General features: G+C 42.1%; 1 protein-coding gene across 4 annotated transcripts; it reads right to left on the bottom strand.

Moving 5' to 3' along the window:
• Nucleotides 1–15,220: 15,220 nt before the first annotated feature.
• Nucleotides 15,221–30,472, bottom strand: TMCO5A (transmembrane and coiled-coil domains 5A). 4 transcript variants are annotated; one of them, XM_008269233.3, is made up of 12 exons: nt 30,349–30,472; nt 29,753–29,797; nt 28,629–28,778; nt 28,063–28,237; nt 27,650–27,700; nt 26,913–26,984; nt 23,719–23,775; nt 23,216–23,275; nt 22,366–22,430; nt 20,653–20,710; nt 18,952–18,992; nt 15,221–15,572 (listed from the first exon to the last, which is right to left on the bottom strand). In XM_008269233.3, exons 2-12 carry the CDS (start codon nt 29,785–29,787, stop codon nt 15,374–15,376), a joined length of 963 nt encoding a protein of 320 aa, XP_008267455.2. In that variant the 5' UTR covers nt 29,788–29,797; nt 30,349–30,472; the 3' UTR covers nt 15,221–15,373. The 4 variants fall into 4 exon arrangements, with proteins under 4 accessions (XP_008267455.2, XP_008267457.2, XP_069909460.1 ...); XM_008269235.4 differs by having other exon boundaries at nt 28,063–28,186; nt 30,349–30,465; XM_070053359.1 differs by having other exon boundaries at nt 29,753–29,799; nt 30,355–30,462.
• Nucleotides 30,473–71,936: the final 41,464 nt, after the last annotated feature.

Genomic DNA, 71,936 nt, shown 5'->3' with positions numbered 1-71,936 from the left:
GGAGTGCGCTGGAGCCCTTCCCTCACCCAGCCTCATCCCTGCAGCCAGTCTGTAGATACCCACATCCTGTCCTGCCAGCCTTCGCTGAATTCAGCCCAGGCTGATGTTCCTGGCATGTTCACAGCACCCTGAATTAAGCTGGTTCTCTTCCTTGTTGCCTGAAGCCTTTTATTTTTGTGACTCAGGGGACAACCTGGGGTGGGGAAGGAGCGTTTATACTCCAGGTCGACCCTCAACCGCCAGGAGGTTGGGGTAAGTGCTCAAAGCCCTGTGTGACGGTTCTGAAGCCACATCATCATTCCTCAGCGGCTCCCACTGGAGCTGAGCTCCAGCGTCTCACAGCAGCAGTTGGTTCATTCACACAAACTCATGGCTTTTCTGCATTCCTGCCTCATGTGCTTCTTCTATTTACACCTCTGACAGAAACACTTTGCCCCTATACTTCTGTCTAAGACTCTGTTTTGGGGGATCCCCACTTTAGATTGTTCTAATGCATGTTAGATTTGAGTTGAGAAATCTACTTAATCCTGTTTCCTCAACTTACCATTTTTGAATTTTTTTAAAAATAAAAGTACCTTTTACTTCTTCTTTTTTTTAAGGTTTATTTATTTGGAAAGCAGAGGTACGGAATGAGAGAGAGAGAGGCAGACAGATAGAGAGATCTTTCATCCTTTGTTTCATTCCCCAGATGGCTGGAACAGTGGCCCAGGCTGGGCCAGGCCAAAGCCAGGAGCCAGTAGCTTCATCTGGATCTCCCGTGGATGCTGGGGCCATCCTCCTCTGCTTTCGCAGGTGCACTAGCAGGAAGCTGGATGGCAAGTGGAACAGCTGGGACTTGAACCCGCATTCATATGGGATGCTGGCACTGCAGGTGGGGTGGCTTAATCTGCTGTGTCACAGCGCCGGCCCCCCATGAATCATTTCTTACTTTAACCTCTGTGTCTAATGTTTGTCATAATCTACTTCCTGAATTACTTTGATTCCTGGAGTTATTTGAGCAAGTGATCTCTTCACACATTCCCTTTCATTGCTCATTTTTGTAGTTGAGTAACCTGAAAGTCACAGGCCCACAGGAACCTGAGAGTATACTTAACTCATTTTGTGAATGAAGAAACTAAGGCTTAGAGAGGTGAACTGTCATCGGGGTCACGCCTGCACGAAATGTTCTTTAGCCCAAAAGTCAGCAAAAAGCAGCTCTTGGGCAAAATGCAGTCTGCTGCCTGTTTTGTTTCTCACTTGCCCACAAACTAGGAATAAGCATTGCATTTTAAAACAGCTGAGAAATCCAAAAATTTATTTTATGACATGTGAAAATTAATATGAAATTTCAATAGACAAAGTTTTATGGGAACAGGGGCACACGCATTTATCTATGTGTTGTCTGTGGCCGCTTCAGTGCTCCTTGGCAAGAGTAGTTGTAAAAGTCCATAGGACTCCAAAGCCCATTTACTCTCTGATCCTTGACCGAACAAGTTTGCTAATCCCTGCTTTAGATTCCCAGGATATGACAAAGGAAATTGCATCATCAGGATAAGTCAGTGTAGCATAGCCAAAGATCACAGTGTTGGGAGTAGGGCACAGGCATTCCATTCTCTACTGCGAGCTTCGCCAAACTTTGGACAAAAGATGCTGCCTTTTTAAATATCAATGTCCTCATTTATAAAATGGAGGAGCTAGACTTAAGGCTTCCTAAGGTCTCTTAATGTGCTTTGTAGGGGCCAAACGGAAACATTGTTTATATCTCTTCCATGAGCCAGCTTTTGTGGATTTATAAAGTCACATTATAGACTTGACAACCAATTCCAAGTCCTACCTGAGCCACCTCCTTCTCTAGTACACATCCATCAAACTCTTATTTCCTCTGCCCTAAATCATCTAGGGGTCAGGACTGCCTGGTAGCCCAGCCCCAAGCTGTTTGTCCTGCCTTGCCCTTGCCCAAAAAAACACAGCCAAGGCTCAGGGCCATACTTTGCCAAACTGCTTCCTGTTTCCACCTCCCACCCATCCCTGGTGCTTATGGCATGGCCCTGCCTGGCGCACGGGACCTCTCATTTGGAGGGGAGCTGTAACAACAGCCCCCCACTTCCCTGTCAACAGCCTTGAACCATCTTCCAATCATCGCTCCTTCGCCTTTCCAAATTAAGACTGGGGCACTAATCATGTAAGTACAAATAATTTGTAATCTGTGCAATTATCCCAGCGGTTAACATCTGTAACTCTGGAATGTGATTTGTTCCTGATGTTCAGCCGAAGCCAAACATCCTTCATCACAGTTCCTCGTCCATGAGCAAGTGAGCACCCAGGGCCACGTCCCCGCCACACAGGGAGCCTTCACCCGTTTCGAAAGTTCGTATGACTTGTCTGTAATCTCGTGGTTTGCCAACTCATAAATCAAACGCTGAGATTCAGGAGAGTTTCCTATCACGTAGTTCTTCAATTGCTGTGGCGCTCCTTGAGCTGTACTGCACTGTTTTCTCTGTGTGTTCCCTTTAGTTCTGTCAGGTAGAACCATGTTCTTCTCCAAAGATGGTCTAGTGTTTTGGTCCTCCACACACGATTGCTACCGTTACCTTCCTTTTATGAATTATCTCTTGTGGGATCCTTTAGGATTCCAAAGTGAGTTCGAACCTACAGGTGCCTGCTGGTGGCACACAGGGATTAAATAGACTGAGTGTGATGGGCTGAGTGGACTTATAAACGGATGACCCTGTACTCTGCGGCTGGCTGTTAGTTCTGTTTTGAGTAATTGTCCTCATGAGAGAATTCCATCCAGTGGTGACAAAACTTTCCATTTTTAAAAAAGAAGCCCCAAACCTAGGTTTTTAAATGATACCTCTAGGGATTTTTAATGTTTCTGACAAATGAAAGATTTTTAAAAACACAGTGTGAGTTGAACAAGTGCAGCCATGTATTGAACTGGGTCCGTGAGCTATCACTTTGCTGTGCCTGATGTGGGATAAACAGAGAAATCCTCAGATTCGGTTTTGCTTGTACCCCAAGTCATTCCTTGGCCCCAGAACTTATGACTGCTGAACTCCTTGGTTTTCATTGGCACTTAGTTTTTCTAAATGCTATCTTTTCAGGATCTAGTTCCTTCCCTTCTGGGAGGAAATTAGCCAACCTAATGAAATTCTTCCTAATGGGAATTTTTCTTTGGGTCTTCTCTTCCTTCTCAGTTAAGCTGTGTATTTTAAGATCAATGCTATAGGGATATGCTTGTAGCAGCTTTTATCTAAAGTTGGAGGTTTTAAAGGTATAACAGGGTCAAAAGCTCATGGCAGGCCATAGAGGAATATTTCTGTATAATGGGTAGTGGTACCTTGTGCCAGCTCCAAATCATAGGTGCCATCAAGCTGTCAGTGTTTGGGCCCAGCCCTGCAGACACACTGAGCTCATGGTCATGCTGTTATTGGTATTAGTAGTGGTATTAGTGTTAGTATTAGTTCTTAGACAAGAGAATCACTAAAGGACTTCTGTTAGCTTTCTTTTTCTCAGGTTGAGAGTGCTTTTTGGTGTTGACAGGTACCACATTAAAAAAAAAATTGTGTATTTACCCGGTAATTGGATGCATTTGGAATCTTCTATGTTGCCTAAGCCCTATTTAGCATTCTTAACAATATTCCTCCTAAATTTAAACATTTAAACAAAAGATTTAGATTGCATAATTTAGACAGCTGGTTCAACTTGCTCATATTGACAGGGGGAGAGCTTATTTTGGGGTTTTAAAGCTCAAAACTACTTTCTGGTCTTCCCTGCCCATTAGCCAGGGCAGCCAACACCAGTGAAATATCTGCTGCTTCCATCTTGGGTTCCAGGCAGCACTTAACAAGGCCCTGAGATCAGTAGTTGAAGAACCCCCTGCCCCACCCCGAGCCCCATCAAGCCACCCAGCTCCCTCCCAGGCGTAATTAGATTCTGTGCCAAGATTGCACACGTCCAAGTGTCTAGCATGAGTCACTCTTTTGCCCCAGGGTTGAAAAGATCGAATCAGTGAGTTAAATAACAGAAAGGTGATTTGGCTCCTTCTATTCGCCCTGAGAAGTGGGGTGAGGGCAGGGAAAAACCCATTTCTTTTTGGTGCTTATGTGCAGAATAAATTTTCCCTTAGAAGAGTGATGTCTTGACCAAAGTGTAGTGTAGAGATTTTCCATTTCTGAGAAGAAAGTAGTCTTGGAATAATGAGAAGGGCAATAGTTTGGAGGCGAGCACCACCATGTGGCTGAAGCGCAGATGGCGGTTCTTCAGGTTGCGTAACAGCCCGTGCTCCATGCCTCTGGAGACAGTTTTGCTATCTTCTCATCTGTTTCTTAACTCTGTTCTGAGTCATCGCAGAGCAGCCCAGTGATAAAAATAATATTTTCGGCAGTGTCATAAACTGCTGGGCTCCCAAGGATTGTGCACTTCTACAGAATGGCTGACCAAGCTGCAGGCAAGTGACAGCGGAAGATTCACAGAGCAGCTTTTACCAGATGGAGCGTATTGTTTGGAATTAGCCACTGGACTCTCAAGAGAAAGCTACCAATTTGGACTCTGAGAAATACCAGTGTCTGCTACTGAGGGGACTTTCTGACCTTTACTGGCTAAAGAAAACACAGGTTACAGTAGGGGAAAAGTAACATCTGGTTACAGAGTCAAAAGAATTTTACAAACCACGTGGTCTGTCTCCCATGGACTGGAAACAGGAGATAAAGGTTTTTTCTGTCACTTATGGAGTCATAATGAAGACAAAAGGGTGGGAAAATAAAGAGAAGCCCTATTGACTGTACTTTTAGATCATAAGCTCATGGTAGGAGACTGGTGCAGATAGGATAAAGATTTTTGGCTCCAGAGTAATTTTTCCTGTGCAGTTGGCACCCAGATTCTTGGAGCTGAGTGAGGCTAGTCCCTCTCCTTTTGCAGGTTTTTTTTTCCCCCTCACTTCCAGAATGCTTAGAACACGGGCGTTGGGAGTCAGCTCCAGTACGTGGAGGTAGTGAAAGCTGTTTATAAAGACCTAGCACATTGGCCGGCGCTGCGGCTCATTAGGCTAATCCTCCACCTTGCGGTGCCGGCACACGGGTTCTAGTCCCGGTCGGGGCACTGGATTCTGTCCCGGTTGCCCCTCTTCCAGGCCAGCTCTCTGCTGTGGCCCAGGAGTGCAGTGGAGGATGGCCCAGGTGCTTGGGCCCTGCACCCGCATGGGAGACCAGGAGAAGCACCTGGCTCCTGGCTTCGGATCAGCGCGGTCCGCTGGCTGCGGCGGCCATTGGAGGGTGAACCAACGGCAAAGGAAGACCTTTCTCTCTGTCTCTCTCTCTCACTGTCCACTCTGCCTCTCAAAAAAAAAAAAAAAAAAAAAGCTAGCACCACTTAACATTTCACAACTACTCTTCTAGTCCTGTTCTTTCCTTCATATAACACCCTAACTGTAAACAGGTCTACCAGCTCTTAGAACGGTAAGCTTAATTGTAGAAACCTGACAAGGTGTGCTCACATTTGCTCCCTTTGGAGAGTTATTAGAGTGGTGGGAGACAGAAGAGTTCTCACTCCCACAGTGACGAATGTCTTTATACATCCCCTTGAGGCCTTCCTGTCCCTGGCCTGCTTCCCACAACCATCAGCATTAACATATTGGGAATTCAGGTGGAGAGAGCTCCTTGAGTGTGGACTGATGACCATCTGGAGGGACTTTTTTGGGACTACAATCACCTCCTTCTGTAGAAGGTCATTTATTGCCCTTAAGTGACAGGAAGCTGGGAGGGCCAGCTGACATGGTAAACAGATTTAGGATCCCAAAGATTCTCAAGCAGTGGGAATCTGAGAGACTGAATGAAACAAAATGCAATTAATTACAATGATTACCAAGTCCTATATTTAGTAACTTTTTGGCATTGGGCAATTTAACTGCCCCCTTGACATTCCTGAGAGTAGGGACACCATAACAAAAAAAACCCATGGGAACACTAGAACTCCAACTCAGGGAAATTATGACTGCTGTCTTTGTACTAGCCATGAGAAAATCTTGCCATGCCTCTTCTCCTCTATATCTCCTTACTCTCTGAGCTGGATATTCCATTGCTCTTTTTTTTTTGTTATACCTATTTTAATTTGGAAACCTGCTAATGAAGGTGTGGGAGCCTCTCGAATGCCACTGGTATCACCACTCTTTCACTGGAGGACTCCCTTTCTCTGTCACTGGGTAATCTGAGTAATTCTGTTAATTCCCTCACCCTCCAGCTGGGAGACACTGGCAGTAGACCCTTGCACTGTAGAAGATTCTAACTTCTGTCCTGAGTTAGGGTTGGGAAGGCGGCAGAGTAGGAAGCCCCAGGAATCTGTCTCCACACCCAGGTAAACAATAGAATTGTCAGAATCTGTCTGATGCAACTTTTGGAACTCTGAAGTCTATTTGAAGGCTTACAGTTTCCAGAGGAAGGCGTGGACCAGTAAATTGTGGATAATTTTAGTTCTTAGCACAGTGGCAGATGCCCATCTTCCACCCTCAGCCCCAGGGCCAGGCAACATGCACGGATCTCTTATGCGAGCTCGTCTTGAAAGTTGGAGATCTGTGTTTTGAGCAGTAATTGCTTCTTCTGATCTTGGAGGTGCAGATGGGGGACAGTCATTGCTGCACCATCTTCACAGCACTGCAAGGCCCTCTCCCTGCAGCTGAATCAACTTCCAGGAAATTTAAAGGGCCAGCAGCCTTTGAAATTCTCCCTCCACCCTCCATCTCTTTCATCACTATTATTTTTTTCTCCTTTGGGAACCAGATATTTAAAGTCTGAGACATCCACAAGCAACCACACAGAGAGGAGAATTGATAAATGATAAAGTGCATGCCCAGACGAGATCGGGCGCGTTCAGGGTGGTATGGCCGTAGACAGTATTTTTCACTTTATGTTTCTGTGTGGGAGCAAACTGTTGAAATCTTTACTTAATGTATGCTAAACTGATCTTCTGTATATAAAGAGAATAGAAAATGAATCTTGATGTGAATGGAAGGGGAGAGGGAGTGGGAAAGGGGAGGGTTGCGGGTGGGAGGGGTGTTATGGGGGGGAAGCCATTGTAATCCATAAGCTGTACTTTGGAAATTTATATTCATTAAATAAAAAAAAAGTGCATGCCCAGGGGATGATATAGACTCAAAAGCCCTGAGAATACCTAACCTTTAGAGCTCATATAGAGGCTGGCACTGTGGCATTGCTCCTGGCTCCTGGCAAGGGATTGGCCCAGCTCTGGCTTTTGTGGCCATTTGTGGAGTGAACCAGCAGATGGAAGACCTCTCATTGTCTCTCTGTCTTTCCCTCTCCCTCTCTCTGTAAATCTGCCTTTCAGATAAATAAACAAATCTTAAAACTCACATTGAATGTGGTACAGGAATAGTCTTCAACAACCAGACATTAACAACAAAATAAAAAATCAGCAAATCTTGGGGAAGGGGACAAATCTGATGACCAGAGTTACTCATTATGTAATTCAAACATCCATAATCCATAATCGATAATTTGTATGCTACAAGGCATACAAAGAAATAGGAGTGTAGGGCTCATTCTGAGAAAAGACAAATGATAGATTTACTAGACAAATACTTTAGAACAACCTTCATTAAGATGCTCAAAGGGGTTGGTGCCGTGGCTCAATAGGCTAATCCTCTGCCTGCAGCACCGGCACCCTGGGTTCTAGTCCTGGTTGGGGCGCCAGATTCTGTCCCAGTTGCCCCTCTTCCAGGCCAGCTCTCTGCTGTGGCCCGGGAAGGCAGTGGAGGATGGCCCAAGTCCTTGGGCCCTGCTCCTGCATGGGAGACCAGGATAAGTACCTGGCTCCTGGCTTCAGATCAGCGCAGTACTCTGGCCGCAGCAGCCATTAGGGGGTGAACCAATGGAAAAAGGAAGATCTTTCTCTCTCTCTCACCGTCCACTCTGCCTGTCCAAAAAAAAAAAAAAAAAAAAAAAAAGATGCTCAAAGGACTAAAAGAAGTTAACAGTGAAGAGGTAGAGAACTTGAAGGAAACCAAAAAGATTTCTGGAGTTGAAAAGTATGATAATTCAATAGAGGGTTTCAAAGGCAGAGTTAAGCAGTCAGAAGAAAGAATCAGGGATCTTGGAGATGAAATGACTGAAAGGATTGAATCTGAAGAACAGAAAGAAAAAAGGCTTTTAGAAAAGTAAACAGAGTCTCAGGGCTCTGCATGACCCATTCAGGGAGACCAATCACAAATACACGTCGCGGAAGTCTCAGAGGAAGGAGAGGGAAAGTGGCAAAGAGATCACTAAGAGAAGTAATGGATAAAAACCCCCAAAATTTGATAAAAGATAAACACTCAAAAAGTTCAACAAAATCCAAGTAGATTAAACTCAAGGAGATTCACACTGAGGCATGTGATCAACCGTCTAAGGCCAACAACAAAGGATCTTGAAAGCAGCAAGAAAGAAGTGACTCATCACCTAACAAGAAGGCTCCGATCACTATCAGATTTCTTATCAGAAACTTTGGAGGTTGGAAGGCAATGTGTTGATATACTCAAAGTGTGAAAAAAGTTCTGTCAAACAAGAATCTTATATCCAGTAAAAGTATCCTTCAAAATAAAAGGTAGACATTAAGATATTTACAGACAAACAAAAGGTGAGAGAGCTAATTGTCACTAGATCTGCCCCACAAGAAATACTAAATGGAACCTTGCAGGTTGAAATAAAAGGAAATTAGGTGGTAACGTGAAGCCACATGAAGAAATAAGGATCTCAGTAAGATAAATACATGGAAAATTATAAAAGTCGGTATTTTAGCTTTTGTTTGTAACTTCACTTTTTGTTTTCTATATAGTTTATGAGATCAGTGCATGAAAAATAGACACTAGGTTGGTCAACATATTCATGTCTCTCTTTAAAGCCTTATGTATTTACTAAAGGCAGAATAATAGAAAGAGAGAGGAATAAGAGGGGGAGAGAGAGAGGAGAAAGAGAGAGAGCGCCCGTGCGAGAGAGCGCTTCCAGCCACTGGTTCACTCCCCAAATGGCCACAACAGCCAGATCTGGACCACATGGAAAGCCAGGAGCTTGAACTCTGCTTGGATCTCCATGTGGGTGGCAGAGGCCCAAGTACTTGGGCCTTTTTCTGCTGCCTTCCCAGACTCACTAGCAGGGAGTAGGATCAGACTGGAACCAGCATTCCAATATAGGATGCTGGTGTCACAAGCACCTGCCGTACCACAATGCCGACTCAGCATGTACATTTCTACATTCATTACATTTCTAGTTTGTGCAAGTCTTTCTGTAAAGGCTATTTGAGAAGTTGAATCAACTGTCCTTCAAAATCTTCATAACCCTGAGTTTCTATGATTCTGTGAGTTGTTTTCTAGTGCTAGTTACCTATGTAACCTAATGTGAGTCACTGAACTTACCTTGGACTCAGTTATCTTCAGTGTTTCTTTCTAGCTCCAAAATTCTATAAATTTTGGAAACTAAAGGATGATAAAGGCATGTTACTTTCCTTATTGGACAATTGATTCTTTGAGTAGGAAGGCGTCTAAGAAATGTTAACTTCACAGAGTTGGGTTAATTTGGAAGGCTGATATAAATTAATGAGAAGCTGAATTGCAGAATATTTTTAATATCATCTCAGGCACATAATTTGATTTTAGAGAAATAGAGTAGGTAGCAGGATAGAATTCATCTTTCAAATGAGAGACAAAAATGAATAAGGGAAAACTCAATGTACTCACTTCTGGATGAATATTGTGAATTCAAGTGGCCCAAGGTAATATGGGTCACTGTTATGCTTTGAATTTGTTTTCACAGTCCTCTGAACTGTCTCTAAAGTCAGTATACCCAGTGATTTCTTAAAAATAGGAGTAGGAAAAGGAGTTTTGAAGTTTGAAAAACATTCCTAATAAAATGGAGTATAATGTTTTCTATAGTTACCCATAGTACTTCTAACAATTTACAATAGATTGCTAGAATTTCAACAGAAACTTATAAGTATTATATATTTTGGATGAAAAGAAGACAGCAAAAAAATTATAAAATTTTGTTTAGTTTGCATTACAGGTTTTTGGAGCAGAGCATGAAATCCAATAGTAAAGCCCAGGAAAAATCATTCTAATTTTAGAAAAAATTAACACTAGCCTCCCCTACAGCCCCACGATTAAAATCTGATAGAACTGCTATGTATTCTTCCACAGGATTTCCCTCCTGCATACAGGGAAAGTGACAGAGGTTTTTTTTTCTGAGTCATTTGATAGAATAAAGCGGAAAGAAAAGAACGATATCGAAGATTCTTCTGTTACCCAGATGTCAGCAGGAGCCCTGTGCTCTCTCATGCTAACCTGCTTTGTCCTGCTCCCCGAGTCCATGCACTATTTTGTTCTTCTCCTGGGGATTTTCTCCTAGTTCCTTATTCTGTAACTTAGGGATTTTTCTTTACCTGTGATCCAGCATTGACTTAAACTTGAGCCATCACTCCATGTTTCTCCCCACATTCACTTGTAAGAGTGTCTTAGTCCGTAATGTCTGCTCTTATCACCAGACCCTAGGCTGGATAATCTATGAAAACAAGAATTTTATTTCTGACAAATCTGGAGGCTGGGAAGTCCACGATAAAGATGGTGGCAGCAGATGCTGCTGTTTCCAAGATGACAAGTTGCTGCTGTGCCTCCCGTGACGAAGATGGGAAGGGCAAAGTGGGGTGGACACCCTTTGCAGCCTCTTTTATAAGAACATTAATCCCACGCATGGGGGTGGAGCCCTCAGCTCCCAAGCACCTGCCAAAGCCCCACCTCTAACACTTGTTCCCCTGGTGACCAAGTTTGATCATGCATTTTGGAGGGATAGATAGATTCAAACTGTAGCCAAGAGGCCATCTGTAGACAGACATTTCTACAATTAGGTGTGGTAGGTTTTAAACAACGATTGAAGTACTTTGTTGAAGCACATATGACAGATCATTTAGAACATGTTCTGAAATTGAATATTAGCTTTTCTGGTCCCCTGAGAGTCCCCCTTCTCTTTCCACCAACTTGGATGTCAGTGTCTTACAGTGTTTCTCCACCTTCTCCCCTGCAGCTTCTTTGCCTCCCAGAGGTGACCAAAACGTGTTGTTTGATTATTACGAGGAGTGGCTCAGGTCTTCCACTTACCGCTCTCCCGTCAGGCTCCGTGTAACTCAAGGGTAAGGTGCCTTGCTGAAGAAATTGCTGAGAAACGCCAAGGGTCACTCTCCCCCCTTCCCTTGCTCCTGTTTGGTTTTACAGCATCCGGGAGAGAATGTGGACGTTTATTCCCCCAAGTCTTTCACCCCAAAGATATAAGAAGGTACAACTGATTTTGGCTTTAAATCACAATTGCAACAAAAATCTCTGTGCTGTTCACAGTTTTCCACACAAAGCTGGAGAATGCTATTTCTATAGAAGGGTTGCTGAGACATGACTCAAGAGCCTGGGTTCTGGTTTTGGTTCTGTCATTAACTCATTGCGTGATCTTGGGAAAGTATCTTGCTGGGCTTGAATGAGGAATCTATAAATTCCTTGCCAAGTCTATGGGTTTTGATTTGTCTGAGAGTTTCCCTTGTGCTTCATTCTATCAATACAGTACGCCTGGGGTTTGCCTTCACAGGAGGTAAATGTCCTACCTTGGAATGTCTTCCAGCCTCTCCCTGGGTGGCCATCTGGTCATCTGTTGTCAGAAGCGATGCAAGTTCTATAGGCCAAACTTTAGAGAAAGATATAGGCACCGATCCTGCTTCTTTCAGCTCAGAAACTCAGTTGTGTTACCTGGCTTCCTTATTTGTAAACTGGTTAGGGTGGCATCTACCTTGGAAGACGGTGTTTAACAGGAGTACACTGATGTACATAAAAACACTTAGAGGGGCTGGCGCAGCGGCTCACTTGGTTAATCCTTCGCCTGCAGCGCCAGCATCCCATATGGGTGCTAGGTTCTAGTCCCGATTGCTCCTCTTCCAGTCCAGCTCTCTGCTGTGGCCCGGGAGGGAAGTGGAGGATGGCCCAGGTGCTTGGGCCTCTGCACCTGCATGGGAGACCAGAAGGAAGCACCTGGCTCCTGGCTTTGGATCGGCGCAGCACTGGCTTAGGGGTCATTTGGGGAGTGAATCAACGGAAGGAAGTCCTTTCTCTCCGTCTCTCTCTCTCTCTCACTATCTATAACTCACCTGTCAAATAAATTAAAAAAAAAAAAAAGTAAAAACACTTAGAGCAGTGACTGACGCATAATGAATTCCAAGTCACTGGAAGTTATACTCCCTAACATCGTGTGTGTTTTAAGGAGGCTGGGTGAATATCATGGCAAATTCATGTTGTGCTCCTTCTGAGTCTGCTAAACACTTTGTGTGTAGTAGAACAAACTCAGGTTACTTCATGGGTAACTCTCAAATTTCGGTGCTACTGATTGAAAAATACAGTATGAGAGGGAGAACTGAGTGGTTCTGGGTAGTACTTAAAATTTAATTTTTAGGTTGTGTGGATTAAGACTAAGGCAGATTTATTAAAGAAGTAGGAGGAGAAAGGACTTTGGAAAGAAAAAATAAGCATGACCAAGGGGAATTTGATAGTTTCTGCAGTGTGATGAGCAATAACCATTTCCCCTCTGTCTCAATTCTGATCTACCTATCGATCTATCGATCAATCTATCTATAATTTATCTAAATGTATGTAGCATTGTGAGATCTGTTTTTGGGATTCATAAAAGTATGGAAAGAGATATAAGAAGAAATTGTGTAAGAAACCGTTCCCTCAGGATACCCAATCTCAAGATTTTAGGCAAATTATGATTGTAGGTAGTGATTCGCCCTTGATACTGGGCATGTATATACCCTACCATCCATATTCTTGATGTTTATATCTGTCTCTAGCCTACAAACCTGCTGTTATACTGTCCTTAGCCCAGCTGGTCGGCATCCAGCAGGGCTGTAATTTACATATAAAGACTTCTGCGCAGATCCAGCATGCGTCGTGGAACAGTGCCCTCTACTGTGCACGAGGGAGATACGCAGCTAGCGAGTGCTGGGGCTGCAACAGTCAAAGGAAGCTGCTCGATGTGCTGGAACTCTGAAGGCGGTTTGAAGTGCCAGCTGGTGCACCTGTAGCTAGTCTCAGTGTGTGAGGGGCTAGTCAGCTTATTTAGTGTGTAGCCTGTTATTTTCCCTCTCAGTCTAGCAAATCCTGGACCTGATATTTCCTATTGGACATTGGCATGGGTGTTATTTCTTCCTTTATTTTTTATTAGGACTCATCAGATGCACATTTGCTATATCTATCTTTCCTTCTCTCCCCATCAAGGACTCTTACTCTGTCTTCATTGTTGTATCCCCAGCACCTTACAGCTCTAGGAGTTTAGCATATATCCTTTCCTCCCTTTCCCCTCTTTCTCTGAATCATGATCAGCATCAACTCTTCATTCTGAGCAATAATTGTTTGGAAGCATAGATGTATGGAGATATGGGCTACAGATAATTAGTTGATAATAGCATAGAAAATCCAAGTTTGACCATAGAAATGAATGATAGCTCGAATGCTGCCTTTGACCTAACTAATGCCTCTCCTTTGCTCCATGGGCAGAGCTTCCAGAAGAAAGTGGGAAGCACCTGGAAGGGAAGGTGTGTACCTTGGAGCCTTCCTTGGAGAGAATCCTCAGGGCCTGGCCTCTGGTGGGGTGCATCTCCAGAGAGCAGGCTGATTTCTTGGACAGAGGACATCTTGGGGTGGCAGGGGAGGAGGAGGAGGCAGAAACCGGAATTAATCTTGGCCCTTTAGGAATTGGGCCCTGGAGCAGAACCCAGGATATCTGAATGGAAGGAAAGGTGCACCTTGAGTCTGGCCCTGGGGTCCTAAACACAGGGGCATCCTTGGCTGTCCTTGACACTGAAGAACGGGATCCACTTGGCTTGACAAAACACACAGAGGATGTGGGATCTTGGGGCACTTAGGATGTAGTCAGAGAGCCTGGTTTTCTGATTCCTCTTGTCTTAGCAGAATTACTAATAGTGTTCCTTTCTAGCGGCAGTGTGTCTCCATAAGCTCAGTAATATGCTCACCTAGTGCAGGCCCACTTCTCAACAGTGACACCATGTGGCCTCAAGGTGCAATAGCTGTGGACCCAGGAGTCAGGTTTGTTCCAGCTCCTGTGGAAGCCAGGGTGACTCCTGTCCTGGATTTCAGAGCTGTCAGGGCCCCTGGAAATTAGGGAAGAAGGGAGACTGTAACAGGGAGTTTGAATATATCCTGTTAATAAGGTGTCCGGGTACTTCAGCAATTTTAATGGGTGTGACCATTTAGAGGTGACCTCAATTTTGTGAAGCAGTTTGTACCAGTCATGGCTGTTTACTTGAGAGTCCTTTAGCTTTGGATACCTGCTTATTTACACGTCTTGTATATCGAGCTCTTTGCAGTGATTTTCCAGTATCTCAGTGTATGATCTTGAGATGTCATCATTTTTGCTGCTAGGAAGAAAACACATGACGTGAGGTACAGCTTTAGGAATTCATTTGATTGCTGGAGTTTAGACATTAAGTGTGCATCTACTTCTGCCTGACCAGAATCCTGTCCCCTTATCCTGGAACAGGGCCATTGTTCCTGTAGAAAACTCGTTCCATGTAATTTAGGTGGCACCGATTCCTTTATCTCTTTCTTCTCCCTTTACCTCCCCTGTTCCTTAACAAGGGGTTGGATGTACAATTCCTACTTGACCACTGAAGAGTGCTCTCATCCCTTTGGCCACGCTGATTGAGAGACAGGGGCAGGCAGCTGACCTTAGATAAATCAGTTTATGTCCTCCTCCAGGCTTTACTACTGGAGCTATGGGGAAAGACTGCTTCATTCTGCTGTGGTTGCTCATCAGTCGTATGAAATTTAGCCACCTTGCCACTAAAAGGAGAATGGCCATCCAGGAGAAAGGAAGAGTCAAAGCCCCAGGGACATTGCTTTGAGGCTTCTGGATCCAGCTTTGCCTGAAGTCCCAGATCTATTCTTCTCATGGACTTTTTATTTTATGAGGATGCCCATACCTGCATATATGCATATGTAAATTAGATTAAGCTGAGGTCAATTACAGCCTCAAAGTGAAATCTCATGTAAGAAGTGAGCAGCCTTCTGCATTTCAGGGATCCAGTCTCAGATCTCTGGGATTAACTGGAATAATCAATCAACTCTTAACTTTCCTTAGCATTTATGTAAATTCAAACACGGTTGTTTTACTCTGAGGTGCTGTTCGGCTTATCCACATAGACACAGACACCTGTTGACAGAACTCTTTACTGGGCAAGGCTAGTCTTGGAAAGGCGACATGGAGAAGGAAGGTAGAGGGGAAGGCTGAGGGCAACCTCTTCACTCCACAGGAGTCGCCATCTCCCATCCGCACTGGCCTGTCGCTCGCGGATGTCTGTCGGCTCAGTGAGGCAGCATGTCCTCCGTCTCAAGCGTGAGGGATGGGAAGAGGAAGCAGCGCAGCTTCCACAGGATGCCCCTGCTCAGGATCTTGGGCAGGATGTCGACAAGGAGATCTGGATTTATAAAACTTAAGTGGAAAAACACGTAGCCCAGCAGTCTGATGAAAAATAGGGTCATGAAAAAGACGTAGCGAAAAATTCTGAGAGGAGAAAGCCAAGAAAACAGTTAGCCAGAGGTTACCAAAGTGGTACTACAATAGTCATACCTGAATGATACTCGAATGTCACCCATTAATTGTTGTCCCTTTATGAAGGCATTCTCTACCCCTGTGCTGGCCTGTCATTATTCTCTCCCTATCACTCTTTTTATGTTCTTTGTAGGACTTGTCACTACCTAAAATAGTCTTGTTCCCTTGCTTTTGGTTTTGTTGTGGCAAATTATTTTCCAAAGTGGTTCCATGAATTTATCCCTCACCAACAAGGTGTTTCTGGGGAATCACATCTTCTCCAACACTTGATTTTCTTGGATTTTTAAAACTTTGATGATGAACTGGGTATAAAGTAATATCTCTTCGCTGTCCTTGTTTGCATTTCCTTGGTGGACAATGATGCCGAACATTTGTTTACAGGTTTATTGGCCTTATCTGTATCCTCTTGCCCATTTATCTTCCAGATAGTCTGAGCTTTTTTTCCTGATTTATATGGGTTCTTTATAAGTTCTTGATATCATTTCCTGTTGTGTGTATTGTTATATATTCCCCCAACTTTGTAACTTTCATTTGCTCTGAAGTGATAAAAAAAATCCCAATTTTGAAAATGTCTAGTTTGCCAATGTCTCTTCTTTTATTAGAACCCATGTCTTCTGTGTCCTATTTGAACAACCATTCCCTACTCCAAGGCCTGAAAGCTATTCATGTTTTCTATTGAATGCTGCTGGTGGTTTTCAGATATATCCACAAATTCTGTGTCACTCTTTCTCTGAAGAGGTTTCCCCTCCGTTGGAGTGTGGATTGCAACAAGTGACTCACTTCCAAATTACTGAAGATGCGGAAGGCACTGTCTGTGGGTTCCTAGACTACGCCGTAAAGGCCCCGCAGCTTCCTCCTCACTCTCTGGAGGAAGTCAGCTGTCATGTTTAGGACACCCACACAGCCCTATGGAGAGGGCCGCATGCTGAGCAACCGAGGTCTCCTGCCAGCTCCCAGAGGACACTTACCACCCATGTAAGTTACTGTTGAGATAGAACCCCTGGCCTCAGCCAAGCCTCAACATGACTTCAACTTCCGTCAAGGTCGTAGCTGCAACCTCAGGACAAACCCTGAGCTAGAACCACTTAGCTCAGGGGATCACAGATTCCTGATCCACAGAAACTATAGCCAGGAATCACAGTAACTGTCAGATAGTGTTTGTTGTTTGAAACCACTAAGTTTTGGAGTCATTTGTTATGCAGGGATAGATAAATAATTCAGTTTCAAATTTTTTTTTGACATGTAAGGCTTTAACACATTCGGGATTGCTTTTTTTTCCTATATTGTTTATGGTGACTACTCTTATTTTTTCCCTTTTATGGCTAATAAATTTTTTCCTGCTGTTTTCGATTAAATAGTTCTTCCTTTTGCATCTGACATTAAATTGCCACCACACACCAAAGTTGTCTAAGTGCTTTGTTTCTGAGCCCTTTGCGTTATTACACGGTCAGTTTTCCTCTTCCTGGGCCCATAGCACATTACTGTTGTTGAGATTGCTTCCTAGTATGTCCTCATCTCTAGGGGAGCACGTTGCCCACTCCCTGGTCTTCTTTGAAATTGTCCAGGTTATTTTTAACCCTTTACTCTTCCATGTGCTGCATAATTTAGGCTCATTTCTACTCAGTTCCATAAAAAACTTTTTGGGAGATTTGATTAGAATTGAAATGAATTCACTAATCATTGGGAGGTGATTTATATCATTGTGATTAAAGGTTTTCTGTCCATGATCATGGTATTTCTCTCCTTTCCTTCATGTTATCTTTACTATTTCCTATACATTTCTATAGACTTCCCTCTGGTGGTCTTACTGTCATTAACTAATGAATTATGAATTCCCTGTGGGTTTCATATGACTTTCAGGAACCAGCCCTCATTGCTTCTTTCCTGTAGTTCCCGTACTTAGCTGTGCTCGGCTGCCTCCTGCTTTAGGAGAAATTTACTACCCCCCCCCCCCCCCACTCAGCAGTCAAAAATAGCTGCACCTTCTCCACCAAGTTTCTCAAATGTTTTCCTAGGGTTGATCTTGGTGACAGGGACCCAGAATTCATACCAGTGCAGCATTTTGGTCAGAATTATAGACAGAGACCCTCTTATAAATCCTTTCCTCCAAGTTTCCCTAAAACAGGTTATAATATCTATAGTAAGTATAGTTAATATCATATACTATTTTTACATACAATGTATAATACACATTCCCAGGGGAAAATCCCAGGAATAACCTTTCTTGTTTCTTGAGTTGCTGCCCAGTATACCAGGGCCGCACAGGATAACTGGAGCAGAACAAAGGGAAAGACACTGGGGTTGACAGGATGAGCCAGGCTTGTGTGATGTCTTTGTGAGGTTCCCTCCCTTCAGCTCTCAATGAGGCAGAAAATCCTTTCCCTGGGCATCCGCATAGTTAGTCCATCATTGCCAGGCACCGCGTGTTAACAGGTAAGAATGGTGGCAGCCTAGGAGTTCTGAAGACCATTCTGCTAGTTGTTTCACAACGTTGTGTTAGGGATATGAAGATATGTGGTACTTCATTTATCGCGTGTGAAGGGGTAGTTTCTTTTTGCTAAGTTTTCCAGACAATTGGAGCTGACCTTTAAGCACCCAAGATTTCATCCTCACCATTTTGACGGAACACTTTCTAAGTCATATTTCATACCACTTTGAATATATGTTTCTCTATGCCTTCTTAAACAGGTTATATTTAACATAATTTGACCTTTTCCTGAACATGCGGGGGTTTCATGAATACTAATTTTACTTTGCTATCGCAATGATTCCCTCAGGACTAATACCCACTCAGGTGTTTGAATGTTGAGTTCTTTTTTCAGTTTAACAAGTATTTTCGAACAATTATTGTGTGCTGGATACTGTTAGGTGCTCTTTGCACAATCATCTTCTCTGTCTTCTATGTGCTGTTAGGCAGCGACATTCTTGCAGCTAGCAGTTCTCTGCCCATTTCAGATCTACTGATGCTACTGGGAAAGTGTATACTTCAAGCTAACTGCAGTGGTTAAAGGAAACCTTTTGAAATTTGCCACATCTCTTTCAAGTGATAAGATTTCTGTTTCTCATTGCTACTAGGGTATTGGCTTCAGACAATGGAAAGCTGAGATTATGAGTTGCCTTTGGACTATGGAAGTCATTTAACACTAGAACTGAGAATGTATAGTCAGTGACACAAGTTTGCTGACTTGAACCTGTGTATGTGTGCGTGAGAGAGAGAGAGAGAGAGAGAGAGTTGTATAAGGTTCCACATGTCTGGATTTTGCTCTCTACCAGAATGCCTAGCTAGAGCCCTCAGTTTTCCAGGAAGTTTACTCCAAGATATTCTACTTACCTTTTACAAAACTCTATTGCCTTCTTTCTGATAGAATTGCACTAGGAAAGGAAGGAAGGACATTCGTCAAAACAATTTCTTACAGCTATTATCTCTGTCAAATAGTATTTAGTAAGGTATTAGGTAAATATTATGTTCAGAAAACACGGAAATTTTTATGTTTTTGATTATTATTTTATTACCTTCTTACATGCTGAACAGTAAATTGTGTGAGTAGTAAGAGGCAGAAGCAGTACAGAACCTCTGTCCTCGGATTCTGCAGTCTTTGCCCTTTGAACTCTACCTTCTGCCTTCTACTCAGCCCATGACCCTAGAGAAGCTTATAGGCTATGAAAAGCCAGAATTACAACCTAAGGGAGAAGTCTTAGAAGCTATAAAAATCAAAGGACAAGGATAATCTCAGATTTCTTTGGCATCCATCTTCTAAAATATTTTCTGGTATTTCGTTGTCCTAATTTCCTTGTGAGATAAAAAGGAAGGGGAATTATGGTCATGTTTTAGAGCCATAGAAATGATTGTAATTGGAAACCTTCCAGATGACAATTTAGTTGTGCAACTTGAGTTGAATAAAATGCGGTGCCAGACAGCCAGCTGTGCAGACAGCCTCTCTGTAAAGTTGCTCAAATGTCACTGAGGTTTTGACCTATCGTGGGACTCTGATGAGCTTGATTAAGACAATTCTTTTTTGTCTGCTAGGTGGTTGGAAGGAATACTTCTATGAGCTACCAAGGATAGATGGCTGACAAAGGAGGCCTGTCTTGATTCCAGAGAGATACCTCCAGTTAATTTTAGGAGTTTTAATTGCTGAGTGAAATATACAAGCATGGGGCCTTAATGACTTGTTCAGAATAATGTTCCTTCTTGCTTTCATTCAGAAAATAATGGAAACATAATGCTGGACAGAGTCTAACATATATCCAAACCTCTGGATGATCCCAGGATAATGGATACTGGTTAACATTTGATTTTAAGTGAAGATGAATTCTCTTGTCTGAGATGATTAAGACCACTTCCCTTGACTACATAAAATTTCTGTTGATTGTCAACTTTGGATCTAGAGCAAATATATATTATATACAAATATACATTACAAAGTTAAAGATTAACAAGGGTTATATTTTAACCCTATCTGCTTGCAGATTAAGAAGACTAGTGCCTTGTTATCCAACTGTCCCATCTCCTTAGACTTTTGCATGTGTACTGATGACTTCATGATGTTAAATATGAACACTGAAATTATATCATGTAAAAGCAATGGCTTCCTGTGTTTTATCACACAGGCCAACTCTGATTAGATGGTCACTGATGCCTGGTGCTCTGTGTTATGAAAGGTTTGGGACTGGTTAGAATCATCAGGATTGTGATTGTGGGTGATGGGAGGAGTGGTGTCTGTGCCAGGCACCAGCCTCCTTTCTATAGAATATGCCTTCAACGTGTGTTCCTTCTTGCTTTCATTCTGACTTAGCTTAGGTCTTGGGCTAGTTTTAAATGAATTTGTCACTTCCATGTCTGTAAAAGAAGGAAGTGGACTGTTCCTTAGCATCTTCTTTGGTCAGGGTTGGAATGGTTAACTATAGTTAGTATTATTCTTGGAAAATACACATGGGAAGATTGGTTTTGTTGTGGCAGCTTCAGAGTTTTGGGAACTCATTTGAAACACAGTGGCACTGAGGAAAGCTGAAGAGGGAATGCAGTGCTTACCTCATTACTTTGGCTGCTACATTCTTTTCTTGCAGAGTTCATGCTCAAGACTTTTGATCTAGGGGGAAAAGAACCCAGACAGAGGGTGAATGAAGTATACTCAGAAATGGTGTACTTGAACATAGTTTTATGTTCTAAGAGCTGCACTGCCCAATATATTCACTGGCTATATGTATTTATTTAAATTTACATTATTTAAAATAAAAATTCGATGCCTGGCACTGTGGTATCATAGATTTTGCCACCACTTTCAACCCAGCATCCCATCTCATAGTGCTGGCTTGAGTCTGGCTGCTCTGATCCAGTTTCCTGCTAGTGTGCCTGGGAAGCCTCAATTACTTTGATCCTTGCCACAAATGTAGGAGACTCAGATGGAGTTCCTGACTCCTGGTTCTAGCCTGGCCCAGCCATGGCTGTTGTGGCCATTTGGGGAGTAAGCTAGTGCATGGATGATTTCTCTGTCTCTCTTTCAAATAAATTAAGTATAATAGGTATTTACAATAAAATTTCAGTTCCTCAATCACACTAGCCATCTTTCTAGTACTCACTAGTCACACGTAGTTAGTAGGTACCTATTGAATAGCATAGCATAGCATTGAATAGCATATTGGGCAACCCTGTTCTAGAACTTTAGCTTAACTGTCAAGCCATAACCTAATGCTCAGTAAGGATCTTGACAAACTTGTGTCTTTCAGTAGCAAAGATCTCCAAGCACTAGTACCCTGGCTCTATGCCACAGTTTGTGATTGGCTTATTTAGAGGCTATAAATGCAGATTTGGTTTCTTGTTCTTAATCTCAAGATTCTAAAATATTAAATAAATAAAAATACTGCTTAAGATTTAACATACAGGGGCCAGCACTGTGGTGCAGTGGGTTAAAACCCTGGCCTGCAGCTCCAGTATCCCATATAGGTGCTGGTTTGAGTCCCAGCTGCTCCATTTCTAATCTAGCTCCCTGCTAATGCACCTGGGAAAGCAGTAGAGGACAGTCTGAGTCCTTGGGCCCCTGCACCCATGTGGGAGACCTAGAAGAAGCTCCTGTCTCCTGACTTCGGATCAGCTCAGCTCAGCTCCAGCCATTGCAGCCATTTGGGTACAGTGAGGATCAGGTAATGATGGTAAAGCTTTGGTTTTGGTTTCTCACCATTTGGACTCATGACAAACCTAGGGAGTATTGTGGGGAGGACTGTTCCTTTATTTATCATTTTTTTTTACTTTTAATGTTCATAGTTTAAAACAATGTAAAGCTCTGAGTTTCCTAATTTGGTAGTTGCAGTGTGTATCTATAGATTCATTTCATGCTTATCCCATGTGGCTGAATTTCCATACATTTGAGGGAAGTAACATATGAGTTTTAGGGCCTTTCTATGAAGTATAATGAATTCTCTCCTTATCATGTGCCTGGTCACTGATTCTTTTTAAAGTACCTGTTTCTGCTCTTAATATAAACCCAAATACTGATGTGATAATGTGATGGAATTACAAAGGGAGATACATTTCTGAAGTCTTTTCAGAAGGCTGGGAGAAAGACTGTAATTGTGAAGTTGGGGTGGTCAAGGAGACTCAACCGGATCAGTAACAGCGGGAAACACCTATGTGATGCTGGGCTTGTTCAACTCCAGAAAGGAATTGGTCTGAAAAAGCTTGCTCTGACTCAGGCTGAGATGGAGTTACCACTAAAACCAGGATGTTCCTTTGTTTGCCAAAGCTCACACTTCTCTCTCAAGGAACCGAGTCTCTAGTTCTTCTTCTATTTTCCTCAGAGTTTCTTGGTACTTCTTCAAAGAGAAATAAGGAAGCACAGTTACTACTTAGAAGCTGTGTGATTTTTTCTAAGCATAACACATACTTTTTATTATGATGCACCATGAATGTTTTATTATCCCACAGCCACCTGGGCCGGTGCTGTGGCACAGTGGGTTAAAGCCCTGGCCTGCAGCGCTGGCATCCCATCTGGACACTGGTTCTAGTCCCAGCTGCTCCTCTTCCAATCCAGCTCTCTGCTATGGCCTGGGAAAGCAGCGGAATATGGCCCAAGTCCTTGGGCCCCTGCACCCATGTGGGAAATCCAGAAGAAGCTCCTGTCTCCTGTCTTTGGATCAGCTCAGCTCCAGCCATTGTGGCCATTTGGGGAGTGAACCAATAGATGGAAGACTCCTCTCTCTCTCTCTCTCTCTGTTTCTACTTCTCTGTGTAACTCTGCCTTTCAAGTAAATAAAAATAAATCTTTTAAAATAAATAGAGCTCACTCACCACCCCTTGTGCTCTCTCACTATGTCTCCCATTGGGTAGATTACCAGAGTAATTGGGATTACAAATAGCAGAAGTGCTCACTGTTAATTTAAAAGCACAGAGATTGGGAAACCAGGGCAGTAATTGTCTATTAAAAGACAATAGAGTGATATTTGTAGTGGAGTGCTAATGACTTTAAAGTTTCTTTGCAGTACCACCCGGAGGAGTTAAAATTGTTTTAGCCAGTATTTTTTTTTTTTTAAAGATTTTGGTTCCATTTCCTTCTGTACCTTAACAAGCCCTTTGTTATGCTTTTACCAAGAATATATACCTTTATGCAGAGGGATTGGTCTTCACAGAGCTGGGCCACAAATGCATAGTCCTCCATTACCTGGGAACCCAAATTTCTCTCAGTAAATTGCTGTAAGAACAGTATACTTGTTCCTTCCTGTGCATCCCAAACCATAAATGTGGTCTTCTTATTGCTCTAAATATGGCTTTTGCTAGACATATGAATTAATATTTCTCTCTCCTGTTTTAAGGATAAGCAAGCCATATTTTACAGTACAAATGGGAATTATTTAGGGGCAGTTGGGAGAGGAACAATACTATGTGGAGGACACCATACAAAACAACCGTACAAAATGTTAAAGAGAAGGTAACCTAAGGGATTATATACATCTTGCTTTTCTTTATCTCCTTCCCAACCCCACAATGATCCTGGTTCTGGAACCTTATTATAAGTCAATCATTTAAGGAATGCATTAGATTGGCTGACTGAGAATCAAATTTCCCTTTCTTGGGGAGAAATAATATTGAGGTTCCTGTTGTTACCTTGACCAGGTCCTTCTCTTGGTCTGCACAGGAAGCTTCCAGTTGTTGTAACTTAACCTATAAGAAAGGAAAGAGACCCACAACTTAGCAAGGTGATTCTGCACAGGAATGGAATGCTATCTCAGACTATCTCATGGCTGTTGAAGAGCATGAGGACACACAAGCAGACATCTTTGTTTTGTTTTGTTTTGTTTTACAGGCAGAGTGGACAGTGAGAGAGAGAGACAGAGAGAAAGGTCTTCCTTTGCCGTTGGTTCACCCTCCAATGGCCGCCGCGGCTGGCGCACTGCGCTGATCCGATGGCAGGAGCCAGGTGCTTCTCCTGGTCTCCCATGGGGTGCAGGGCCCAAGCACTTGGGCCATCCTCCACTGCACTCCCTGGCCACAGCAGAGAGTTGGCCTGGAAGAGGGGCAACCGGGACAGAATCCGGTGCTCCGACCGGGACTAGAACCTGGTGTGCCGGCGCCGCTAGGCAGAGGATTAGCCTATTGAGCCGCGGCGCCGGCCGCAGACGTCTTTTTGAAGGAGGAGTTAAACTTCTTTATGCATTTTGCAGCTGCTTTATAAATCTGCTCTTCTACAGCATTCATTTGGTGCCACCATCACCCCAACCTTAAATTTTTATCTTCTGTCTCCTGTGTAGCCATTTCTCACAAAAACAACATCAGTCTTTGAAAATCTCACGCTTGCTTTTCCTGTTCGATGATCAGTTAGAATCCAAGGTTTTTGCTCATTCCTTTCCTCCTCCCTGTGTTCCTCCTTCCCTCTTTCCTTAAATAGTTGGTGAAAGATTATTCTGCATCAGCCACTATACTGGAAGGAAGGGGGAGGGAGAGTATAGCACTGAGGATACGGGGGTGAACCTGTCTATAAGCCTGTCTGTGCTCATTCTTAATTGTGGGAAGTCACAAACGAGTCCCCGTGACTATGCCATGCGGGAAGTAAAATGGCAGTGATGGTGGTAGTGGTGTACAAGGCTGGTGTGACAGGTGGTGGTAGGTGGCTGGCAAAAGCCTTGCTCATGAAATGATACTTGAACTGGAATTTAAGCAGAAATATTAGCTAAATGGAAGAAGTATCTTCCAAGACCAAGAAGTATCTAGCCAAGATCATGACCAGGAAGAAGAGGTGTGACTGTTGCACTGGGAAGACTGGGCAGAAGGAGATGAGGAGGTGAGAGGTAGGCAGAGATTTGATTATGGAGGGACATGTAGCATCTAGAAAGCATTATCACAATTATAATAAGAAGCCAGGAGAAGGGTTGAAGTATAAAGACACACTCTGATTTGTGTTTTTAGAGCAAAGTCATTTCTGTGTATGGAAAATGGATTGTCTGAGCGTAAGGGTAGAAGCAGCTAGACTAGTTAAGAGGCCCCTAAAGTTGTCCAGATGAGAGGTTATGATGGCTTGAAAAAAGGTAATAGCCATAGTAGCTGAGAAGAATTGATGCACTGGGGGTATGCTCTGGAGCTGGGACGGATATAAATAGCCTTCTTTCTATTTTAAACTCTATTGTTTCCACTCTCATCCAGGTACCCCTATTTCACATTGGACTCTACACAGTTACTCCCCTGTCCCATAAATTACAAGCAGGGCTGGTCCAGCCACATGTGCTTAAAGCTATGGTTTCAAGCCAATGGTGTGAATCACAAGTGGTGGAAGCAGGCACCGCTTTAGGCTGTGAAAAGATTGCCAACATACAAGAGGACCCTAAAGCAAAAGTGGTGCTATATATTTCTGAGAACTAGAGATACCACCTGAGAATTCTGTAAAACATATGGGCAAAATAGAGTAGTTCAAAGAGTTAATAATGTGCTATAACTCTTTGAGCCTAGACTGACTGCTGCCAGCAAAAATAATTTCCATGATTCCGAGAAATGCTGGGACTTTATCAGCTCAGCTCATTTCACATAGCTGGGAAGCCAGACTTAAAGAGTCTCTACTCATTCATGCCTGGGTTTACCATCAGAAAAAAAGTGTTTTGAAAAAAAAGAAAATATCCTGGGGAGAAAAATTATTTTCTGGACCACTGCAGTCATATGGCAAGTGTAGCAAAGAGCCTAGACTTAACTATAATTTCTTCCTGATAAATATATAAATTTATTAATATATATTAGTTTATTATATATATTATATATTATATAATATATAATAAAATATAATATATAAAATATTATTTTATTATATGATATATACTAAAATATATATTATGTATTTATTAACATATAAATATATTAATATGTTATTAATATATATATTAGGTTCCTGATTGTTTCTTTCCAGAAGAGTTTCCTAAAGGAGTACAGTCAATCAAGCTTCCTTGGTAGCTTTAGATTTCCTGTTTGTGGGCATCAACCCCAAACTTGCCAGGTGCAGTTAGGTAAGTAGCTCTCCACACTCTTTATTTTCTATTTCTATTTTCAGTGTATACAAATCTTTAGAGACATCATACACTGAAAAGTGGAGGCTTTAGAAGGCCAGGAGAGGTTAGGGAAGGCAAAGGCAAAGATGTAATTCTGGAGAAAGGGTTGAGAAAAAATTTTATCTGCTCTCTGAATTGAAACAAAGTCTCCAATTCTTATTTGTTTGATCCTACAGGATGTGGATGACCCTAGGTCCTTAGCTTTAATACTGCTATTACTATTTGAATGAATCTTTTCCAGACTGAAGTCAGTGACAGGTCTGAATTGTCTCACACTCAGTAGATGTAAAAAATCCTAGTTCTGCATCTATTCATTCATACATATACCTCAGCCAGACTTTTAAATAATGACTTTACAATTAGGAGATTTTTCAAAGTTTTAGTTACCCAAAAGAGAAAAGATTATTTTTCATACACTATCTCATCTAATCCTCACACTGTGGCTGGGAGGGAATGGTGATATTGCCCAATTTTACATACCAAATTAAGTCCTGGGGCCAGGATTTAAACTAGGGACTTTGATCGCCACAAATCTAATATGCATCTATGTCCTACTCTTCCTAATAGAAGAGAGAATAAAATTTCAGTTCAGAGTGAAACTCCTTATTCACCAATGGCAGAGAAGAGTTTAGCACTCACTGGCTCAGGTGTAAGCCTGACCTGGATGAAAACTACAAAGAGTTTTGTTTCAATGTTGGTGATTGTTCCCAACCTGGCAGACTGTTTCCTGGTCACGTAGTCCAAGCCTATGCAGGGTGCTTTTGACTGTACCTTTGACTCTTCAGGGGTTCCATCTAGATTGCTTTGTTCACTCTTGGTTATCTTCTGAGATTTCCTTGTAAGCTATAGTTTCAGATAAAAATATACATTTCAAAAATCCATTAAATAAGAAAAGCATAGGAGGCAAAGATTCTATGGTGTGTAGAGGATCAGGAACTGGGGTTGAGAAGAGTTGCCAGGAGATGGTCCCTTGGTGGTCCTTCGTGCCCTGCATGGGAAATTCTCTGTTCTACTGCCATCTTCTCACTAGTATTGGCCACCAGGCTAGAGCCCCCTCAAGGCAGGAGTACTTCCCTGAACATCTAATTTGTGCTGGGTTACTCAGGGTTGCATGAATGGGTCAGACAGTGGATTAATTATAGGAAGTCCACTGTGTTCTGAGTAGGGGTTGAAGTAAAGGAACTGTCCAGACAGGGAAAAAATTAACCTCTCACCACCAAAGTCCCATCAATCACTTCAACAGAGTGTCTGTTGGAATCCATTTTATTGTGTTTGGAAAAGGAACCAATGGGATCACTAAACACCTCATGCACTCTTTCACCTTTTGCCTGCAGGGAAACCCATGGCATTGAGGTTATGAGCCTCAGCCCCAGGAAAATGGGTCATAGAGTAGGGCCCACTCCTAGCACAGGCCTCTTGGACATGTGGTTGTTCCTCTGTGATCACTTTCTCTCCCTTGCCTCTTTGATTAGTTGGGCTACTATAGGAACACACGAGGCCCACCCTACCTTTCTTTGAAGTTCTGTTATGCTGTGGACCAGAGTCTCATTCTTCCTTTCCTGTGGACAAAAACGGAGTGCAAGTCTGGACACTATCATCTGTTCTTAGTCAAATGTTGTCCATTTCATCCCAGCAAGATTTTCCTTTAAGAACTCTACCTTATTTGCATAATGTTATGTGGATTCGCCTATGGTTTGATCTCAATATATGCACACAAACTCACAAAAGATACAGATGCCCACCTGTGGGGCTTCCCAGTTTTAAACATTACCAAAGAAACCCTGCCCTCGATACCTCCTCTTCCTTGCATGGACACATTCTGTCATGACTCAAAAAGGAGAGACTAGCTTATTTGACAGTTGTGGAGGGACAGGATGAGGAGTGAAATCTATTAAATAGCTCTTCCCAGCTTCTTGCTTACCAGTCTGGCTGTTTCTTCTTCCAGCTCCTGCAAGGCTGTTTCCCTTTCCATCGTGGTGCGGTTCTCCTTCTCCCACTCCTCATCTTCTGCCGAGTCTCCAGTCTGGGTGATCTCATTTTCCAGCCTGGATGACACAAGCATGCTCCGTGAGGACTCATGATTGGCAGTTTCAGAACTGATAAAACACAGATATCAACAGTAAGGGTACTTCAAGGGCACTTCAACATGTGAACCTCACGTTGGAAACCCTTCTTCCCTGGATCCATAGAATCAGAATAACTTCAAAACCTCCAAAAATAAAATCTGCCTGCATCCCGCATCAAGCAACCCAGTGTTCTATCAACTGAGGTAAGCATTGTCCAGTCTGTTAGAGACCTTTAGAAATTTTTAGAGGTCTTCTTGGAATTTTCCGTGTTTCAGCCTTTGAGCCAAAGAGAAATGATGAAGAATTAATAAGTTTTCTGAAACACATGATGTAGGTCTCTAGAAGGAAATTGAGCTTTTATCTTTTCTCTGTGGCGCCTGCTTTTGGACTGGAGCTTCCTTCCTAGAGCCCGTGTACTCACCTCTGAACCTCACTTTCTTTCTCATGGATTTTGAGAAGCAGTTCCTGATTTGCTTCATCTATTCTCTGCATATCCTTTTCAAGGTCCATGTTCAAACTGATAATGTTCTTCTTTGACTGGGCCAATCTTAAGATTTCCATTTTCTCTGACCTACAGAACCAGCCCCCAAAATGATCAAGAGTCAAAGTTTACATAAGCTCAAAAACCGTTGGATCTTAGGCAATACCTAGAAAATATGCAGTTCATTAACTTTGCTTTTTTCTGAGAGCCTACCTTTCCTTTTTCATTCTTGAGAAATCTTGTTTTTAACCATGCTCAGTAATTTGTTTCAGTAGTTCTCAACTCAGTCAGTGAGGGAGATCTTTCCCAGGTTTTCCCTCCAAAGTGCTCAGGTTTTATGAAAAGAATAGCCTCTTGCATTGGAGAGAATTGTTTTCTTAACAGTCTTTTCTTAGATAAATTGTTCACAGAACCTACCCATGCAGTATACTTTCATTGAACATTTTTATCTAGGGACAGGGCATATTATTTCTGACTGGGCTTGGCTTCATGGAGAAACCACAAGAGGTTTCCACGAGCCTGGTAGAATTCCAGTGTTTCTTGCCTCAGCACTTCTCCACTTGCCTGATAAAAGTTTGAGGCTTTACCGTGAGAGTTATTCCACTGAGCACACACGGTTATGCTCTAGGCATAGAGTCTAAGGAAGCAAACATCTTTTTTTTTTGAATGAAATTATGGTAACTCTAGGGAAGTCTAAAAAGCATACCTGGCATATGGGAAACTCCCAAAAAACTTCTTTTTCTTGCATGTGAATTACTTCACTGGTTTGTGTTTGAATTAATTATCTGGGAGTAAGGTAGTGAGAGCAAAGGACTTTTGTTTTGGGTAGGAATGAAGGCTGATATTGGAAAGTAAAGTCCTATCTTGGAAGAACTGACTTGGATGGGGTATTTATAATAACTTTCACTTCATAAGGGCATTGAACACTTGTGGAAGGGTGCAGGAGGGGTGACAGATAGTAGTAGAAAGGGAGAGGAAGACTGGAGGATGAAGGAATGTGTCAGTAATACACATGCCTCACACCATGGTCCCTGGATGCAGCTTCCATAATCATGGTTACTTACTCAAAGTCTAGCTGATCTTCAGTGCATTCTTCCATCGTGGATTCCCTAAAGTGCCAGCAGAGAGATACCTAATGATTTAGGGAAATGGATGCATTCTTGCAGCACAAAGTAGTAAAAAATCCCTAAAACCAGAAATCAAATTAACTGGTTCCTCCCTCCACTCCAACATTTTGGCCATGACAAAACCCAGCCTTGTGATTCTTTTGTCCATGACATGATTGTGCTTTGTTAAGAATACAAGGATAGTCTTGGACAGTTCAATATGTGACCTTCCAGCTGATATATTCAGAGAAAGTTTACCAATACAAAACTCTCTGGAAATTAATACAAGACAGGAGGAAGAAACAGAGATCATCAATTGTTCTTAGGTCCCTTTTTGCACTAGGCCCCATTACTTTCCTTAAGACCCCAGAGGCATGGGTGTAGGTGTGTGACTGCCCTGAAAAGTAATCCCTTCCCACTTGAAGAATTTCCAGAAAGGTAGATCCATTGTATTAAAGAGGTCTTAAAACCAATCAAAACTAAATTAACAAGGAATTTGTTTATCACTCTGCCCCTTTGTTTCCTCTTTTTCTCCATTCTTCTAAAAACTCTACCTCCCTTCTGGTGTGTAGTGTCTTCCTGATCCTGCCCTAGTCAGTTAGCTTCTGAAGAGTCTAGTCTTTCTCCACTGGAACTATCCAATGGAATCTCAGAACCTCCAGGTGGTCATGATTCTGCTGTTGACATAGGATGGGTGGGGCAGCATGTCACAGTGGGGGTGGGTGGGTGGCCGGGGTTTCTCATTCTGTATACAGAGTTCAGAGGCTCTGTGGCTGCGTGGGTCTCATGACTCTTTCCTAAGCAGCAGTAGGGTTTTTGTTTTTTAAGATTTATTTATTTGAAAGTCAGAGTTACAGAGAGAAGGACACACACACACACACACACACACAGAGAGAGAGAGAGAGGCAGAAAGAGAGAGAGAGAGAGGTCTTGCATCTCTGATTCACTTCCCATATGGTTGCATTGGCCAGAACTGGGCCAGGCCAAATCCAGGAGTCAGAAACTTCATCTTGATCTCCAACATGGATGCAGGGGCTCAAGTACTTGGGGCATTTTCATTGCTTTCTCAGATACATTAACAGGAAACTGGATTGGATATGGAGCAGGCATTGTTGCAGGTGGTGGCTTAACTCACTAGGCCACAATGCCAGGCCTCAGTAGGTTTAATGGGCTTAATTTCTGGGCAGCACTAAGAGGAAGCCTCTCTTTATTTCTCTGGCATATAGGAGTCCCTTCCTGCTGAAATGTAACTAAATGGGAACTCTGGATCCTGTGGCCAGTAGTCAGATGTCAACCTGTGGCCTATTAACTACTCAATCATTCAACAAATATTGAAATACTGAAAGAGCGCCTATGACTGTGAGGCATTGTTCTAAGCTTTAGGGAGAAAGAGTAAATAAAATGCCCCAAATGTTTGCCTCATGGAGTTTACATTCTAAGGCATGTGTTTGTGTGTGTGTGTTGGGGGGGGGCGGGGAATGAGGAGGGGTAGGGAGCAGGAATCAGGGAGCAGGGAACACAATTAAAGTATTTGGTATGATACAAGAGAATGCTATGAAGCAGCAAACAGGGGGATGGGAAAGAGGGGTGGGGAGGTTGTAATTTTAAATCTGGCGGTGCAGAGAAAGAAGCTGAAAGAGCATGCCCAGACTTGGCACTGGGGTGCGGATGTGTTAGGAGGCTTGGTGGACAAGAGGAGACCTTGGGTTGTGCTGAGGTGGACAGAGAATGCAGCAGATCCAGAAGTATCAAGATGTGCCATGAAGACCTGAAGCGTTTCCTGCCATACCTCACACACACACAGGTTTCCATGCACCTGGCACCATGCAGGGAGCGGAGATCCCTGGACAGAGAGAATCTTCCTAAAAGGCTGAGAATGACCCAAAGGATTTTTAAATTGGGAAAGTCTGTGATATTTCAAAGTGAATCTTTTCTGCCGGCTTTAGGAATAGGAGCAAAGGGGAAGATGGGATCAGTGCAAAATGTAAAGGATCAGTTTCTGTTCTCCTGTGTGTATATACAGTTGGGCAGATTCTGCAATTTGTAACTTTCTGTGTGTGAGACTCAGGAGAACCTGTGAAGTTTCAGATCTCTACTTAATAAGGACCACAGTGAGTTGATTTGTGAGCCAGAGTGACTTCTTAACATACTGTAGTTTCTAGCAAACTATTTGTAAAATTAATGGCCTCTGATGACCCCCATTACCGTCTCCCTTCTTCCTGAAAGAAGGCATTTCATTGCTTTATGAAGCTGTACACAGAAGAGTAATTAAGTAACAATTCAGGCCAATGGCCTCTCCCAGGAATTAATGGTAGGGAGAGTTCATTAACCCCAGCTGGTTATAGCTTCTCCAGGAAATACCCTGGACCAAGGTTATCCTAGCTGTTAATGGATTGGTTAGGGACTTTAACTGGGACAAAAATAAAGCTCAGCCTCCTTCCTGAGGAGCCTGTCTCCTTGAGGGGCTACCAAAGGCATCCCGGTATGAAGGGGCAGAACCCCAAGCCCCAGGCCATGTGTGGGATGAGGACAACAGATTGCTATCAGCGGGAATTGTTAAAGCAAGGTAAAAACAGGACGTTGGGGGCAAATGAAGGTCTGTGATATAAGCCTCCCTGCTATTCATGAGATGGTTTGATTAACACCCAGTGCAGCTGCAAAGCAGCTGCTTTCGCCTTGTTAACTTTGCGGTGCACCAGAGTAGCTGGGAGACATTTCACCTTTCCCTCGGCAGCTGCCTGCTGCCCGCAGCATTGTCGCCTTTGTGCAGGAGGCTGTTTGAAAACACCTGCTCTGTTTCCAGGCTGGGCATTCAGACTCTGTTTGCTAGGCTGTCGCCCTTATGCTGCCTGGGCACCTGCCAGGTACTTGAGCTCTGAATGGAAGTCACCCAGGCTCTGGCCCTTGTGGCTGCCCCAGAGAGATGGAGAGCTAGTTCTTCTGCTCACTTCTCTTTGTTCTCATTTCAGATTTTGGCAGATTTGTCTTGGGTATGTTTGTAAATGAGCCTTACTTTAAGGCTCACAGAGAGCCAAAATTTTGAAACCCCATTTTTGATCAAGTTTCTTTGAATATAGACTCAAATATGTTATTTGTATCTTTTTCATTATGGGCCTAGGTATCTTAATCTTTGTTCCAGGTTCTTGACCCCACATAAATAAGAATTCAAAGTCAAGGCATCCATATAGTGCACAGAAACAGGATTTATTTAAGGGAGAAAGAGTGAGCATGCATTCATACGTGAGTGAATGCCTATGAGAGTGAGAGGAGGCTTGAGAAGAATCCCTAAGCATGGTCAAGGGCAAAACAGCCCCTCCTCCAGTATCAGTTAACGAGGTAAGGGGTGGTGCCTTAATTGAATAAATAAGTAAATACGGTGGAGTTTTAGCATGCGTGAAGCTTTTGGGATTTTTATGGTGCCTCCACGTGGAGTTTAATTTCCATGTGGCTGTCATGGCGTCTCCTCCTTTCTGGTCCCAGATGAGACACAGGTGGATCCTGGGAAAGTTAGGTGTGTTAAATTGACAGGTGAAAGGATAAAGTTACAATGCCAAGCTGGGAAAAATTCCAGCTTATATCTTTCTATCTTATTCCCTGCCTGGTTTCCTCATATCACTGTTTTTTATTTTTGGTGACTATTTCTGTACAAACTGTAGGCTCACAAAGTCTCTTTGAATTTCCTTTCAGAGTACTGTTCCCCTAGCTTTTTCGAAAGCAGAAACTTGAACTAAAGTAATATATGAAATAGAGCCAGAGGGGAGAGATAGGAACAGACAGAAACCAACGTGGCCATTAGTTAATATTGTCATTTGACCTAAATCTAAATTGTTTTTTGCTGACTCGTAATTCTGTTTAATAAAATGTAATAATAAATTGCATAGTTTGAACTGTCACAATGTTTTCAAATGTATCATGTTATTGCTATTATAGTAACAATAAAAGATTAAAGCATGAAAGTTCATCAAGGGGCTCGTCTGCATAGCAAAGCAGTATATTTTCCCAAGTGTTATTCTGTTTTTTATTTACAAACCATCTTTAGAGTTCTCATATAATAAAGAGGTGTTATTGTTTTTTTTTCTTTTTGCTTAAGATTTTTATGACCACATCCCAGGTTACTTCACTTTCTTGATAATTATCTCTTCCATTACTGTATAAATTCTTGAGTGATAATATTCATAGTTGTCTTACCATAACAGTTCTTATAAGACTACTTGTTTCATTTGTGTCTTTTCAACTAGACCTCAAGCTTTTGAAGGCCAAGAAAGTGCCTGGACTTGCTTGCTTACTTTCTTTCTTTTTTTTGACATGCAGAGTTAGTGAGAGAGACAGAGAGAAAGGTTTTCCTTTTGCCGTTGGTTCACCCCCCAAATGGCTGCTAGAGCCGGCACGCTGTACTGATCCGAAGCCAGGAGCCAGGTGCTTCTCCTGGTCTCCCATATGGGTGCAGAGCCCAAGCACTTGGGCCATTCTCCACTGCCCTCCCGGGCAACAGCAGAGAGCTGGACTGGAAGAGGAGCAACCGGGACAGAATCCAGCACCCCAACCGGGACTAGAACCTGGTGTGCCGGCGCCGCAGGCGCTGGCCTGGACTTGCTTTCAAGGGCTGCCATGAGCAAGTGCTGCAGCCTGGGTGGCAGACGCGGCAGAGGTTTCCCTCCTTACATTTCTGGAGGCTGCACGTCCAAGAGCAAGGTGCAGGTAGGCTGCGTTTTCTGGGAGGCCCCTGTGACTCTCAGACAGCTTTCTTGTGTTTCCCCAGAGTTGTCCTCCAGAGTGTCTGTGTCCTCATCTCTTTCCTGGTCACCTTGGACTAGAATCTGCCTTAACCACCTCATTGCACCTGCAACAGCCCTTGGAAGGCCCTGGCTCCAAGTGCAGGCACACTCTGAGGTAATAGCAGCCAGGATTTTATCAGCCAGGATTTCATCATAGGAGTTTGGAGGGAGACAGCTTAATCCACAACAGTGCCCAAATCTTCTGTATATCCCCAGTGCCTGGCACAACACGGTTGAACTTCTGAACATTCAGTCGCTCCTCTCCAACATCAAGGAATATATTTGTACAATCATGTTTTTCAGTAAGGCCGAAATGTCAGTAAAAGAACCCTTGCATTTTTTTTTTTTACCAATTTTGAATAGAAAATAGAAAAGATAAGGAAAATGAGGACAAGAGGGAATAAATGCCTTATAGGAATAAAAAAAAGATTTATAAAAAACATCCATACTTGTGCCTGGTTCATTTCTTCTGTGAGCCTGGAAAAGTGCAACAGGAAAAAGGAATTTCCTTAATTCTCACGTGGAGCTGGCATTATGAACAGCTATTCAGTGTGCTGTTCATATTAATGATATAATTTTTTTGTTTTCGATGAGATCATTTCTTTTGAGGCTCTTGCTTTAATCACACCTTGATGTATATTAAATTTGCTTCTCTAGCCGGCGCCGTGGCTCACTAGGCTAATCCTCCGCCTTGCAGTGCCGGCACACCGGGTTCTAGTCCCAGTCGGGGCACCGGATTCTGTCCCGGTTGCCCCTCTTCCAATCCAGCTCTCTGCTGTGGCCAGGGAGTGCAGTGGAGGATGGCCCAAGTGCTTGGGCCCTGCACCCCATGGGAGACCAGGAGAAGCACCTGGCTCCTGCCTTCAGATCAGCACGGTGCGCCGGCCGCAGCGCACTGGCCGCAGCGGCCATTGGAGGGTGAACCAACAGCAAGAGGAAGACCTTTCTCTCTGTCTCTCTCTCTCACTGTCCACTCTGCCTGTCAAAAAAAAAATTGCTTCTCTAGTTTTTTTAAATTTGCAATTGGAAAACGATTGTTAAGTGGAGGACTCCTAGAGAGAATACCTAGAGGCCCTGTAGAAGATTTCACTCTGAATGTAACAGAACTTGATCCTTGTTCCTCAAATCTGCTGATGCTGTGTTCTCTCTACCATAGGAGTATATGACTTGGATATGGCTTAGTATGTCCCCAGAGGGTTATGAGCTGGAAACCGGTCCTCAGTGTGAGGAGGAGGGAGGTGGGGGAACCTTTAAGAGGTGGAAACTCGGGCTGGTGTTGTGGTGTAGTGGATTTAACTGCCACCTGTGATGCTGGCATCCCATATTGGCGCTAGTTTGTGTCTGGCTGCTCCACTTCCGATCCTACTAGTAGGATCCTAGTAGCTTCCTACTAATGGCCTGGGAAAAGCTGTGCAAGATGGGCCAAATGCTTGAGCCCCTGCCACCCATGTGGGAGAACCAGATAGAGCTCCTGCCTCTGGCTTTGGCCTGGCCTAGCCCTGGCTGTTTTGGCCATCTGGGGAGGGAACCAGAAGATGGAAGCGCGCTCTCTCTCTTTCTCCTTCTCTTCCTTTCAAATGAATAAATCTTCAAAAAGTAAAAAAAGGTGGAACTTAATACAATGTAATTATGCTATTGGGGGCTCCTCTTGAAAGAGATTAAGGTAGTTCTCATGGAGCCCAGTTGTTCTCTCGAGATTGATTGTTATAAAGGAGCAGACCTCACCCCTGCTGCAGTCTCTGGCTTCCCATCTCACTCTGTGATCTCTCCCTTTAGCACACACTCCTGACATGATGCTGTCTCCCCCGGGAAGCAGCCTCAGTAATCCTCAACTAGAGTGATGCCAGCACCGTGCTCCCGAACTTCCAAAACTCTGAGCTAAAAATACCCGTTTTCTTTATATATTACCCAGTATCACATATTTTGTTATAGCAATTTAAATGGACTGATACATACAGTAAATATGTTCATTTAAATTGTCTTATTAGTCCAAATTAATAATGATAGAGATTTTAGAGTATCTTCTGCTTCACCAAGTATTCTGTTGGGATATTCCGACCACAAATGACTTACAATTAGCTTAGCTTTGACTACATATTCCATCACTTTTCATGTGATTGACATTTTGTGAACACCCAAAATGTAATGATCTAGATTATGAGATAACCCCAAAATGACCTGACTGCTGTTCCCTAAGGGAGGTAGACCTACGTTTAGTCAGTGCTACAAGGTGACGAATGTTACAGTGGAGGCAGGTGAAAATTGCTTTGCAATACTGAGGAGGAATATTTAACTTCAAGTGATTTAGGGAGACTTCACTGGGGAGATGATTTTAAGTTGAATTGAATCTTACAGGCAGGAAAACCTTGACCACATAACAGGAAAGACATTCTAAGAGGGAATCACCAGGTTCAAAAACAAAATATGCTCAGTGAACAATAAAGAATTCACTGCAGTTGCTGTATGCAGTAGTGCATCCCTATGTGGGAACATGAACACTTAGTGGTGAAACAGATGGTTTTAGGTGGGACACAGAGGTAAAATTTTATTTCTGAAAGTTACTTTTAAAAGTTCAACATTTAGTAAATTTTTTTGAACATTTTTTTAACTTTTATTTAATGAATGTAAATTTCCAAAGTATAGCTTATGGATTACAATGGCTTCCCCCCCCATAACTTCCCTCCCACCCGCAACCCTCCCCTTTCCCACTCCCTCTCCCCTTCCATTCACATCAAGATTCATTTTCGATTCTCTTTATATACAGATCAGTTTAGCATACATTAAGTAAAGATTTCAAGTTTGCTCCCACACAGAAACATAAAGTGAAAAATAATAGATGATTTTTTAAATGATGATGAAACCAGATCAGACCTATTGTCATGTTTAATCCCAGTGAGAGTCACGTTGGGAATTGGTAATTTCTTTTTTTTTTTTTTTACAGAAGATCAGTTTAGTATACATTAAGTAAAGATTTCAACAGTTTGCACCCCCATAGAAACACAAAGTGAAATATATTGTTTGAGTACTCATTATAGCATTAAATCTCAATGTATAGCACATTAAGGACAGAGATCCTACATGAGGAGTAAGTGCACAGTGACTCCTGTTGTTGACTTTACAAATTGACACTCCTGTTTATGGCATCAGTAATCTCCCTATGCTCCAGTCATGAGTTTCCAAAGCTATGGAAGCCTTTTGAGTTCTCCGACTCTTATCTTGTTTAGACAAGGTCATAGTCAAAGTGGAGGTTCTCTCCTCCCTTCAGAGAAAGGTACCTCCTTCTTTGAAGACCTGTTCTTTCCACTGGGATCTCACTCACAGAGATCTTTCATTTAGGTTTTTTTTTTTTTTTTTTTTTTTTTGCCAGAGTGTCTTGGCTTTCCATGCCTGAAATACTCTCATGGGCTTTTCAGCCAGATCTGAATGCCTTTAGGGCTGATTCTGAGGCCAGAGTGCTGTTTAGGACATCCGCCATTCTATGAGTCTGCTGTGTATCTCGCTTCCCATGTTGGATCACTCTCCCCTTTATTTATTCTATCGGTTAGTATTAGCAGGTACTAGACTTGTTTATGTGATCCCTTTGACCCTTAGTCCTTTCATTATGATCAATTGTGAACTGAAATTGATCACTTGGACTAGTGAGATGGCATTGGTACATGCCACCTTGATGGGATTGAATTGGAGTCCCCTGGTATGTTTCTAACGCTATCATTTGGGGCAAGTCAGCTTGAGCATGTCCCAAATTGTACATCTCTTCCCTCTCTTATTCCCACTCTTATGTTTAACAGGGATCACATTTCAGTTAAATTTCAACACTTAAGAATAACTGTGTATTAATTACAGAATTAAACCAGTCATATTAAGTAGAACAGACAAAAAGAAATACTAAGAGGGATAATGTATTAAGTTGCTCATTAACAGTCAGGGCTATGCTGATCAAGTCACTGTTTCTCATAGTGTCCATTTCACTTCAACAGGTTTCCTTTTTGGTGTTCAGTCAGTTGTCACCGATCAGGGAGAACATGAAAAAATGTTCAAGATCACTAGCAATCAGGGAAATGCAAATCAAAACCACAATGAGGTTTCACCTCACCCCGGTTAGAATGGCTCACATACAGAAATCTACCAACAACAGATGCTGGTGAGGATGTGGGGAAAAAGGGACACTAACCCACTGTTGGTGGGAATGCAAACTGGTCAAGCCACTATGGAAGTCAGTCTGGAGATTCCTCAGAAACATGAATATAACCCTACCGTTCGACCCAGCCATCCTACTCCTTGGAATTTACCCAAAGGAATTTAAATTGGCAAACAAAAAAGCAGTCTGCACCCTAATGTTTATTGCAGCACAATTCACAATAGCCAAGACCTGGAACCAACCTAAATGCCCATCAACGGTAGACTGGATAAAGAAATTATAGGATACGTACTCTTTAGAATACTATACCGCAGTAAGAAACAATGAAATCCAGTCATTTGCAACAAAATGGAGGAATCTGGAACACATCATGCTGAGTGAAATAAGCCAGTCCCAAAGGGACAAATATAATATTTAGTAAATTATAATTAGTATATCAACATTGATTTGACGATGTTCCTTAGAATACGATTTTTTAAAGAGAAACATTACTTGGCTTATAAAAATATTAAGTTGGTAAAAATTCTGGAGAAATGTCAATGTAGCAATCACTGTGGCGGTGTGTGAGTGGCTGAAGTGTGATTCTCAAAGCATAAGTGGTATGGTGTGCTGAGAAAGGGCCACCTAGGCCAGCTGAGGAGCAATTGTACTTGTGATGGAGGCTTTGGATTTCATCTGGGAAGCACCCAAAGAGGCATTATGTGACAGACTTTAAGCAAAGTGGCATAGTCATTATATTTGAGAATGGTAATTTTGGGGTAGTGAAATCTGAATGAGGGGAAGAAGCCCCCAGTGCTTATCCATGCTGTGCAAAAGCCAGGCATCTCAGGGGGAGATATGATCCCCTTGGGTTTCCATTTGGAATGGGGGCTCAAGTTTTATCATGCATTTTTTCCTAGTGAAAATAGTATATTGGAAATTTCCCCCTCTATATTGTTTTTTTGTTGTTGTTGTTTATAAGGATATTGCTGAATACTCTATATTCACAGTTCTATCAAACTTGCAGTGACGGAGTTGTTTTTTTTTTTTTTTTTTTTTTTTTTTTAGCTTCCTATTGCTGCTGTGACAAATTACCACAAACTCTGCGGCTTAACACAACCCAAATTTGTTAGACATCCCTCAAGTTAGGACATCTGACATGGCTCTGCCTGGGGCAGAGTCAGGGTGTTGGATTCATTCTGGAGGCTTCCTGGGTTCACAGGCTCTGGGCCTCTTCCTTTATCTTCAAAGCCAGGGGCATGGAATCTTCAGCTTTTTCTGGGCATTTCCATTGGCACATGGCCTTCTCTCACTCTGAACTTCTACCTGCAGGGACCCTTTTGATCACCGTTGGTGTATCTGGATACCTGGGATAATCTCCCACTTCAATATGCTTAATCACACCTGCAAAGACCTTTTGTTGCAGAAGATAATATATTCACAAGTTGTGAGGTTTACAAAATGAATACTATCAGAGGGTGTTTATCTAGTCTGCCTCACTTATCCTGAAATATGGAGAGAAACAGCACTCCCCTTCTCCCCTTTGGCACTTCCATCTCACTAGTCTCAAGTCTTCCCTCCCTTTTCTTTCAAGGTTATAGACTCACAGCACAGTCCTCGGAAGAAATCATCTCTCCAGTCTTTGCCCAGCTCTACTTAATTTTATTTTCTTAAATATTATTTTTGATTGATGAATCCTAATACATATATATGGGGGTATAATGTGATATTTTGATTCATTCATATAACATGGCATGATTAAATCAAGTTGCTTGACAGGTTTTGCTTTCCTATCATTTTTCATGGTGTGCTTTTTATGCTGAACTTTTTTTTCCTTTTCCTTTCCTTTTCCTTTTTTTTTTTTTTTTTTTTTTTTTGCCAGGCAGAGTTAGACAGTGAGAGAGAGACAGAGAGACACAGAGAGAGTTATAGACAGTGAGAGAGAGACAGAGAGAAAGGTCTTCCTTCTGTTGGTTCACTCCCCTAATGGCTGCTATGGCCGGCGCTGTGCCGATCTGAAGCCAGGAGCCGGGTACTTCTTCCCGGTATCCCATGCGGGTGCAGGACCCAAGCACTTGGGCCATCTTCCACTGCCCTCTCGGGCCACAGCAGAGAACTGGACTGGAAGAGGAGCAACTGGGACTAGTACCTGGCACCCCAACCGGGACTAGAACCTGGGGTGCCGGCACTGCAGGCAGAGGATTAACCAAGTGAGCCACGGCGCTGGCTCTATGCTGAACTTTCTTTTATGGTGAAATTTTTAAGGTGAATTTCTCTCCTATTTTGAAATGCATAATATATTGCTGTTGACTCTATCACCCCCTGCAGTGGAATAGATCTCAAAACTTGTTGCTTCTGTCTATCCATAAATTTGCCATCTTTGATCAACAGCTTTCTGTACCCTTCCTTTCCCCACTCTCAGAGCCTCTTGTAATCATCATTCTGTGCTCTACTTCTGTTAATTCTTCCTTGTTAGATGGCTCACACTTGTAAGCCAGAGATTGTGCCATATTTATCTTTCTGTGCCTTATTTCACTTAACATAATGTGCTTAAGACTCATCCGTGTTGTTGCAAATAATGGAACTCCACTGTCCTCCAACCTTTAAGGCTGAAGAGTATTCTATTATGTACCACTTATTTTAATATGTACCACTTATTTTATCCATTCAAACATTGGTGGACACTTACATTGTTTCCATGTCTTGGCTGTTGTGAATAACAGCAGTAACGATAATCAGCAATGAGTCGGCAATGAACATGGGATTGCAGATACCCCTTCAACATACTGATATCAGTTCCTTCAGACCTAGACCGAGACCCAGAAGTGAGATTACTGAATCGTATGGTGGTTGTATTTTTAAGTTTTTTAAGAACTACCATACATTTTCCATGATGGCTTTCTTGATTTGCATTCTCAACAAAAAATACATAAGAGTTTACTTTTTTCCATATTCTAACACTTATTTGAGTTCCTTATATATTTTAGTTAATACACAAAATATATGTGGTTTGCAAATATTTCCCCCATGCTGTGGATTATTTCTTCACTTTGTTAATTGTTTCCTTTGCTGTGAAGAAGAGTTTTAGTCTGATGACATCCCGTTTATCTGTTTTCGCTCTTCTGCCTGTGCTTTCAGGACCATTGCCCAAAGCAACAACACACCAAAAAAGTCATTGCCCAGAACAATGTCTGTGTTTTTTTTTCAAGCAGTTTTATAGTTTCAGGGCTGTTAAGAGGAGACTTCAGAAATGAGATTAAAAGGTAAGTTTATATTCATGCAAAAAAAAATTGAAATCCATAGTGCTTTTGTAATATTCATTTTCCACAAACTTCTTGAGCACTACTCACATTCAGCTCTTTAATCCATTTTATTTTTATAAATATTGTGAATAAAGATCCAATTTCATTTTTATGCATATATATATATATATATCTTGATTCTCCAATACTTTTATTGAAGAAATGGATCTTTCTCCATTATGTATTCTTGGCATGTTGGTGAAAAATCATTGACCATATAGTTATATAGCTGTGATTGTATATGGCTCGGAATTTACCCATTTCTTCTAGGCTATTCAGTTTGTTAGCTGTCGCTCCCCCTCTTTGTGGAGGAACGACACAGGACCCTGCGCTGTTCTTTCGTCTGCTCGGCCCTTCCCGGGTTTGCTGCTGGTTCTTCCCGGGTTGGCTACCGTCCCTTCCACCTCCGTGGAAGGGCGGTTCCCCCTGGCCACTTTCCCCACTTCCGCGGGGGAGCGGCACACCGCTGGCCGGCTCTCTCAGGGGCTGCACAGGTGTTCCTTCAGATAGATGTTCCTCTTAGATGTTCCTGGTGCATGCCGTCTCTCTCCTCCTTTATAGTCCTCTTCCACCAATCCCAACTCTGCTACCCACACGCCGAGTACGCTGCTCTCCTCCAATCAGGAGCAGGTCCTACAGTTCATTGGTTGAACTGGAGGCAGCTGTGTAGAAGCTGTTACTCCCTTCTCAGCGCCATATTGTGGGAGAGCAGATGCATAGAATAAGTCTTAATTCCAGTAACAGTCTAGTCTGAGTTGCTCCCCACAGTTAGCATATCATTGTTTCTAACAATTTCTCCTTTTCATTTTTATCTTGGTAGTATTGTGACGCCTCCTCTTTCATTGCTGATCTTGTTGATTTGGGCAATCTCTCTCTTTTTTCTTTGTCAGCTAACTGCTTGCTGTTTTTATCTTTTGTAAAAGCCTACTCTTAGTTTTGATTTTTTTCATTGTTTTTCTAGTCTCTATCTTACTAGTCACTGCTCTGATCCTTGTTATTTTATCCCTTCTGCTAACTTTGGGCTTAGTTTGTTCTTTTTCTACTTAACATTTCTGGTGTAACAGATTATTTGTGGTCTTTCTTTCTTGATATAGGTGTTCAATGCTATAAACTTCTCTCTTAGGAATGCTTTTGTCACAGCTCATGTTTTAGTATGTTATGCTTTCATTTTCTTCTGTTTTGAGGTTTTTTAAATTTCCTTTTTGGTTTCTTCTGTGACTCATTGTATAGGAACATGTTGATTAATTTCCACATATTTGTGCATTTGTCTAAGATTTCTAGTTTCATAACACAGTGATGTGAAAAGATACTTGATGTGATTTCAAACCTCTTAAACTTGTTTCGTTTTTTCCCATAGAATGATCTATGCTGCAAAATGTTCTGTGCATTCTTCAGTAGAGTATATGTTGTTCTACTAGGGGATAGAATGTTCTGTGTTTGTCTTTTAGATCTATTTGGTCTAACATGTAATTCAAATCTAGATTTCTTTATTAATTTTCTGTCTAGATGATCTGTCCATTGTTGGTAGTGCAGTATTGAGGTCTACTACTATTGAGTTGTAGTCTATGCCTCTCAGATCATTTAATAATTGCTTTATGTATTTAGGTGCATTTGTGTTAACTACATATTTGTGTATAATTTTATGTATGCTTGCTAAATTAACTCCTTTATAATTATGTCTTTCTTTTATAGCTTATGATAAAATTCTGTTTTGTCTGATGTATGTATAGTCACCTCTGCTATCTTTCAGTTTCCATTTATGTAGAAAAGCTTTAGTTATCCCTTCACTTACAGTCTATGTGTGTCCTTACCAATAAAGTGAGTCTCTTTTAGACACCATATGGTTGGTTACTAATTTTTTAAAGATTAATTCAGCTATTGTTGTATTGAACTATTTAATCCATTTACAGCCAAGATCACGATTGATAAGAAATCACTATTGCCATTTTGCAATTTGTTTTTTGGATTGCTCTAGGGTATTTTTTCTTTCTTCCTTTCTTGCTGTCTTTCTTTGTAGCTTGATAGTTGTCTGTGGTTGGATGTTTTGAATGCTTTATTTTTATATTTCTCTGCAACTACTATAGGTTTCTGCTTGGTGGTTACCATGAGGCTTTCATAAAATATCTTTGAAATAATCTACATTAAGCTGATAACAATTTGCATTTATTTACATATAAATACTCTACAATTTCTACTCTCTGCTATGCTCCTCATCTTTTATGATTTTGTCAAAATTTACATTTTTAATGTATATCTATTAAGAATTTGTAGTAGTGTTTTTAATAGTCTTTCTTTTAATCTTCCAAATAAGAATAGAATTGCTTTTTGTACCACCCTAACATTGTTAGAGAATTCTGAATATAACTATGTGTTACTTATGCCATTACTTTTTTTACTTGCATTTTTTTATTAATTAAAAGACTTTGTTATCAGCTTAAGTAACTTTGAATAATTCCTATAAAGCAGACCTGGTGGTGATGAACTCCCTTAGATTTTGTTTGCTTGAGGAAGATTTTATTTCTTCCTGATTTCTGAAGAGCAGTCAGGTAAAATATTCTTGCTTAAAAGATTGTTTTTAAAGATGTATGTATGTATGTATGTATGTATGTAAAAAGCAGAGTCAGAGAGAGAGAGGGACACACACACACACACACAAACACACCTTCCATCTGTTTGTTCACTCCCCAGATGGCCTGAATGGCCATGGTGAGGCCAGGCCAAAGCCAGGAGCTTCATCCAGGTCTTCTGCAGGGGCCCAAAGACTTGGGCCATACTCTTCTCCTTTCCCAGGTGCATTAGCAGGGATCAGAATTGGAGCAGCCAGGACAGGAACTAGCATCCATAGGGGATGGTAGTGTCACAAGCAGTGGCTCAACCTGCTATACCACAATGCTGGCTTTGGGTTAAAGATTTTTTTCTTTATTGCTTTGATTACAATATCCTATTTTCTCCTGGCTGGTAGTGTTTCTACTGAGAGATATTCTGAAATCTATATTGAGGCTCACTTGAATTCAATATGTTTCTTATATCTTGCTGCTTTTGGCATTCTTTATTTTTTTGATTTTTTTATTAAGATATGTCTTGGAGAACTCCTCTTTGTAGTTGAATTTGGTTGGTGACTTCTGAGCTTCTTATACCTGGATACTATCATCTTTCCCTAGGTATTAAAATATTTCAGCCATATTTCTTTAAATAAGTATGCTTTCCAGGCCCTTTCTTCTCTCTCTTGATGATGGGTCAGTTCACTTGGTGGTACCTCATAATTATTGTAAGCCTTCTTCATTATTTTTTTCTTTTTTCTTTTTGCTCATCTGATTAGACAACTTTTTTTTTCTTTCTTTCTTTTTTTTTTTGACAGGTAGAGTTACAGACAGTGAAAGGGAGAGACAGAGAAAAAGGTCTTCATCTGCTGATTCACTCCCCAAATGGCAGCAATGGCTGGACCTGGGCTGATCCAAAGCCAGGAGCCAGGAGTTTCTTTCAGGTCTCCTACATAGGTGCAGGGGCCCAAGCACTTGGGCCATCTTCTACTGCTTTTCCAGGCCATAGCAGAGAGCTGGATCAGAAGTGGAGCAGCCAGGACTAGAACTGGCATTCATATGTGTGCTGACTGCACAGGTGGAGGATTAACCAACTGCATCATAGTGCTGGCCCCATAGAAATTTGAAAATATTTTGTCTCCATTCTCAGATTATTCTGCTATATTGTTTCCTGCTGAAGCTTTCCATTGAATTTTTCTCTTCAGTTATTGTATTGTTTATTTTTAGGATTTTTTTTGTTTCTATTTCTTTGTCTTTCTCCCCACTTTGCTCATGAATTATTTTCCAAATTTCATTTAATTTTTTAAAGATTTATTTATTTATTTGGGAGTCAGAGTTACACCGAGAGAGAAGGAGAAGCAGAGAGAGAGAGAGAGAGAGAGGTTGAGAGGTCTTCCATCTGCTGCTTTACACCCCAATTAGCTGTAATTGCCAAAGCTGGGCAGACCCGAAGCCAGGAGCCAAGAGCCAGGAGCCAGGAGCCAGGAGCTTCTTCTGGGTCTCCCACATGGGTGCAGGAACCCAAGGACTTAGGCCAACTTCTGCTTTTGCAGGGCATAGCAGAGAGCTGGATTGGAAGAGGAGCAGTTGGGACTCAAACTGGTGCCCATATCGGATGCTGGCACTGCAGGATGTGGCTTTACCCACTATGCCATAGCGCCAGCCCCTCATTTAATTTTCCATCATATTTTTTTGTAGTTTCCTGAACTTCTTTTTTTTTATTTTTTATTTTTTATTTTTTGACAGGCAGAGTGGACAGTGAGAGAGAAAGACAGAGAGAAAGGTCTTTCTTTGCCATTGGTTCACCCTCCAATGGCGGCCGCGGCCAGCGCGCTGCGGCCAGCGCACTGCACTGATCTGATGGCAGGAGCCAGATACTTATCCTGGTCTCCCATGGGGTGCAGGGCCCAAGCACTTGGGCCATCCTCCACTGCACTCCCTGGCCACAGCAGAGAGCTGGCCTGGAAGAGGAGCAACCGGGACAGAATCCGGCGCCCCGACTGGGACTAGAACCCGGTGTGCCGGTGTCACAAGGCGGAGGATTAGCCTAGTGAGCCGTGGCGCCGGCTCCTGAACTTCTTTAAGTTAATTATTCTGAATTGTCAGTGATTGGCCTTAACTGGAGCTTTAGTCATTTCTTTAGGTGGTATCATATTTTATTTTTCTTTTTTTAAAAAAGAAATATTTATTTGAGAGAGAGAGGGAGAGAGAGAAAGAGAGTCTATCTGCTGGGGTTCACTCTCCAAATACCTGCAACAGCCAAGGATGGGCCAGGCTTAGGTATAAGCCAAGAACTCCATCTGGATTTCCCACATGGATGGCAGGGACCCAAGTACTTGGGCCATCATCTGCTGCCTTCCTAGGTACATTAGCAGGAAGCTGGTTTGGAAGTGGAGCAGCTAGGACTCAAATAGGCACTCTGATAAGGGATGCTGGTTTCACAAGCAGTAGGTTAAGCTGCCGCACCATAACATCAGCCCCTCCCTGAATTTTTCTAATGCTATTTCCTTGCACTGATGCTTGTGTGCTTTAGGAAACAGTTACTTCTTCCAGCCTTATCAAGTTTTATTTGGTGGTGATAAATCATCATTGGGAGAGTGATGGGCCAGGCAGTAGCAGTCCTGTATAGGCGGACTTTGGTGTCAGGTTCTCTGGTTGTGCTGGGCTACTTTCTGTGCTTTGGGGTCAAATGGTATTGCTGGCTTTGTTCCATGATCTAGTGAGGGATCAGATGGGGATGCTGGCTGTGCTCTGCAGTTGCCTCTGATTGGTCAGGGTTGCACATTATCTTCCCTGACTGAGCAGAATTATTGTTAGGAATCTGTAGTTATGCAGAGCTGTATGAAGGGCTCTCTGAGGTCTCTTGATTGCTGCTTGACCATATAGGGTAGAAAGGGCCAAAGACTACGCTCCACAGATATGTGTGGACTTACACTTGTTTCCTGTCCTGGGTAGAATTAAACAAATCACTGAGTCTTGGTGGAGTCACTGCCACTGGGCTTGGGTGTGGCCAGATGCTTGCTCTGGGGGGTATTGCTGACCTACCGTTGCCTCTTGACCTGCAGAAGACTTAATGAGAATACCTGCACTGTCTGGAGAAGCTGGCTTGGGATTTGAACCTGGAAGACCTGTGAACTGTGTCCTGCAGCATGATGTTATTAGCTAGTGTCTCGAGTGGCACTTCCATTGGTTACAATGCAGGCAACCACTAAGATCGGCATGACAATTACTCTAAGCCTCATGTTATTCTTTTTGTCCAGCTGACCCTAGGTGGTCTACTTCTTCAGATACTCCCAGTTTCCTGTGGGATGAGACAGTAATATACTTCCTGCAAAGATTCCAGAATGATGTGGTGGCTAAATGTCTCATTGTAAAAACTATGGTTTCAGGAGAATTTTCTGTATGTGGTGCTGTATTAGCTCAGGGGAGGGGCACATAGAGAATTGTTCTACCATTTGATTGCAGCTTTTCTGGGTTCTGTGGTCCAAGAAGGTGCATCTGCCACACTCCCACATTTTGGGATGTTCATGATAATATTCTTATTTACATGTTTATTTATTTATTTTTATCTGTTTGAAAGGTGGAACAACACACACACATATACACAAAGTGAGAGAGAGAGAAAGAGATAAAGCTTCCCAACTGGTTCACTCTCCCAAATGCCCCCCAACAGCCAGCGTTGGACCAGCCTGAAGTCAGGAGCTTGGAACTCCATCGACATCTCCCATCCTGGTGGCAGGGACACAAGCTTTTGAGCCATCATCTGCTACCACCCTCCAGGATGTACATTAGCAAGAAGCTGGATTGGAAATGAAGTAGCTGGGACTTGAATCAGGTATTCCAATATGGGATGCAGGCATCCTAAGCAGCAGCTTAAACTACTATACCACAGGGCCTATCTGCATAATATTCTTGCCTGTGAATGGTTGCTAGTTGAATTTCTGGGGTGGGGGGGGGAGGGAGGTAAAGCTTGATAGCTCCTATTTTGCTATCTTGGTGATATCACTGCACGGTTTAGCTTTTTTTTTTTTTTTTTTGACAGGCAGAGTGGACAGTGAGAGAATGAGACAGAGAGAAAGGTCTTCCTTTGCCGTTGGCGACCGGCACACAGCGCTGATCCGATGGCAGGAGTCAGGTGCTTCTCCTGGTTTCCCATGGGGTGCAGGGCCCAAGTACTTGGGCCATCCTCCACTGCACTCCCTGGACACAGCAGAGAGCTGGCCTGGAGAGGGGCAACCGGGACAGAATCCGGTGCCCCGACCGGGACTAGAACCCGGTGTGCCAGCGCTGCAAGGTGGAGGATTAGCCTAGTGAGCTGCGGCACCAGCCTATGGTTTAGTTTTCATTCTAAAAGTTCACTAAGGATTTAAGAATCATCTAAATAGGTTTCCAAATAAACTGCATACCCTCATACCCTTATCTCAAAATATGTTTCAGATTCATCTTTCATTTTATGCTTCCCTGATTTCATAGTTCAGATATTCCAGTGGCAATTAGCACATCAACTGTAGTGTTTGCAGAAGTGTTATAAAAGCAATCAAGTAGGAAAACAACACATCATTTCATTTCCTAAGAGTTGAATTATTCACTTGTCTTCAAAGAGGAGTTTATTTTAAAATTCCAGGAAGTTGTTATTTTCTTAATTACATGCTTTGAGTCTCAATACCTTATAGGTTTCATCCTTATATAACTTATTATAAAATCTTCAAGTGGCATTTCAAAGGAAAGGTTTTTTTTTTGTCCTTTTGAATATGGAATTTTGGAGTAGATTCATCTATGTGACCTGTGTGATTTTCTGCCTCTTAGCCTCATGGTGCCAAGATTTAGTTCTATGTTAGGCTCCATGATTAATGCATCACTGACCATGAGGATTCTAACTTAGGAAGACTCCAGTCAACCTGTGCTATAGACAAAATGTTTCTGTCCCCCAACATTTGTATGTTGAGCCCCTAGCCCCTCATGTGATGATATTTGAAGATGGCAGGTAATTAAACTTAGCTAAAATTCTGAGATTTGGACCCCCTGGAAGGAATTAGAGAGCTGTAGGGTAGATCTCTGTTTCTCTGTCATGTGAAGATACGGCAAGGGGGAGACTGTGTAAATTAGGAAGAGGACCCGTCTTGGTCTATTTTCTGCTGTTATAACAAAATACCTGAGGTTGGGTACTCATAAGTAATTTATTTAGCTCACATTTTGGATGCTGAATATTTAAGATCATGTAGTCCCATCTGTTTGACCTCAGCGAAGGGCCCCACAGGCTTCCTCATAGCATGGTGGAGAAATGGAAAGGGAACTGGCCATGTGCAGTGGAAGTCAAGTACATGGAGTGGGCTTACTTTATAACAACCTACTCTCAAAAGAGCCAGCTCACTTTGTGAGACCTGCATTCCTGGGTAATTCTCCCAATGTTGTAATTAGCTCCCACTAAGCCCCACCTCTTCAAGGCAACATTGCCACCCTGGGGACCGAGCTTCCTATATGTGAACCCTTGGAGGACATATTCAAACTGTATCCAGGCCATATTAGTGTGTTCACCAGGAACTGAATTGGTCAGCACCTAGATCTTGGGCTTTCAGCCTCTAGAACAGTGAGAAATAAATTTCTACTAAGTCACCTAGTCTATGGTATTTTGTTATAGCAGCCTGAGGAGACTAAAACAGCCCACCTTCTGTTTTCTCTCGTTCTGGGCTCTCTGTCTAGTAATTGGGAATGTACTTATGCCTGTCAGCAGTATCCTGCTTTATTCAGTTACTGGGTCTGCAGTCCCTACCTGGGCTGCAGTTCTTTATAATTCTGCATTTAGGTTCAATAGAACCTCCACTCTCGGATCTCTGACTCTAAATTCTGCCCCAAAGCTGGTGGCCAATTGACTGCTTCCATGTTTCCCATGGCCCTGCCTGCCCAGGTCCTCATGTTTCTGTCTTACAGTTTACTGGGACATGCCCCTATTACCATTTGTTGGATTTCCCTCATGCTAAACACCTGCTATGCCCTCTTCCTCTCTAGATCTCAAAGGCCTCTTGGGCAATCATCCTCGTCATTGCTAAATTAGCATCTTAATAGCTGCCCCTTCTAGAAGCTGTATATTCCCCTTGTCTCAGTCTCTCTCCATATGTAATAATCTTCAGCAGATAAAATGATTATTTTAATAATATTAATATATAAAATAGACTATTTCTTATAGGACCAAAATGAGATATAGATAAATTTGGAAATTCAGTGTGACATTCAAGCACATAAACCATTGTCAGGAGGTATTTTCACCAATAACCTATGTTTTCAAAGGTTGAGTTGTGCTACTATTTAGGAAAGAGGGTGCTCTCTTTGAAAACTGACCTTCCCACCCCCCAGTATTAATTGATTTTTGAGACTTTATAATATTTAATAAGCCTCTTTTCTGAGAACATGCAAGTAAACAAAAGTAAAATTGAATGTTTTCTTAAGTCAATTTTAGTTTTTGAACAAAACATTTCTGAGAGGTCAAACTCAAGATAATTTTTGGAATTCTAAACAGGTTTTATAACCTCTATTGGCAAGAAATCTGTATTTGCAGAATCCATAAAGCTTTTAAGGTATAGCTGATATTGAAACAATAATGACCCCGGAGCAGGATATTTCCTGGAGATTAATGACCAGTTGGGAGGGGTTGATGGCCTGAGGTGTAGTTGAGGGCCATTAACCTCAGACAGTCATTAAAGCCCAGGAAATGTCCTATGTCTAGGTCGTTATTGTTATTATAAATTGAAAATGGAAAAAAGAAACAGGCATACAGATTATCTGAAGGGCAACTCCATTTCCAATGGTTCGAACAGGGAGTGTTCTGGGAGAATTTATTCCCCTGTCCATTAGCCAACCAATCTTTCTGAATCCTCTGTCATTTCACCCTTCAATTGATGGGTCTTTGTGCTGGAAATCCCTGCCTTCCCAGATGCTGGAGTAGAGAGGACCTCTCCTTGCTGCAGCTGCCTTTGCTCAGAGTGACTGGCTGAGACAAGCAGTAGTAGGGAATTAGTGTGCCCCTGCTCTTAATTGCATCCTGCATTACCATCTACTTGCTTCCCCTGGGATCAGCTGTTTTCTTCTCTATTTAGCTGCAGTAAATTTCCCACAGCTAAACTTTAAGTCATAGTCTATTTTGTTTGTGCTTATTTCCCAGATCCTTGGGAGTGAAAATGCACATTACACCCTTAGCAGTTGTGCTATCTTGAGTCAAGCCAGAGATGGCATTTCAGGCCAAGTCCCTGTTCATTTTCCAAGAAGCAGCATAGTTCAGAGATATTTTTGATTCCCAACTAATGAATAATGCTTACTTTTGACATACAGGGTTTCAATTGTTTAGTCCTATACATGTTTCTCTTTTTCCATAAAGAAACTCAGAAACTTCAAAATGGAGAAGTTATCTCTTTCGAGTTTCCAATATATCTTTAGCGTTTCATAACAAATAGTTGAATATGAAACATTCAGCTAAAATATTCTGAAGTAGAACAATGCAAGTTTATTTTATATGTGAGTTATAGTAATTTCATGTTGGACTCAAAAAAAAAATCTTAAGTCTTACCTGAGCTTCATAGAGCTATGACCCTGTGGGGGTACCATTATATTTAGTGGTCTAAGGAAGATTGAGCAATGAGTTAGATCAGTTTAAATACATCACCAGTGAATATTTTTAAAAAGAAAAGAAAAAACCCTTCAAAACAGTTGCCTTTACAACATTGGTGAGAATCATCAGTCTTGCAAAATAGTGTGTACTAGGTTACCCTAATCGTTCAAATTTTATAAATATATAGTCCATTCTCAAAAGCCTCCTCTTCTTGCTATAGTGTTACCTTAAATTCCTATGTTTTTCGTGAGTTTGGTTTAAGATACTGAAAAGTACAGTTAAAATATAAATACTGGCAGGCGCTGTGGCTTAACAGGCTAATCCTTCGCCTGTGGCACCGGCACACTGGGTTCTAGTCCCAGTTGGGGTGCTGGATTCTGTCCCGGTTGCTCCTCTTCCAGTCCAGCTCTCTGCTGTGGCCCAGGAGTGCAGTGGAGGATGCCCCAAGTGCTTGGGCCCTGCACCCACATGGGAGACCAAGGGAAGCATCTGGCTTCTGGCTTTGGATCAGTGTGGTGTGCCAGCCGCAGCACACCAGCCACAGCGGCCATTGTGGGGTGAACCAACGGAAAAAGGAAGACCTTTCTCTCTGTCTCTCTCTCTCACTGTCCACTCTGCCTGTCAAAAAAAAATATATAAATACTAAGTTTCTAAGCATTAATACAGACTTTAGTTTTAATTATTACATTTTGTGGGCTGTAAGCAGTCTGTGGTGACTCAATATAACCACAGTGGTAAGATTAACAAATGAAAGGTATGAAAATTTTTTCAAATCCTTACTTTTCTTGGCAGGTCTTCAGCATAATTCACATTCTCTGGATTCTATGGACGTTCTCCTATCTATTTTTATTGAACACAATTTTTCCTTGCAGTCTGTGCTCTGTTGCCCTCCAGTTCCCTCCTTTAGGCTGATCATATTTATGAAGTAGGCTAAGTTTCATGCAGGCTGCAGCATTTGCCATTGCCTTATGGTGGCAGAATCAACTTGAATATCACCGCTTAGGGTGTTAACATTACTCAAGATGAAGTGGAGGTTAACTCTTCCCACCAGCTGCTCCCACCAGCTACAACTCTTTTTACAGCAATCTGATCTTGAGTTTTCATTTTCTTAGTACACCTGCTGATTTACTAATTCATTTTAATTTAATAGTTCTCCTCCCCACTCCTTCTACTCTCTGTATCTTTCCTTCCAGTGGAATTTGGCACAATTTATTATAAGAATTATTTGGAGACCGGCGCTGTGGCTCACTAGGCTAATCCTCCGCCTAGCGGCGCCGGCACACCGGGTTCTAGTCCCGGTTGGGGTGCCAGATTCTGTCCCGGTTGACCCTCTTCCAGGCCAGCTCTCTGCTGTGGCCCGGGAGTGCAGTGGAGGATGGCCCAAGTGCTTGGGCCCTGCACCCGCATGGGAGACCAGGAGGAAGCACCTGGCTCCTGCCTTCGGATCAGCATGGTGGGCCGGCTGCAGCGCGCCAGCCGTGGCGGCCACTGGAGGGTGAACCAACGGCAACGGAAAACCTTTCTCTCTGTCTCTCTCTTTCACTGTCCACTCTGCCTGTAAAAAAAAAAAAAGAAAAAAAAGAATTATTTGGGAGATATTACAAGTGATTGTCACTCATGGTGATCTGTAAAATTGACCAAGGCCCTCTAAAAAAGCAGGCCTTTTGATCTCCCAGTGGATGGATTTCCTCCATATTTCATGTGTCCGTTATTAGGATGCTCATGTGGTTGCATCTTTACCTCATCCAGTTATTTCTCCCTGCAAATGCCCTGTGATCATCCCCAGTAGTACACACAGAGGGCTGGCATGTGTGAATTCTGGCACTGAAAATGCAGAATAAGGACCCTTTGAGGACTCTGGCCTCCCATTATCCTTTCAAGTCACTTTTATTATGTTACTGTGGGGGATCCCAAGAAGCAGAATTATCCTGAATATGCAATCACAGTGCAATCCATACATGGGAGCAAAAGGGAAAAAACCATCATGTAAAGACAACTTGGACATCCTTGTTCTAAACAAAGATGAAAACAGGGTAACATGTAAATACACTTTTTGAAAAGTTATAATTCAGTTGGGTATAAGCTTCCAATTATTGTTCATTGTACTTTGAGACAATTAACTATCACAATGTCAAATTGTATGCAGTTAGTAAGAGGTACATTAAATAACTTGACTAGATTGCAGAAGATCCCAGTCACTTTCAATTATTAGACAAGTCTTGTGTTATTGATTCAAATTTAATTTTAAATTCAATTCAAAATTCCTTTTCTCCCTTCATTCTGCAAAGAATTGATTTCTCCTTCCTCCATTTTTAGGCCAGGGTTTTTTAATTGCTTAGGCAATGTGGAAGAAGGGCAAGAATAAATGCCTTCTTACGTAGCTGTTTGTGATGAGGGTGATTCTTGGTTGGTTGGTTGTCCTTGCTCATTTGGTTCAAAGTAGTCTTGAATGTGCCCTCTATATCAGAGGTACAGAGGTTCTGGTTGTTTCGTATATGGGTTCTCCTGAGTATCCAAAGTCCTTCTTTTCCAAGTATATAGTTCCTCATGTGAGAAATTTGGCTCTATCTATTCCAGTTAGTTATCCCATCCAAAAGTTGTATACTCCAAAATGTGGTTCTCCTTTCTTGGTGGTCAGACTGCTTAGTAAAATCCTGCAAGACAGAGTTCAACAGCTTTTCTTTGTGTCTATCCACTATTTAGAAAGTCATTTGTCCATGTCACGTCAAATGATAAGGCAGATAACTTCATTACTGCCTCTTCTCATAGACTCATCCTGCTCTCCACTTCTCTTTTTCCTTGGCTTAGAAAGCCCAGGTGTGCTAGGCAAATAGATGGCCAACTGGAAAATGAATTTTTGTCTGCCTTCCTGTAGTCGTAGCCTATTCTTAAAACTAACTTTCTTGGACCCTTGGACTCCTCTTCCCTTGATTTTAGGTGGCAAGGTAACCCACCCACTTCCCTCTTCCCTAAGAGAGTAATATCCTTTTAAAATGTCATCCCCCAATCCCCTCTAATTTCTCTTCTTATAGTGTCCTGGGAGGGACTGATAACCAGTCTTGTTCTAAGCAAGGCCTCTAGGTAAGCTCTAGAGGGACATTCCGTATATTAGAATACAGGGAAAGGATCTTAGCATATTTTGGTCTTCAGCTTTGGTCTTAGATGTAGTTCTGTGGAAACAGGATAATTTCCACTTGATACCTTGATTTAATCCAGAGGGAAAAGAAAAGGAGCAGGATATTAAATGAAATCATTATTACCATCTCTAACACAATGAAATTAGAATCAGGTAACCAAAGATGAATGGGCAGGAACCAATATGAGCCATTTGGGAAATCACTGGCCTGGAGGATGGGAGGCTTGCCAGAAACCTCAGAAGGAGTCCAGAGGGATGTCCAAGAGTAGCTACTGTTCAAGAGAAGCTGGTGCCATTACAGCTACGGAGAAGACAAAAGTCACATTTCGCTCTTACTGCTTCTATAGGCCTTACCTGCCTCCAGGAAAGAGCAAAACTGAAAGTTTGAAGGTAGAATCAACTCCTGTCATGGACAGAAGCACAGGGCACCAATCTGCTTTAAGTTCAGATCTTCAGGTCCTGATACGTTGCATCCAGTGTGCAAAAAACCAGCAAACATGATTTCTAATTTTTTTAAAAGAAAAATCTGTTTTTAAAATTTATTTTCATTTTATTTGAAAGGGAGAGAGAGAGAGAGAGAGAGAGAGAGAAACTACAATATCCAGGCCTAGGCAAGGTTGAAGGCAGGGGTATAGAACTCAAGTCCATGAGTCATCATGTGTTGCCTCTCTGGGTGTGCCTCAGCAGGAAGCTGTATCAGAAGTGGAGAAGCCAGGACTTGAACCAGGCACTCTGATATGGATGCACCCATAGGCATGTCCCACGTGGCATCCTAAACACTGCATAAAATCACCACCCCCTGACTATCTTTTGATCATTACCAATAGCTTGTTTTTGTTGTTGCTTCACTTTTTTCTGGAGAGTTCACTGAGACTCTCCCCCAAAATGAAATGAATAAAAATATAGAAAAAAAGATTTTGAAAATTATAACTTAGTAATTTTGATGTCTGTTGTTGATGGACTGATAAGCAGATGCTTTATGAGCAGTGTGAGGGCAGCTTGGGTTTAAGAAGAGAATTAGCTGGGTTCATCAGATTGCTTCATTTTTTTAGTCTTGGCACTCAAGGTAACATTGAAACATAATATATCCTAAATTCCGTAGAGCATCTCATGTTCCTCAATAGCATTTTCAAAGATGTGATTGGAAAATGTGGGTGGATGATTGTGTGCTTAGGTGCATACATAGCTGTTTAGAAAACCACTCATTCATTCAGCAAAAAGTTTGAATTCTTGTATTGCAGTCAATCTATCTAGCCCTTAGGATGAGAAGACAGAAATTTAGCATTCAATAGGAATCTTCTGTTGTGAAATGCTTTATATTTGGGAGTCTCTTATTTCTCTGAGCGATGGTATAACTATCTCCACCCAAACAGTTGAGAAAGCAGAGGTACAGAATCGCTGTGCAGGATCATAATACTAGTAGAGTGGTATAGTTGAGGTTCAACGTGTGGTCCACCTGATGTTAAAGTCATGATTTCCCCATGACATGATGTTTATTGCCCCAGAGAAGAGAATTAGGACAAATGATTCTCTTTTTTTAAAGTTACCAAGAGGAGAATCGACATAAGACAATTCAGCAGAAGAAAGTCAACACCAGGAGGAACTTTTCCTTACTGGGAGCTATGAGCCTTCTTAAATGGGAATGAACTCTGGGCCCTGCTTTCCCACTCTCACTGCGGACCTTCAAGTAGAAGAAGAATGAATGACTTCCTTCCCGAGATGATGTGAATGTGATAAGTGTGTTAGAAATCCCTTCTAGTTAGAGTGCCTTTTGAGTCTGTGATCTTTTGTGCCCCCGAGAGTCTTCATACTTCTTTTTTTGTTGTTGCTAAAGATTTATTTATTTACTTGAATGGCAGAGTTAGAGAGAGGAAAACACACACACACACACACACACAGAGAGAGAGAGAGAGAGAGAGAGAGGGAGAGAGAGATCTTCCATCCCCAAATAGCTGCAACGGCCAGGCTGGGCCAGGCCGAAGCCAGGACCCAAGAGCTTCTTCCAAGTCTCCCACATGGGTGCAGGACCCAAATACTTGGGCCATCCTCTGCTGGTTTACCAGGTTCATTAACAAAAAGCTGGATGGGAAATGGAGTAGCCAGGACATGAACTGACACCCATATGGGATACCAGTACCGCAGGTAACTTTACCTGCTAGGCCACAAGGTCAGCCCCCCTTATATTTCTGAGCCAATGGGGCAAAGGGGCATGAAATTTTGTAAACAAAAAAATCTCTTAAAATTTCCTTTGAGATGATTATGCTCATTATAGCCAATTTGGGAAATTCTCTAGATATTGTTCCATGAAAAATATTTGTACAGACTTATTCTTGCCTAAGCAGTACCTAAGAGTGTTTGTCTTAGCCTCACTGCCATTTGGGATGATTATTACAGCTTTTAGGGTAACCTTTATAGGTAAAAAATATAATTTAAAATATGCTTAATTGTGTTTCATAGGTTATTAATGTGATGTTTTTTAAATGTTTAGGTGCTATTTTATCATCCTATTAAGTTGTTTTTCTATAAGTAAAATTCTTAGCAATTTATATTGGTAATTCATGAATTCTTATGCAGTGTTTATAATACTTATTTCTTATTTTGAGTTTCCATGATTTTCTGGTTGCAAGAGACAGAGAGCCACTTTCAAACCATCTTACCAAAAGTAGGACTGTCCTGACTCGTGTCACTGTCACTGGAGGCTCCGGAGATCAGCCCCAGGTGGAGCTGGCCTTAGTGACTCATGGAGTTATCCGTGTTCAGTATCTGCCCACTTTGCAGATCAGGTTCCCTCTAGATTAAACTCAAGCAGGCGGACATTTTCTATCTTGTGGCAAAATGATTGAGCAGAGATTCAAGCCTCCTAGCCAGCCCTGTGTGGAGAAGATGCTCTTTCCTGGTCATTTTTGTATAATTTGTTGACTTGAATCTGATTGGGTGGACCTGAGCCATGTGCCTCTTCCTGAAGTAGTCACTGTGCCTAGCAATACAGAATGTGATATTGGCCACAATTGTCTCAAATGTCCATTTTGGGGGGGATGAAGATGGCATCAATTAAGCAAGTGAGAACACTGTGCCCAAAAGAAAATCAAGGTACCACCACCAAAAAATTAGATATTTGTTATAGGTTACATCTTGTCCGAAGATATTTGCTGACATAAAGACTCAGAGTATTGTGTTGTCAAATTGAACTTTCTTCTGTAATTTCCCATCCAGCCTTACAGCTGAAGAAGTCAGTGAACTGGTAAAATTAACTTTTTATCTTCTGCTAAATTTTTTGTGTTTTAGATTTTTGAACTTATCTTTTAAGTAACCTAGTGAGTTAATAGATTTAAAAACCAAATAGTTAAATAAATATGTCGGTTATATTTATTGCTGAAACTGATTCAGGTTATCATATTTACTTTATAAAAGCTTTAATAAACACTACCATTGCTGAGCCATCTATTGACTTTCCTGCCTATTCCTAGGATAGAACCACAGAAGTTCAGTTATTGTAACTATGTAAAATGCTTTGCTATTTAGTGGGGTAGATACATTATAGACAGCTTGACTTCGAAGGAACATGAAGCCCTGGAGACCAGAGCTGGATGTGCCACAGTGGGGCCTACTGTTGCCCAGCAGAGGCTGCCCTGTGCAAATGGACTCTCTTGGAGCTGAAGTTAGAGAAGAATTGAAGGAGGAGAGACTAAGATAGGAGAGAGAAGGGAGGGAAATGGGACCAGAGAATACCAACATTGCCTAGATAAAAATGATTGGGTCTACTCTATCTGGGTCTCACGACAAATTGCTAAGTAGTAGGCACTTTTTTTTTAGCACATGCCTTGTTTTTTTTTTTTTTTTATCTTCAATTTGTTTTGACATCTTCGAATCAGGTGATTGAGGTCATTCCATGTTTCAGAGAGCAGCATCAGTTAGATGTTAATATTTTGTGAACTCACTGCTTCTCAGGCCACTTGCCAGGGAAAAGAGTGTTGTTCCACACCCTCTCATGGTCACATCTGAGTCTGCCATGAGGGCTGATGGGGAGGTTGGGTGAAAGAGGAGGCCTCCTATGCTTCTCAGATAATGTCACTTAAGTGATATCCATTTTATCCCTGTGCAAGGTTGATTCTGACTCTGCCGCTGTTCACATAATCTCAGAAGAGACAATCATCCCTCTGTTTATCTGTCAAATGCACACTGAACTCTTAATATATGCTGGGAATTGTACTTGGTTCTGAGGATTCCAATATAAATGAAATATCCACCTCTTTACGGGATTTCATTGTCAGGATACACTTCTTAGATCCTCTCGCTTATTTTTCCTTGGTTGAGGTTCCCACTCTGAGGACCTGAGATGATTGGCATTGCATCCTAGTATTCCAGTTAGACGTCAGAAAAATTAGCTTCTATAGTGTGGTATATCTTGCAGGCTTCAAGTTTCCCATATTTGCCTACCTTGTGCCAGGGACTCCTAACTCAATCCCAGTCCCTCCTTCCCCATCCCACGCCTGGCTGTTTGGAAGTATGTAATGTTAGAATCGCTTTTGATTTTGACTGTTGGTAGAGCACTTTGCATAGTATTTCAGATTCAATATGTCCTTTTTGTAGTGTTGATAGGACAAGATTTTCCTGCCATAGACTCTTTTATTTTTTAAAGATTTATTTATTTATTTGAGAGGCACAGTTACAGACAGAGAGATGGAGAGAGAGAGAGAGAGAGAGAGAGAGAGAGAGAGAGAGAGAGAATCAGCCCTTAAGGCATTCGGATCGGGCTAAAAAGCCCATGAGAGTTTCTCAGGCATGGAAAGCCAAGACACTGTGGCAAAAAACAAACAAACAAAAAACCAAAACCTAAATGAAAGATCTTTGTGAGTGAGATCCCAGCAGAAAGAACGGGCCATCAAAGAAGCAGGTACCTTTCTCTGAAGGGAGGAGAGAACTTCCACTTTGACTATGGCCTTGTCTAAATTAAGATTGGAATTGGCGAACTCAAGAAGCTTCCATAGCCTTGGCTTCTCATGACAAGAGCCTCGGGTGATTACTGACGTCATAAATAAGAGTGTCAATTGTTAAATCAACAACGGGAGTCACTGTGCACTTACTCCCCATGTAGGATCTCTGTCCTTAATGTGTTGTACCATGTGAATTAACAGTATAACTGGTACTCAAACAGTACTTTATTGGGCATTGCCTAAAATAGTCCCTAACAACATGGCGCCTGGCGGATGTTCAGGGGGCGTGTTTGTGGCCACTGTGGTTAAGCCACGCGAGATCTGACCACCTGCAGGGACAGGTCCGCTTTAGTTCCAGACACATGGACAGTGCATGATCCCTATACCTTGCTTAAGATGCCCCTGTGCGTGGTCTACCCACGCCTGCATGACCTTTTTGCTGATTGGCTCCCCTATTGCGCATGTCTTTCATAAGCTTTATAAGCCTGTACACTTCCTGAAAAGTAGTTCCTGCTTCGACAGAACTCACAGGTGCTTGCTGCAGTGTGCTTGACCCGTTGACCTTACCTCTCCCGTTTGCCTTGTTGGGGAGTGCTTGTACTGTTCCCTGCTGGTCAGCGGCCAGCCTCAGGCTTAAGACCCCAACAGTACTTTATACTTTGTGTTTCTCTGTGGGTGCAAACTTTTGATATCTTTACTTAGTATATACTAAAATGATCTTCTGTATATAAAGATAATTGAAAATGAATCTTGATGTGAATGGGATGGGAGAGGGAGTGGGAGATGGGATGGTTGTGGGTTATGGGGGGGAAAAGCCACTATAATCCAAAAGTTGTACTTTGGAAATTTATATTTATTAAATAAAAGTGAGAGAGAGAGAGAGAGAGAGAGAGAGAGAGAGAGAGAGGTATTCCTTCTGCTAGTTCATTTCCCAAATGGCTGCAATGGCTGAAGGTGGTCCAATCCAAAGCCAGGAGCTAGGGGCCTCTTCCAGTTCTCCCACATGGGTGCAGCAGCCTAAGGATTTGAGCCATCTTCCATTGCCTTCCTAGGCACATTAGCAGGGAGCTGGATTGGAAGTGAAGCAGCAAGGACTTGAACTGGCACCTAAATGGGATGCTGGCACACAGGTGGAGGCTTAAGCTACTACACTACTGCACTGTCCCCATGCCTTAGAATCTTAAATCCAGGTTCTTCAAAGCCATGACTTTCACTTACATAGGCCTATTGTTGCATTCCTGGAGTGTTGGTTTGAAAGTTTGTGTCACCTACAAAATTCGTGATGAACCATAATCCCCAGTGCAGCAGTATGATTAGGCAGGGTCTTTAGGACATGGTTAGGCCACGACAGCTGGGATGGCGTGGATGGGGTTAGTGCCTTACAAAAGGGCTGGAGGCAACCAGCGAGGCCAGTTTTCTGCCTTTCTGTCCATGCCGCCCCATGAGGATGCAGCATTGAAGGCACAGTCTAGAAGCTGATCCCCTGGTCATTTCCCACTGACCATGCCACTGCCTGGATCTTAGACTTCTCTGACTCAGAACCGTGAGAGGTACTTGCAGCTTAAAAATTACCCAGCCTCAGGTATCAGGTTACAGCAGAACGAAAGGGCAAAGACAGTCAGTATTCGGTGACTGCGTTTTACTCTAATCCTGTGAAATTTCCCTGAGAGTAGGGAGCCTGTGGTAAGTCAGAAGATTGACTTGTGCCTATCTCAAAACCACCTCGCTCATCACTGCAGACAGCAGCTGCCCTGGGAGCTTCTCACTGAGGAGGGACCGTGCTTCTTTCCTTGTTGATCCTGGTCAGTGTCAAGATCTTGTCTTTTGGGGTGAAAAATCTCAATGTGATTATATGCTGTAACTTATCATGCAAAGATCATGTTAGTTCTGGCTCTACCTTGCATGTTGTCATCTGAGCTCACGAAATGTGAGGCTATTACCCTTCATAGCAAGGCACAGACTTGTGCATCTCAGGGAGGCTACTTCCTGCCCATGATGCTGTGCGTCTTTGGAAGGCTTCCAGCAGGAACATCCATCCTTTACAAATTGATTTGCACGGCTTCAGCCAATGGCTAATTCTAAAGTCAATTTTTGCTCCTGAGGGCATTCTGCGAAATTCCAACTATTCTCTCCTGAGCTTCCCTTCCTTGTTATCCAGTAGTTTTTCAGTTGTATTTATTTTGCTGATTATTTGACAAAAATCTACCTTTACCAAGTGTATTTATCCCGAAAACCCCTATGTATTTTTTTATTCATTCATTCTCCCAGGAAACTGACCTGATTACATTAACTGACTTCAAAGTCACATTATCTACTTGTGTGCTTTTATTAACATCTTGAATCACATTATAGTGGTTAAAGTTAGAGGTAGTGGAATCATACTCTGGATTTCAAGCTATGAGACCTTGGGCAAGTGATTTTCCATTTTTAGGTTTCAATTTCCTGCTGTGCAAAATGGGGCCAGACCTCACCCTTCTTGGGATTACCAGAGAGTCTATCTGGTATTTATTTCCATAGGAAATACCCAAACAGGAGGAGGAAGCACTGGTGGCTTAGTTTTTCTTTTGCTTCTTCTTTTTTTTTTATTTCTGCCAGTGATGAGTTTACTTTAGAAAATATTTCTTTGCTGCTTTAGGACAAAATTGTTAATTAAGACTAATCTGTAGGCAGATTTTTATTAAATTTATAGAATAAGAATTATATATTAATTCATGATCATAAAACTTCTAAATTAGCAGTGTAGAAAGAGACTAACTGAATTACTCCCACTGGACATCAAATGAGGGTAACAGTAATCATATATTTATCTGACAGATGTCAAAAGAATGAATGGGGGGACAACGTTGTGGCATAGCAGATAGAGCCACCACCTGCAATGCTGGCATCATATATGGGCACTGGTTCAAGTCCCAGCTGCACCACTTCCTATGCAGCTCCCTGCTAATGTGTCTGAGAAAGCAGCAGAAGATGGTCCAAGTCCTTGGGCCCCTGTGCCCATATGGGAGATCTTGAAGAAGCTCCTGGATCCTGACTTCAGCCTGGTCGAGGACTAGCCTTGTGGCCATCTGGGGAGTGAACCAGCAGATGGAAGATTCTCTCTCCCTGTGTGTCTCTCTCCCTGTCCCCCCATCTCTGTAATTGTGCCTTTCAAATAAATAAAAATAAACCTTAAAAAAAGAATGAATACCACTGTAACAGAAGTATGTGGATATCCATGAATTATGTTAGCTATTAAAACTTTTGGAGTGACTGACATTCATGAACAATGTTGAAAGGAATCTAAACAGGTTTAAAAAAAAACTTTTTAAAAGTAGTTTAATTCTCCTAGATTTTCCCCAATAATCTTAAACACATTTAATCACAAAACAAAAATGAGAATTAATTCAGTAGCAGGGATTTTTTTACAGTGTTTGTTCTAATATTTAAAGAGAGTTGCTGATTGGTCTTAGTTTTGCATATCCCCTGGACAAAGACATTTCATTTCACACTCTCCCACCCTCTCTTTAAGAAGCCCCCCCTGCTTTATTCATAAATTCTAGTTTGAGATCTGTTATGAATGAGGTATGGACTCTTAGGACCATCTTTATACATATGTATATACATATTTTATTTATATATATTTATAAATAATAAAATATAAATTATATATATATATATTTGAAAGGCAGAGTTACAGAGAAAGAGGGGAAGGGAAAGAAAGAAAGAGGTCATCCATCTGCTGATTCATTCGCCAATGGCCACAACAGCCAAGGCTGGGTCAGGCCAAAGCCAGGAGCTTCTTCTTCCTCTTCCAAGTGGGTGGCAGGGGCCCAACCACTTGGGCCATCTTATGCTGCTTTCTTGGGCCATTAGCAGTGTGCTGGGTTGATAATGGAGCAGCCAGGATATGAACTGGTGCTCGTATGGGATGCTGGGTGTCTTGGGTGGTTGCTTTATCTGCCATGCCACAATGCCAGCCCCAGGACCACCTTTCTTACTTCTGAAAAAAAAAAAAAAAGCTGAGTTAGATGATCTCAATAATTCTGAAAGCATATTTCTTGTAATAGCACCACCAATTACTTTGGTGGTAGTGAAAGATACAACTGTTCATAGCTTTTATGTATGACTATAAAATAACTGTTTGAAAGACAGAGGGGCCAGAAAGAGAGAGAGAGAGAGAGAGAGAGAAGAGTGAGAAAGAGAGTTCCCAACCACTGGTTCACTCCCCAGACACCTGTGATAACCCTGAACCAGGTTGCCGTCAAAACTGGGATAAGGAGACTCAATCCAGGTCTCCCACATGGATGGCAGGAACCCAAGTATTTATGCCAACACCACTGCTTTAATGGGTCTGCATTAGCAGAAAGATGGAGCTAGGAGCCAGAGGCAGAAATTCAACCCAGGTACTTTGACATGGGACGTGGTTGTCTTAATCAGCACCTTAACTCCTAGACAAAGTATCTGTCCCGTGGATTTTTATTTATTTAATTTTTTGTTTATATAAGGTGAACACATTTCATATATACAAATTTAAGAGCATAATGGTACTTCTCACCCTATTCTCCCTCCTGCTCATTCTCCCACCCTCCCTCCTCCTTCCTTATTTTTTCTCTTAATTTTTATAGTGCCATACTTTCAGTTTATCTAATAATCACAAGCTTAACCCTCCACCAAATAAAGAATTCAACAAGTATTAAGTAGCAAAAACCACTGTTTCTCAAAAATAAAAAGTATGTAAATAATAATCAAATCTCAAAATGTTAATTTCTGTCATATATATTACATTTTTGTGCTCTGTGTACTAATTACCACATATCAGGGAAAACGTATTTGTCTTTTTGAGACTGGTTTATTTCACTGAGCATAAATTGTTTCCAGTTGCATCCATTTTTTACAAAAGACAGTTTTTTTTTTTTATGACTACGTAGGATTCCACAGTGTATTTATACCACATGTTCTTTATCCAGTCATCAGCTGATGGACATCTGGGTGGATTCCACATGTTAGCTATTGTGAATTGAGCTGCAATAAGCAGGGGTACAGATAGTTCTTTCATATGCTGATTTTTTTTCCCTTTGGGCAAATTCCCAGGAGTGGGATGGCTGGGTCATATGGTAGATCTAGTTTCAGGTTTCTGAGGAATCTCCATACTGTCTTCCATAATGGTTGTGCTAGTTCCCATTCCCACCAACAGTGGATTAGGATATGCTTTTCCCCATATCCTCACCAGCATTTATTGTTTTTTGATTTTTGGATGATAGCCGTTCTAAATGGGGTGAGGTGAAAACTCATTGTGATTTTTGTTTTTACTTCCCAAATGGGAAGTAAAAATTTTTTGGGGGTCTCTCATGCGGGTGCAGGGGCCTATGGACGTAGGCCATCTACCACTGCTTTCCCAGGCCATAGCAGAGAGCTAGATTGGAAATGGAGCAGCCGGGGCTTGAACTGGTGCCCATATGGGATGCCAGCACTGCAAGCAGCTGCTTTACCTGCCATGGAACAGGGCTGGCCCTACCAAACTTTCTTATGAGTTCCAATAGTCTCTCAATGGAGTCTTTCGGTTTCTCTATATATTGGATAATGCCATCTGCCAACAGGGATAATTTGACTTCCTCCTTTCCAATTTGTATCCCTTTGATTTTTGATTCTTGCCTAATGACTCTGGCTAAAACTTCTAGAACTATATTGAATAGCAATGGTGAGAGTGGGCAACCTTGTCTGATTTTAGATCCTAGTGGAAATGCTTCTCTAACCTTTCCCCACTCAATATGATGCTGGCTGTGGGTTTGTCACAAATTGCTTTGATGGTGTTGAGGAATGTTCTTTTTATAACCAGATTGCTTAAGGTTTTTATTTTTATCATGAAAGGATATTGTATTTTATCAAATGCTTTCCTTTCATCTAATTAGATAATTTTATGGTTTTTTTTTTTTTTAAGATTTTATTTACTTATTTGAGAGGTAGAGTTACAGAAAGAGAGAGGGGAAGACAGAGAGAAAGGTCTTCCATCTTCTGTTTCGTTCTTCAAACGGCCATAATGGCTGGATCTGGGCTGATCTGAAGCCAGGAGCCAGGATCTTCTTCCATGTTTCCCATGTGGGTGCAGGGGCCCAAGCACTTGGGCTATCTTCCACTGCTTTCCCAGGCCATAGAAGAGAGCTAGATAGGAAGAGGAGCAGCTGGGACACAAACTGGTGCCCATATGGGATGCCGGCGCCACAGGTGGGAGGCTTAGCCTACTGTGCTCCAGCCAATTATATGGTTTTTATTCTTCAATTTGTTAATGTGATGTATGTCAGGGATAAATCTCATTTGGTCTTGGTGGATGATCTTTCTGATGTGTTGTTGGATTTAACTAATATTTTGTTGAGGGTTTTTGCATCTATGTTCATCAGAGATGTTGATCTATAGTTCTCTTTCTTTTCTTTTCTTTTCTTTTTTTTTCTTTTTTTTTTTTTGACAGGCAGAGTGGACAGTGAGAGAGAGAGAGACTGAGAGAGAAAGGTCTTCCTTTGCCGTTGGTTCACCCTCCAATGGCCGCCGCGGCTGGTGCGCTGCGGCCGGTGCACCACACTGATCCGATGGCAAGAGCCAGGTACTTCTCCTGGTCTCCCATGGGGTGCAGGGCCCAAGTACTTGGGCCATCCTCCACTGCACTTCTCTTTCTTGATTGTATCTTTTTCTGGTTTTAGAATTAAGGTGATGCTGGCTCCATAGAAGGACTTTGGGAAGATTCCCTTCCTTTAAATGGTTTTTAATAGTTTGAAAAGAATTGGAATTAGTTCTTCTATAAAAGTCTGGCAGAATTAAGCAGGGAAGGCATCTAGTGCTGGGCTTTTCTTTGTTGGGAAGGTCTTTATTACTGATTCAATCTTTATCTTGCTTATTGGTCTGTTTAGGTTTTCAGTGTCTCTATGACTCAATATTGGTAGATTGTATGTCCAGAAATCTATCCATTTCTTCTAAATTTTACAATTTGTTGGCAAATAGCTGGTTATAATAATTCTTGATGATTCTTTTTGTTTTTGTTCTATCTGTAACATCTCATTTTTTATCTCTGACTTGATTAATTTGGATTCTCTCTCTTTCTGTTTCTCTTCTGGTTAGTTGGGCCAATGGTATTAAGTTTCTTTATTTTTTCAAAAAACCAGCTCTTCACTTATATTTTGTGCTTTTGTTCCAGTTTTGTTTATTGCTTCTCTAATTTTAATTATTTCTGCCTACTAATTTGGGGTTTGGTTTGTTGTTTTTCTAGGTCCTTGAGATGCATTGTTAGATCATTTATTTGCTGCCTTTCCAATTTCTTGAAGTAGGCACTAATTAATTGTTACAAACTTCCTTCTTAACACTATTTTTTGCTGTATCCCATGTTTTGATGTGTTGTGTTGTCATCTTCATTCATTTCCAGGAATTTTTTGATTCTCCTTTTAATTTCTTCTATGACTCATTATTCATTCAGGAGTGTATTGTTCAGTCTCCATGTGTTTGTATGTTTTCCAGAGTTTCTTAAATTGTTAATTTCTAGCTTCATTCCATGTGGTCAGAAAAGATATATTGTATGATTTCAATTTTTTGAAATTTGTTGAGACTTGCCTTATGGACTAGCATATGGTCTATCCTAATAAAAGTTCCATGCATTGATGAAAAGAAAGTATATTTTTGCAGCTGTGGGATGAAATATTTTGTAAATATCTACTAAGTTCATTTATTCAATAGTATAGATTAGTTCTGTTGGTGGATTTTTTTTGTCTAGTTGATCTATTGATAAAAGTGGGGTGTTGAGTCCTCCATTATTATTGCATTGAAGTCTCCCTTTAGATCCATTAACTTTTATTTTAAATAGTCTGGTGCCCTGGCATTGGGTGCATATGCATTTACAATAGTCCCATCCTCCTGTTGAACTGATACTTTAATCATTACATAATACCCTTCTTGTCTCTTCTAACAATTTTTGCATTAAAGTCTATTTTATCTGATATTAAATCCTACTTCTGCTCCTTTTCACTTCCCATTAGCATGGAATATCTTTTTCCATCCATTCACTTTCTCTCTCTCTCTTTTTTTTTTTTTTTGACAGGCAAAGTGGACAGTGAGAGAGAGAGACAGAGAGAAAGGTCTTCCTTTTGCCGTTGGTCCGCCCTCTAATGGCTGCCGCGGCCGGCGCACTGCGGCCAGCGCACCGCGCTGATCCGATGGCAGGAGCCAGGTACTTCTCCTGGTCTCTCATGGGGTGCAGGGCCCAAGCACTTGGGCCATCCTCCACTGTACTCCCTGGCCACAGCAGAGAGCTGGCCTGGAAGAAGGGCAACTGGGACAGAATCCGGCGCCCTGACCGGGACTAGAACCCGGTGTGCTGGCGCCGCAAGGCGGAGGATTAGCCTAGTGAGCCACGGCGCCAGCCTCCATCCATTCACTTTCAATCTGTGTGTATCTTTGTTGTGCAGTCTGTTTCTTGCAGGCAGCAGATATATGGATCTTGTTTTTAAATCTATTCAGCCAGTCTTATATATATATTTTTAATATTTATTAAAGATTTTTATTTATTTATTTGACAGGTAAAGTTACAGACATTGAAAGAGATAGAAAGGTTTTCCTCCCATTGGTTCACTCCCCAAATGGCTTCAACGGCTGGAGCTACACTGATCTGAAGCCAGGAGCTAGGTGCTTCTTCCTGGTCTCCCATGCGGGTGCAGGGGCCCAAGCACTTGGGCCATCCTCCACTGCTTTCCCAGGCCACAGCAGAGAGTTGGACTGGAAGACAAGCAACCAGGACTAGAACTGGCGCCCATATGGGATGCCGGTGCCTCAGGTGGAAGATTAATCTAGTGTGCCACAGCGCCAGCCCCCAGTCTGTATATTTTAATTGGAGAATTAGTCTGTTTACATTCAAGGTTTTTATTCATAATTAATGACTTGGTCCTGCCTTTTTTCCATAAATATTCCTATTGTTTGCCTTGGATTTCCTTTGTACTTGTGTTAGGAGATTTTCTGCCTTCACATTCTTTCATAATTATGACTTTTTCTGTTTCTGTGCCTATCACATGCTTAAGTACCATTTGTAAGGCTAGACAAGTGGTGACAAATTCTTTCAATTTCTTTTTGTTATGGAAGGTCTTTATTTCACCTTCATTTATAAATGAGAGCTTTGCAGGATACATTATTCTGGGTTGACAGGTTTTTTTTATTTTTTTATTTTTTTATTTTTTTAAGTACTTGGACTATGTCTTGCCATTTCCTCCTAGCCTGTAGGGTTTCTGATGAGAAATCAGCTGTCAGTCTAATTGGAGATCCTCTGAAGTTAATCTGGGATTTCTCTCATGCACATTTTAGAATCTTTTCTTTATGTTTTACTGTTGAAAGCTTGACTATAGTGTGTTGTGGTGAAGGTCTTTTCTGGTCATGTCTATTAGGAATTCTGTGTGCTTCCTGTACTTGGATGTCCTTTTCTTTCTCTGAATTAGAGGTGTTTTCTGTTATTATTTCACTGAAGAGTCCTTCTAATCCATTCTCTCTTTCTTCACCCTCAGGAACTCCTAAGACCCATGTGTTAGATTGTTTGATAGTATTCCATAAATCTTAAAACCTGTTCTTAGTTTTTTTAATTTCTTCCTTTTCCTCCTCCTCTTCTTCCTCCCCTCCCCCCACTCTTCCTCCCTCCTTCTTCTTTTCCTCCTTCTCCTCCTCCTCCTCCCCCCTCCTATTCCTCCTCCTCCTCCTCCTTCATTTATTTCTGAAGATTTGTCCTCTAGTTCAGATAGACCTTCTTCTGCCTCACCTAGTCTGTTGTTAAGGCTTTCCACTGTGTTTCTTATTTGACACATTGAATTCTTCATTTCTAATATTTCAGATTGATTTCTCTTCAAATCTCTTTATATCTCAGCAATATTTTTCATCCACATCATATACAGATTTCTTTAACTCATGAATTTGCTTCTCATTGTTTTTGAGTGATCTGATGATCATTCTTTTGAATTCTTTTTCAGATATTTCATCAAACATTTTAGCTTCACATTCTAATATGGAAGTGTTGTTGTGTACCTCTGGGGGAGTCGTGTTGTCTTCCTTGTTCATGTTTCGTGTATTTCTACATTTTTTTTTAGACATTTGTGGTACCATTTGTTGGTTTTCTCCTCTGGTGGCTTTTATCTTTGATCTATGCCTCTGGGGCTTATTGGTCTGTCTGCTCCTTCATAAGATATTCAGAAGCATGTCTTGTGTGGGGACAGGGAGTTCCAGTCTGTTCAGGAGTGGTGCAAGTGCCCAGGGTGACACCAAGTTGGTTGTGGTAGATTTTCCTCAGAGGAGAGGGTGTGATCACATCAGCTGGTGTGATCACTGCCTCACTTTTCTGCCAAGGTAATCAATGTCCAGGGCAATCCCACAGTGGCTACATACCCCACCCACGTAGGTGTGTGATCCACTCAAAGGATCTGGATAGTCTTCAGGGTGAGCACAGAACCCTCTGCAGTGACACACTCAAGCATTCAGGGAACTCTGTGCCTCCGAAGACAGACACAGTGATTGCCCAGAGACCCAGCTATACCCCATGCCCTATCATGCAGTCACAGAATTCCCACAGTCATAGCACATAGGGGTCCCACAGTCACAAGGAGCAGAGGATCCACTCTTAGCCCCCTGAGCCTACTCTCTGCATGGAGACAGCCAAAGTGTTCCCAGAGCCTGCTGCCTGCCAGTGTTCCACCTTGGCATTAGAGAACAGGAGCACCTCACAGGCTTAAGTGGGTGCCCTATCCCCTGCCAATCCTCCAGTCCAGACTCAAAGTCAGTAGGGACAGTGGATTTATCCCTCCTACTTGCACATGCTGGAGCAGAGGATGCTTTATCAAGATGGCACTTCCTCCCTGGTTATCACTGGGAGCTCTTGTTGGGGGGATGGGAAGCAGATAATGTGTTCTCTATTCCTGGGGTTAGGTGGGCACCCTGTCCCCAACTAGTGTGCCAGGCAGGACTCAAAACCAGTGGACCCCTGAGGCAATATCAGCAGGGCCAGGATTGCCACAGACTCCTTTCACTTCTCTCTAGGAAGCTAGCGTCTCCTCCTGACTGCAGAGTGTGGTGCTCTGTGGGAGTGGGGGAGGGGAAGGAAGCAAGGCAGCTTCCCTGCTCCATGACCACCAGTTGCTCAGACCCCTGTCAGCTTCCCAGGCTGAAGTGAAAGTCAGTGGGTGACTGTGGGACTCCCTCTCAGCTAAAACTCCAAGCGGTGGGATGCACAGCAATTTCTTCCTACCTTGAATGTAGTAAGATGGCGCCAGTGAGTGGTGTCTCTGTCTTCTCTCTGCTTGTCCCATGGAGAGTCTTTTTTTTTTTTTTTTTCACTTCTTCTTGAAAATTTCTGTCAGACTCCTGGATGGTCATTTGTTCTTTTCATATCCCAGGGTAGCTGAACTTAGTATGGCTATGCCCTATTCCACCATCTTCCCATGAAGTTTTAAATAATCAATGATGCATATAATTTTCATGCCATATTCATAACTCTATCAAAACATGCATTTAAACCTTTTTTACTTTCAGATTCAAACATTCTTTAGCCTTTATAAATGGCATGATGGTGTACTTTTGCTCTTGCTCTTAATTTTATCCTCTTTCATTTCTTTTTGGAAAATTTTTTGGAAAATCAGAAGGAAGCTTGGTCAGATGTTTTAGTTTGAGGGTCAGTTTCCATGATACATATGCTCATCGTGTCAACCTCAATTATCTTCAAAATTGTACATTAGGTTGATTGATATAGCAGCTAG

This window comes from Oryctolagus cuniculus, chromosome 12, assembly GCF_964237555.1.
Source record: "Oryctolagus cuniculus chromosome 12, mOryCun1.1, whole genome shotgun sequence".
Taxonomy (NCBI): Eukaryota; Metazoa; Chordata; class Mammalia; order Lagomorpha; family Leporidae; genus Oryctolagus; species Oryctolagus cuniculus.
This window is presented reverse-complemented; position numbering and strand designations above follow the sequence as displayed.

What these genes read in the sequence shown, in the direction of transcription:
- TMCO5A (XM_008269233.3), bottom strand. Translation starts at nt 29,787, where the DNA reads ATGGAAGAATGCACTGAAGATCAGCTAGACTTTGA. An exon ending in GAACCCCTGAAGAGTCAAAG is followed by an intron (nt 23,776 to 26,912) that starts GTACAGTCAAAA and finishes CCTTTCTTATAG; the next exon opens with GTTAAGTTACAACAACTGGA. An exon ending in ACCAATCCCTCTGCATAAAG is followed by an intron (nt 22,431 to 23,215) that starts GTATATATTCTT and finishes TTCTCTTTGAAG; the next exon opens with AAGTACCAAGAAACTCTGAG.